Source organism: Crinia signifera, chromosome 7, assembly GCF_055691185.1.
Source record: "Crinia signifera chromosome 7, ASM5569118v1, whole genome shotgun sequence".
Lineage (NCBI taxonomy): Eukaryota > Metazoa > Chordata > Amphibia > Anura > Myobatrachidae > Crinia > Crinia signifera.
Window position 1 is genome coordinate 11,176,873 of NC_139223.1, and position 72,089 is coordinate 11,248,961.

The following is a 72,089-nucleotide window of genomic DNA, read 5'->3' on the forward strand; positions in this document are numbered from 1 at the left end:
ACACCAAAGTGGAAACTAGTAATTTTATTAAATCCGTGGATACAAATAGTTATGTACATTTAAAAAGCGGACATGCAAACAAATGGAAAACCAATATTCCATTTTCCCAGTTCTCAAGAATTCGGCCACAACAGAATTCAACAGACAATTAGGAACGTACACAGAAAGATTTAGAGAAAGAGGGTATTTATTTATTTATTTATTAACAGTTTCTTATATAGTGCAGCAGATTCCGTTGCGCTTTACAAAGGGGACAGTGATACAACAAACAGGGTATTTACAGACAGTCAAAATGTAGGAGGGCCCTGCTCGCAAGCTTACAATCTATAGGGAAATAGGCATTGATACATAAGGATAGATACTGTATTCTTTATGGCATCGATTCCACCAGAATGCAAGGTTCCGTGACTGGTTCTGATAAGCTTGCCTGAAGAGATGAGTTTTTAGGGAATGCTTATAGGTTTGGAGACTGGAGGAGAGTCTTATTGTGCTTGGGAGGGCATTCCACAGAGTGGGTGCAGCCCGTAGAAAGTCCTGCAGTCGGGAATGGGAGCGAGTAATGAGTGTGGATGAGAGACGCAGATCTCATCCACACTCCGGATCCAAATCCTATACTTGAAGAAGCTACACACAAAATCCAAAATGTGGATCATGAAAACCTACTGGTATACAAAAACTCAGAGAAAAATGATTCAAATCAAATTATATTTGTTACTCAATACAATAACAAAGAACATCTAATAAGGAATGTCATTTACAAACACTGGGAAATTCTGAAGACGGACCCAATTCTTAATACAATACTACCTGACAAATTGCCTTCAGAAAAGCCAAAAAACTTAAAGACCAAATAGCACCAAGTCTATTGAAACCTAACAATAGCCTCAATAATAATTGGTTACACAACACAAAAGGTTTTATATGTATATATGTGAGTCCTGACAGTCAGGGGTTCAAAAACTACAACGATACTAATAATTATAAGATGAAGGAACTTATGCATTGTATGACTACATGGGTGATCTACCAATTAGAATGCTCCTGTAAACTAAAATATATATAGGCCAAACCAAAAGAAATCTGAAAATGAGGATTCAGGAGCATGTAAGAGCAAATATGGACACAAGAGAAAAAAGGGGTTGTAGGGTTGGATGCGCACCTTTACTAAGGAGAGTTCAAGTTTTGATTGATTTTTTTTTATTTTAAAATGCCCTTCTAGTTTTCTTTTATTCGCTGAAACTAGGGGACATAGGGACAATTAGATATGATGAAATCAAGAGGTTAAAATGATGTACAGTTACAACATAAATGGGCCTGCAAGTGCAATAAAGGTTGACGGTGAAAGAAGAATAGTTTTTAAAAATAGTGCTGGGCTAGGGTTGCTTGTGCAGTGATTGTAGTTATTATTTACTGTGTGAGACTGATTCTGGTGTCTCCATTTATTTAATTCTGGCTCTATTGCCTGTATATATATTTCTGCTCTGTTATACCACTTTCAGACTGTGAACACGGGTTATTGCCGTGTTTGCGGGGCCTAAACACGGGTCAAGGTGCGGTTTGAAAGCGCCACGCTCAGAAAACCCGTGTTTAACAACACAGCTTTTGAACCCTGGGTCGGACACGGCTCTAACACGTGTCTATGTGCGGTCAGAAAGGCCCCGACCCGTGTTATCCGACACTGCTGTTTCTGAAATGCCGCTATTGGTGGATTTCTGTGAGGTCAGCAGTCTGACCCCGGAAACCGTCAAGCAGCACGCTGGAGCTGCAGACCACGGGACACAGGCACTATCCCAGCCTGCACTCCACACTTAGGGCGAGATGTACTAAAGGGAAAATGCGGTAAAACCCCCGTTTTACCGCATTTTCCTATGTACTAAAACCCGTTCGCAGCGGTTTCGCAGGGCAGGGTATCGCCACCTTTGGGTGGCGATACCCTATAGAAGCCTATGGGCTTCTTTTCGCCGCCCGCCGCGTCGCCGCAACCCGCCGCCTCGCCGACCCCCCCTTTCCCCCCTCCCTTGGGCTTACCTTCTTGCAGGTCCTCCTAGACCCCGGAAGGTAAGCCCTTCCTCCCCCTAGCAACGCAGCCGGACGTCCTTCCGGCTGCAGGGGGGAGGAGGAAGCGCCGGGGACAGCCTGCTTAGCTATCCCCGGCGTGAAAGCTGCAGAAGCCGGCTGGGAGGTGACGAAGACCCCCCGCAGACCACAGTACAGGTATCGCGGGGGGCCTCCGTCACCGCATCGCGATGCCAGCCGCATGTTAGTACATATGCGGCGGCATCGCGGCGGGGGGGGAGCGCGAAGGGCGGCGATGTATTTTAATACATCCCGCCCTTACAGCCTGCTGTTACCCACTTTGGAAGCCTGCTTTCCAGCAAAAGTGTGCACTTTTCCTCAGCATGAAAAAAGTGTACAGCATGTGACACTCTGCTGCCTGCTAACACCTGTATCACACAGAATCAAAGCACAAACATCCATGAGGTCAGAGAAGTCTGCCATGCTGCTGCAATGCTGTGAACAATCTCCACCCCTCACTTTTATTTCCTTTGTGACATCATTATTGTGAGCCAGAAAAAAGTCAATTTTTAATGACACACATAGGTTTTAAAGCACGGACCCGGGTTCAGTGTGTAAGCACCAATCCTAGGAAAACCCGGGTTAAAGTGCAGTATGAAAGGGGTAATTGAAGAGTCTGACCCGGCTCTCTGCAAGGACAAACCCGTGTTCAAAATGCAGGGTCGGACACGGGTTTGCGGTCTGAAAGTAGTATTACTGGCACAGAGCCCAGGTCTTTCTCTTCACAGTGACAGAAATTGCCAACAGTAACAGTAATTTTGTTCAACTCAAATACACATTGTATCACTTTATTATTGGGTGATCTCTTGCTGTTCCCTTCTATGTAGGAGTTGGTGTCAGCTTTAATGTTACTTATGTTAGATCACAATTGTTACTTTTGCAGTTTATCAAGAAACATATAAATCAGGATTTCCTGTTATTATTCTAGTTGTACTGTCCCTTTCTGGGGCTTCTGCCTGGACCGACAGTAAGCCTCCACAGGGTCCTGTAGTACTTGATGATCTAACCTTTATATATTTCAAGTGCTATATTTCTGCTGACCCTTTGTGGGAATTACTTTGGCCTAATTCGGTCGTGTCCCTCCGTGGGGTCCCTAGAATCACTGCATATTACACCATCAGTATATATTCATTTACAAACAGGCATTGCCCTAGCTCTGCACGTCCAACATGTGTTTCAACTATCTAAGAGTCTTTTTTTTTTTTTAAACAGAGCAGAAATATATATACAGGCAATAGAGCCAGAATTAAATAAATGGAGACACCAGAATCAGTCTCACACAGTAAATAATAACTACAATCACTGCACAAGCAACCCTAGCCCAGCACTATTTTTAAAAACTATTCTTCTTTTACCGTCAACCGTTTTTGCACTTCCAGGCCCATTTATGTTGTAACTGTACGTCATTTTAACCTCTTGATTTCATCGTATCTAATTGTCCCTATGTCCCCTAGTTTCAGCAAATAAAAGAAAAACTAGAAGGGCATTTTTAATAAAAATAAAAAAAATCGATCAAAACTTGAACTCTCCTTAGTAAAGGTGCGCATCCAACCCTACAACCCCTTTTTTTCTCTTTTGTCCATATAAGCTTCTTCATGGTTCTGAGGATAGCACCCCCACCGTAAAAAGAAACAAATCGGTGGTAAGACCTACATTGACAGGTCAAAGATATTAGAGTGCGGACTTATCCCTCTCGTTGTGTGCATGTAAGAGCAATAAGGAACAAATTGGAGAATCATTCTGTACCCAAGTATTTCTCAAAAGTTCACAATTGTAATCCTGCCCATTTACATTTTAAAGCCATCGAACATGTGAAATTAGGACCTAGAGGGGGTGACCATGAAAAATGACTCTCACAGAGGGAGATGTAGTGGATATTTACTGTTAGCACCATGGTTCCACATGGGTTAAACAAGTCTTTTGAAGTAACATCCTTTCTGTGAACTATTGTCACATCCCCTACCCTTGTCATAATACTTATATTTCACTCCCTTATTTCTCTGTATTTTAAACTATATATCAGGGTTGCCGACCCTCCCGGAATTTCCGGGAGTCTCCCGAAAATCGGGTCCCTTCTCCCGGCCCCCGGAAGGGTGGGCAACCCTCCCGGATTCAGGGGGCACCCCCGCTGTCCCCTGGATTGCGGCATTAAAATGCCGCAATCCTCGGGTCTCAGAGGAGGGGGCAGAGCTAAAATGACACAATCGCGTCATTTTTGCCACGCCCCCTCCAGGGAGATCCGTAAATTTACTGGTTTAGCATCATGGGGGCGGGGCTTAGTGATGTCACGCTTAAGCCCCACCCCCTGAGCGGCTGCTGAAACCCTGCTATATATATATATATATATATATATATATATATTTTTATATATATTTTTAACTATTTGTAAAAATGTGTATACTAATTATGTAATTTTGTAATAATTGTTATTTAATCCCGTTAAATGTACTGTATGGTGTGGTCACAATGAGATGCTGATAACATCTTTAGCATATACATATACTGTCCACACTGCTGGACTACAAGAAAATGGCCACCACTGAATCAAGTTACTATAGTGGATACAGCTATTAAACTCTAGGTCATGCATATTGAGCCAGTCAAATGATATACATATGCACATACGTGAGTTTATGTTGAGCCCACAGATGCGCACACCAATAATAGCCGCCATTATACTACATATATGCACGAGTCTCGGCGCTTGCTATACTGCGCATGCGTGGCACTCGTCACTGGTCGGACGGAGTGACTGAGGCAACACACGATGACAGGAAGTCACATGTGTGCGTCTCAAAGGCCGGAAGAGGGTCATTGCTCTCTATGCCATTCAACCATTCCCACACATGCGCAATGTTATTTTTGCACATAGTAACCTATGGGGATAATATACACGCAAGTTTTTTTTTAAATCTCGCGCATGCGCAATTGATATCAAATACGGGACCCGGAAATCCTATACATGGTCATCATTGACCACACTATAAGTACAGAACCTGATTGTGTAACTATACTCTCCTGAGGAAGTCCAAGAGGGCATAAGAGACAAAACGTTGAGAGCAGCCTGTTTCCACTCCAGCACTTTTCATGTTAACTTTCATTATTTTACCACTTATGCACTTTAATAAAACTCCACTTTTTAATTTTAATTGGGGTTTTTTCCTTATTTTTAACACTACGTGGCACTCCTATTTGGATCACAATTCCGAACTCGTGTGAGACTACTAAATAGGGTCAGTTCTACAATATCCGGGTAGTACCCTGGTAATCACGAGGACGAATAACAAAGATCACTATCTGATGAGCACTAAAATCTCTTAAATATTGTACGCACATTACTACTTTCCAAATTTGGGATATTTACCTATTACACGCTGTTTCTCACTCTTTTTTCTAATATATATATATATATACATATATATATATATATATATATATATATATATATAGAGAGCAGGTAGGAAGTCCATCGAACGGATCCAAGCACGGCACTGATGGGTCTTGTAAAAAAACTTTTATTTGTCTCTACGTTTCGGGGAACGTATCCCCGTCGTCAGGAGAAAAGGACAGACAATGCACATAGATTACTGCTTACCTTATGTAGGTGTCCCGGCGCTGCATCCGACGCCCACAACGCCGCTAATTGCAGAGGACTCCGAACACCTGAATGGGGCGATGCGAGATGACGTCCGCATGCCACATCAGGTGTGTTGCTAAGCAACTTCGGAGACAACTCCACAACCAGCAGCCCGGGGATACGTTAGCAGACAACCAGCACACGAACACAGGCAGAAATACATATACACATTAAAATATAACATTACACAATATTAAAAATACACACCACGTGAAAATAAAATATGCATGAACCATAAATTTATGCATACAGAAAAAGATAAAGAAGATAAAAACCAGCACAAGGAAAAAATATATATTTACTAGCAAGATTATATACAGTCAACTTGATGTAACTACAGCATCACATGAGACTATTCCAAGCAATTCGTTCATTTAGACCTCTCGGAGACACAGTATTTAATCTGTGAATCCAAAAGGCCTCTAATTTTAACAATTTTTTATTGCGGTCACCCCCCCGGGTACTCTCAGGAATGCAATCTATGATTTGATATTTCAATGTACATAAAGGGTGATTGTGGGTCTTGAAGTAAACAGCTACAGGTTGATCGTTTGGTTTACCCATGAGGGCAGCTTTGATCGCAGAGCGATGTTGTGCCATTCTTTCTTTAAATTTCACTGAGGTCTTTCCAACATAATAAAGCCCGCACGGACATATAATAATGTATACCACGAAGCGGGACTCACAAGAAAGCACATGGCGAATTTTATACTTATTGGCATTATGCGGATGTTTAAAAGTATTGCTGACAATCAAATAACCACATGTCACACAATTAGGGCACCTGTAGCAACCTGGTTTTCTACCAGTTGCACTGAAATCCCTTTTATAATTGCTGATGTCTGAATGCACCAATAAGTCTCGTAGATTTTTACCCCGTCTGTAACAGGCAAGGGGTTTGGTGTTACGAAAACACCGCAAATCCTGATCAGACGCCACCAATGGCCATAAAGATCGGGTGGCTATAGGCAGAACTGCGCTAGACGTATCAAAAGTGGTAACTAGAGGAAATATTTTATCTGACTTCTTATCAACAGGCTTCAATAGATCATCCCTCTGTAATTTCAATACCTTATCTTTGGACTCATGCAATGACCTAAGGGGGTAACCTCTTTCATGAAATTTATCCACTACTTTATCCAACTCCAGTGACAGATTGGTCCAATCGCTACTAATCCTTGCCACCCTCACCATCTGGGAATAGGGGAGTCCCCTCTTGAGTGGCGGCGGGTGGTGACTACTGGCAACAAGCAAAGTGTTTCTGTCAGTACTCTTCGAGTAGACAGATGTCGACACGCAACCATTAGATAAATGGACATTGACATCTAAAAATGGAATGTTTGACGAACTCCATTGATAGGTGAATTTAATGGGAGTATCAAGGCTATTAATGTATTGCATCATGTTTTCAAAGCTGTCAGGGCCCCCACTCCAAAGCATAAACAGGTCATCGATGTATCTACAGAACATCTGGATGTGCATACTGTACTCATTGTTAAAAAACGTTTTTTGCTCAAATTCAAACATATATATGTTGGCGTACGACGGAGAGACCGCCGCACCCATTGCACACCCAGATGTCTGTAGATACATCGAGCCATCAAACAAGAAATAGTTGCGAGTCAAAATTAAATTCAAAAGTGATATGTACAAATCCACATCAAAACCCAGATTGTTCACTTGATTGCACAAAAAATTCCTCATGGCCAGTACTCCTTGATCATGAGGGATCGAGGTATATAAACTAGAGACGTCCATAGTGCAGAGTATGGTACCCTCCTTAACATTGCCAAAAGATTTAAGTTTATTCAAAAAACTTGTAGTATCTTGGAGATACGTCGGTTGGACCGCAATATGCGGTTGCACCAACATGTCTAATAGTTGTGAAGCAGGTTGATATAAACTCCCCCTGGCCGATATGATAGGTCGACCAGGGGGGTTACTCATATTTTTATGGATTTTTGGCAATGTATAAAGTGTGGGCACAACCGGGAACAGAACTTTAAGAGCTTCATTGCATTTTTTATCAATTAATCCATTATTCATGGACACATCAAGCAGGTTAAACAATTCTCTCTGATACACAACCGTAGGGTCCCTGCGCAAAGCACAGTATACCGTACTATCTGCCAACTGACGGTTAATTTCCTGACGGTAATCCTCGATATTCTGTATCACTATACCGCCCCCCTTATCGGCAGGGCGGATAGTGATACTCCTATCCTTACTCAAACAACGCAATGATCTCATTTCATCAGCAGATAAATTGCAATGTGAAATTTTATTAGCTTCAGAATACTTGTGCATAGAATCACCCAAAAGTCTACTAAAAGTTTTTATAGAGGCATTCTGGCTCACCGGGTCGAAAGATGAAGACTTGTGCCTCCTTACAAAGCTGTCGACTGCAGATGTTGACACCGTCTGTTCATGATTTTGAAAATGTTCTTTAAGTCTCATATTACGAGCTATCCGATGATGGTCTAATTCCCATTCAAAGTCATTGTGACGATTCGTAGGGATAAATGATAGCCCTTTGTTAAGGACCGATCTTTCAGAGGATGTCAATGGTCGATTAGATAAATTGTAAATCAGTTCTTCTTATTCACCGCTGAGCAAGATTATGATACAGCCAATGTGGACGATGTTTACCAGCGACTGTTCAAATTGCGGAAAAGAGAGATAGACTTTCTCCTCCATGGACAATCCCTCTCAGATTATTTCCGCCAGAATTTGATCCCGAGGGGATTTAGAGTTCGGAACACACCTACTATTGGACGTGTAAGTCCTGAATTTTGTAGACGTTGGATTGCCGTTTTGAATAAGTGCAGCCAAGACCTTATGCTGCTTGTGATCGAGTATGCAGGCCGTGAATTAAAAATCACTAAGGACAAAATCAATTTGGTGCATGAAGAGTACCGGCCTATTCTGAGTGACCGTGCTCATGAAAAACTCTGGGCAAAGTTGAATCAGCAATGTGAGACCTATAAATTGGAGCTTATTAAATTTAAGAAATCCAAATTAAGTGTTGTGCAACAAGATTATGAGTATAATAATGTTTACCGCTGGTTAACAGGATCGGACAAACGACAATCTTCAGACGCCAAACCCCAGAGAAGGCGCACCTGGCGCAATAAGAGATATCAGAAAGATAATCAACATTCATCATCACAGAGTGATAGTGACTTTGTCGTACCTGAATCAGATGATGCAACCACCTCAGCACGTCCCCCTTTAGGGGCAGCCACCAGAGGAAGAGGCACCAAGGCCAGAAAACAAGGAGAGGTGGTCAGTGTGAGAGAATCTACAAGAGTACGCAACAAACCGAAGAACTGATTTACAATTTATCTAATCGACCATTGACATCCTCTGAAAGATCGGCCCTTAACAAAGGGCTATCATTTATCCCTACGAATCGTCACAATGACTTTGAATGGGAATTAGACCATCATCGGATAGCTCGTAATATGAGACTTAAAGAACATTTTCAAAATCATGAACAGACGGTGTCAACATCTGCAGTCGACAGCTTTGTAAGGAGGCACAAGTCTTCATCTTTCGACCCGGTGAGCCAGAATGCCTCTATAAAAACTTTTAGTAGACTTTTGGGTGATTCTATGCACAAGTATTCTGAAGCTAATAAAATTTCACATTGCAATTTATCTGCTGATGAAATGAGATCATTGCGTTGTTTGAGTAAGGATAGGAGTATCACTATCCGCCCTGCCGATAAGGGGGGCGGTATAGTGATACAGAATATCGAGGATTACCGTCAGGAAATTAACCGTCAGTTGGCAGATAGTACGGTATACTGTGCTTTGCGCAGGGACCCTACGGTTGTGTATCAGAGAGAATTGTTTAACCTGCTTGATGTGTCCATGAATAATGGATTAATTGATAAAAAATGCAATGAAGCTCTTAAAGTTCTGTTCCCGGTTGTGCCCACACTTTATACATTGCCAAAAATCCATAAAAATATGAGTAACCCCCCTGGTCGACCTATCATATCGGCCAGGGGGAGTTTATATCAACCTGCTTCACAACTATTAGACATGTTGGTGCAACCGCATATTGCGGTCCAACCGACGTATCTCCAAGATACTACAAGTTTTTTGAATAAACTTAAATCTTTTGGCAATGTTAAGGAGGGTACCATACTCTGCACTATGGACATCTCTAGTTTATATACCTCGATCCCTCATGATCAAGGAGTACTGGCCATGAGGAATTTTTTGTGCAATCAAGTGAACAATCTGGGTTTTGATGTGGATTTGTACATATCACTTTTGAATTTAATTTTGACTCGCAACTATTTCTTGTTTGATGGCTCGATGTATCTACAGACATCTGGGTGTGCAATGGGCGCGGCGGTCTCTCCGTCGTACGCCAACATATATATGTTTGAATTTGAGCAAAAAACGTTTTTTAACAATGAGTACAGTATGCACATCCAGATGTTCTGTAGATACATCGATGACCTGTTTATGCTTTGGAGTGGGGGCCCTGACAGCTTTGAAAACATGATGCAATACATTAATAGCCTTGATACTCCCATTAAATTCACCTATCAATGGAGTTCGTCAAACATTCCATTTTTAGATGTCAATGTCCATTTATCTAATGGTTGCGTGTCGACATCTGTCTACTCGAAGAGTACTGACAGAAACACTTTGCTTGTTGCCAGTAGTCACCACCCGCCGCCACTCAAGAGGGGACTCCCCTATTCCCAGATGGTGAGGGTGGCAAGGATTAGTAGCGATTGGACCAATCTGTCACTGGAGTTGGATAAAGTAGTGGATAAATTTCATGAAAGAGGTTACCCCCTTAGGTCATTGCATGAGTCCAAAGATAAGGTATTGAAATTACAGAGGGATGATCTATTGAAGCCTGTTGATAAGAAGTCAGATAAAATATTTCCTCTAGTTACCACTTTTGATACGTCTAGCGCAGTTCTGCCTATAGCCACCCGATCTTTATGGCCATTGGTGGCGTCTGATCAGGATTTGCGGTGTTTTCGTAACACCAAACCCCTTGCCTGTTACAGACGGGGTAAAAATCTACGAGACTTATTGGTGCATTCAGACATCAGCAATTATAAAAGGGATTTCAGTGCAACTGGTAGAAAACCAGGTTGCTACAGGTGCCCTAATTGTGTGACATGTGGTTATTTGATTGTCAGCAATACTTTTAAACATCCGCATAATGCCAATAAGTATAAAATTCGCCATGTGCTTTCTTGTGAGTCCCGCTTCGTGGTATACATTATTATATGTCCGTGCGGGCTTTATTATGTTGGAAAGACCTCAGTGAAATTTAAAGAAAGAATGGCACAACATCGCTCTGCGATCAAAGCTGCCCTCATGGGTAAACCAAACGATCAACCTGTAGCTGTTCACTTCAAGACCCACAATCACCCTTTATGTACATTGAAATATCAAATCATAGATTGCATTCCTGAGAGTACCCGGGGGGGTGACCGCAATAAAAAATTGTTAAAATTAGAGGCCTTTTGGATTCACAGATTAAATACTGTGTCTCCGAGAGGTCTAAATGAACGAATTGCTTGGAATAGTCTCATGTGATGCTGTAGTTACATCAAGTTGACTGTATATAATCTTGCTAGTAAATATACATTTTTTCCTTGTGCTGGTTTTTATCTTCTTTATCTTTTTCTGTATGCATAAATTTATGGTTCATGCATATTTTATTTTCACGTGGTGTGTATTTTTAATATTGTGTAATGTTATATTTTAATGTGTATATGTATTTCTGCCTGTGTTCGTGTGCTGGTTGTCTGCTAACGTATCCCCGGGCTGCTGGTTGTGGAGTTGTCTCCGAAGTTGCTTAGCAACACACCTGATGTGGCATGCGGACGTCATCTCGCATCGCCCCATTCAGGTGTTCGGAGTCCTCTGCAATTAGCGGCGTTGTGGGCGTCGGATGCAGCGCCGGGACACCTACATAAGGTAAGCAGTAATCTATGTGCATTGTCTGTCCTTTTCTCCTGACGACGGGGATACGTTCCCCGAAACGTAGAGCCAAATAAAAGTTTTTTTACAAGACCCATCAGTGCCGTGCTTGGATCCGTTCGATGGACTTCCTACCTGCTCTATATTAATATTTGCAAAGGCACGAGGGCTATCGGTGTGAGTTGGAGTGAGTGCCGATCCGTTCCTGAGTATATATATATATATATATATATATATATATACACACACACCAGGGAAATAGCAGGAGATAGCCAGTCTGACACTGTCTGTGCTACACTGAGAAATGTTATTGATATTTGTGACAGGAGGGATTTGCAGCCTACCTCTGTCTTGCTGAAGTCTAGGATTGTTTTTTTTATCATTTGTTAAATAGATGGTTCATTAAATACCTTCATTATTGCACTAATAATTGCAAAACTAACATTGGTAATAAGGACATTCCATCTCCACTGTTACTAGAGGAACCATTGCCTCAAGAAACGTATTCAATGCCCCTGATGAAGTCCCGAAGGACGAAACACGTTGGGCTGCGGATTGTTCTTGTATGTGACAGCTCTGAAAATGTTTATGGAATTACACTTTTTGGAAAACTCCTAATAAATGTTTTTATCCATTTACTGATTTATTGAATCTAAGAGTTACCTTTTAAGTAATTAGTATTGGCACACCTCTATTCTGTTTGTCTATTTTCTTTCCTGTACCTTTGTTAACAGCAAGGTGTAATAGAGGTGCTGATTTCCTTTAAGCGCTTATATAATGCTTATATATAGTATTAAAAAGTATTTTTAAACTTTATTAAATGAAAATTAAATTGTGTTTTTTTAGGGGGGGGGGGGGGGGGGAATTGTCAGATAAGTCGTTAAATGGTCCCTGACTGTCAATCACCCTGTGAGTAGCTCATTACTTTGGCACATACACTGTGAATAGCTCATTACCTTGTCACATACACAGTATATCGGTGATGCATGCGCAGTCATCCGATAATCGCTGAATTTCATATATACTGTATGGGCATTGGGTACATCAGTGATGTGCGACCAGGTGAGGCGGAGCCTCTTCTTTGATATTCAAATATCGGACTATAGAAGCAATAAGAATAACACAAAGGTAGTGTAAATATCTTCTCTGTATTATTCTAATCATAGTATACGGGAGTATGACAGGTGAGGCACTACCCCCCTGGTCACTTAAAGTTAGGTCTCTGGAGCAGGGCCGGATTAAAGCAGGGGCAAAAGGGGTCAGTACTCCTGGGCCCCCTCTAGCTAGGGGCCCCCTGTGGTTGGCATATATTTAAAAAAAATATATATATATATATATATATATATTTTATTTTTTTTAAGCTAAAGGTTTTGTGCATGGGAGTGGGGTAGTGCTGCAGCTTCACCTATCTGCCAAGGTGACAATGATTAATAATGCTGAGCATCGGGAGCCAAGGCACACTGACTGCACAAGTGTGCAGTGCATTACTGGGAGTACCATGACACTTTGCACAAGAGGGCAGAGGCTGAGAGGTTTGTGCTGAGCTGAGAGCTCTGATTGGTGGAGCTCATTACATGCTTCTCAGGCCAATGGAGGACAGCAGCAGCAGCCTAGTCATGGGAGGGTTTTTAATCAGAGGCAGCACTGGGACTCAGAGTAAGGTGCAGAGGGGCAAACACAGGCTTTTCATGTGGTATGTATGTACGTATGTACGTACAGTTACCCATTGACCAGGTTTATACTGCCTTTACTCTATGTTTTGACAGTGTAATATTCTCCCATTCAGTTTGTGCCTAGTAATGACAAATGCAAGGGGGCCCCCCTGTTTAAAGTGCTCCGGGCCCACCAAAGGCTTAATCTGGCACTGCTATGGAGTATACGGGAGTAGGACAGGTGAGGCACTACCCCCCTGGTCACCAACAGTTAGGACTCTGGAGGGGTGTGGTATAATTACCCGACAGTCAGGATTCCGACAGTCATTAGTCAGATGTCGGAATCCCGACTGCACAGCGTGGGGAGCGCAATGAAGGCCCTTGCGGGCTCGCTGTGCTCGCCATGCTGCGGGCACGGTGGCGAGCTGCGCTCACCACCTATATTATTCTCCCTCTATGGGGGTCGTGGACCCCCACGAGGGAGCAGTCGGGATTCCGACTTCGGAGGAATGACTGTCGGAATCCCGACTGTCGGGGAGCCGTCCGGCACCCCTCTGGAGTATATGGGAGTAGGACAGGTGAGGCACTACCCCCCTGGTCACCTACAGTTAGGACTCTGGAGTATATGGGAGTAGGACAGGTGAGGCACTACCCCTCTGGTCACTTACAGTATATCATGTGTTCCATTATTTGTAAAATAGTTTTGATATCCCTGATAATATCCCTGAGACTATGGCACCAGCTGCAGCCACTTTAGGTAGAACAAAGGGAAGGGCGATCTGAAACACATTAGTCAGCCCTTGGATCCATCCATTGTTACCCAGCTCATCTGTCTTCTTCTGTAAGTCTCTGATCTGAGCCTGATACATCTCAGCGTGTCCGTCACACCCCTGCGCGGCGTACGCCTCCTGCTCCTGGGGGCACAAGAGTCACAGAAAGGACAGTAAGTGGGGGACACATGTACATACTGTAACGTATCACTGTGGGTCCAAAAATGGCGCTAACTTGTCATAAAAAGTATTTATAAATTTTTTTTTTTGCCGTTTGTTTTTCTTAATATCAATTTTTTGGGGAATCGTAGGTAATGTAACAATCTACCCACTGTACGCAGTGAGGTTATGGGTAGCGTTCATTGGATCAACCACATTCATGCCGGCCAATAGCGTTCTGTCTATTGGCTGCCAACCTAAAGTCCGCCTGCATCAGGCATACAGGCACCTGTGCACCATTATTATCCTCCCCAAATATATTATATATGACTATAGCAGCCTAGAAAATGAAAGCATCTGGTTGCTATGGACAACCTCAGCGCTTTTCATTGTAGAAGTTTAGAAAATGTCCCCCATAGAGTGTATACATTCGCTGATGTGATCATTTGTGGAACAATATATCGCCCAGTGTGTACCCAGCGTTAGGTCAGGTAGATGTGGTCTGATCTCCGCCAGCCCCGATGTCCCGTACACACGGCAGCGATGGTCGCTCTGACAGCCTACATGGACATGCATGATGTCGCTAGGACTGATGTGCAGCACATACAGCCTTGCGTAATTGGCAACAGACCACTGAGCGATATACTAGTCCGATCCGCCTGACCGCGTGGCATATTGCTCAGGGTACCCGGTTTTAGTGAAGCTGGAAGGTTCAGCTCCAGTGAAAAAGCTTCTGTTAACCCACAGCGATACACTAACAGCGATACACTAACAGCGATGCACTAACATCAATACACTAACAGCGATACACTAACAGCGATACACTAACAGCGATATACTAACAGCGATACACTAATAGCGATAGTGCAACCTGTGTAACAGCATCAAATGGATACAAATAAATAACACTACCACGTCCTAACAGCAGCAATAATATGGGGTCATTCCAGTCACATGCGAGTTGGCGTTTTCCCTGCAATCCAATTAGAGACTCCCAATAACCCAGACAGCCTAAACTCGATTTATCCATCCGCACCACCACAAAAGGTAGGAGCCACTTATATCACGTCATTTATGTCATGTCACTTATGTCACGACACTTATGTCATGTCACTTATGTCACGACACTTATATCACGACACATATCACAACACTTATGCCGGTGTTAGGACAGGACATATTCCAGACTTCTGCTGCATGGCAGACATAACTGGGTTATCACAGATAATCGGATACCCCTCCCCCATACTATACATGGAATTAGCTGGTGTTAGGACAGGACTTACCCCAGACTTCTGCTGCAGGACAGACATAACTGGGTTATCACAGATAATCGGATCCCCCCTCCCCCCATGGTATACATGGAATTAGCCGGTGTTAGGACAGGACTTACCCCAGACTTCTGCTGCATGGCAGACATAACTGGGTTATCACAGATAATCGGATCCCCCCTCCCCCATAGTATACATGGAATTAGCCGGTGTTAGGACAGGACTTACCCCAGACTTCTGCTGCATGACAGACATAACTGGGTTATCACAGATAATCGGATACCCCTCCCCCCATAATATACATGGAATTAGCCGGTGTTAGGACAGGACTTACCCTAGACTTCTGCTGCATGGCAGACATAACTGGGTTATCACAGATAATCGGATACCCCCTCCCCCCATAGTATACATGGAATTAGCCGGTGTTAGGACAGGACTTACCCCAGACTTCTGCTGCATGGCAGACATAACTGGGTTATCACAGATAATCGGATACCCCTCCCCCCATGGTATACATGGAATTAGCCGGTGTTAGGACAGGACTTACCCCAGACTTCTGCTGCATGGCAGACATAACTGGGTTATCACAGATAATCGGATCCCCCTCCCCCCATAGTATACATGGAATTAGCCGGTGTTAGGACAGGACTTACCCCAGACTTATGCTGCATGGCAGACATAACTGGGTTATCACAGATAATCGGATCCCCCCTCCCCCATAGTATACATGGAATTAGCCGGTGCTAGGACAGGACTTACCCCAGACTTCTGCTGCATGGCAGACATAACTGGGTTATCACAGCTAATCGGATACCCCCCTCCCCCATAGTATACATGGAATTAGCCGGTGTTAGGACAGGACTTACCCCAGACTTCTGCTGCAGGACAGACATAACTGGGTTATCACAGCTAATCGGATACCCCCCTCCCCCATAGTATACATGGAATTAGCTGGTGTTAGGACAGGACTTACCCTAGACTTCTGCTGCAGGACAGACATAACTGGGTTATCACAGATAAAAGGATACCCCTCCCCCATAGTATACATGGAATTAGCCGGTGTTAGGACAGGACTTACCCTAGACTTCTGCTGCATGGCAGACATAACTGGGTTATCACAGATAATCGGATACCCCCCTCCCCCCATAGTATACATGGAATTAGCCGGTGTTAGGACAGGACTTACCCCAGACTTCTGCTGCAGGACAGACATAACTGGGTTATCACAGATAATCGGATACCCCTCCCCCATAGTATACATGGAATTAGCCGGTGTTAGGACAGGACTTACCCCAGACTTCTGCTGCAGGACAGACATAACTGGGTTATCACAGATAATCGGATACCCCTCCCCCATAGAATACAGGGAATTAGCCGGTGTTAGTACAGGACTTACACTAGACTTCTGCTGCATGACAGACATAACTGGGTTATCACAGATAATCGGATCCCCCCTCCCCCCATAGTATACATGGAATTAGCCGGTGTTAGGACAGAACTTACCCCAGACTTCTGCTGCATGGCAGACATAACTGGGTTATCACAGATAATCGGATACCCCCTCCCCCCATAGTATACATGGAATTAGCCGGTGTTAGGACAGGACTTACCCCAGACTTCTGCTGCATGGCAGACATAACTGGGTTATCACAGATAATCGGATACCCCCTCCCCCCATAGTATACATGGAATTAGCCGGTGTTAGGACAGAACTTACCCCAGACTTCTGCTGCAGGACAGACATAACTGGGTTATCACAGATAATCGGATACCCCTCCCCCATAGTATACATGGAATTAGCCGGTGTTAGGACAGGACTTACCCCAGACTCCTGCTGCATGACAGACATAACTGGGTTATCACAGATAATCGGATACCCCCTCCCCCATATTATACATGGAATTAGCTGGTGTTAGGACAGGATTTACCCCAGACTCCTGCTGCATGGCAGACATAACTGGGTTATCACAGATAATCGGATACCCCTCCCCCCATGGTATACATGGAATTAGCCGGTGTTAGGACAGGACTTACCCCAGACTTCTGCTGCATGGCAGACATAACTGGGTTATCACAGATAATCGGATACCCCTCCCCCATAGTATACATGGAATTAGCCGGTGTTAGGACAGGACTTACCCCAGACTTCTGCTGCAGGACAGACATAACTGGGTTATCACAGATAATTGGATACCCCCCTCCCCCCATAGTATACAGGGAATTAGCTGGTGTTAGGACAGGACTTACCCTAGACTTCTGCTGCATGGCAGACATAACTGGGTTATCACAGATAATCGGATACCCCTCCCCCATAGAATACAGGGAATTAGCCGGTGTTAGTACAGGACTTACCCTAGACTTCTGCTGCATGACAGACATAACTGGGTTATCACAGATAATCGGATCCCCCCTCCCCCCATAGTATACATGGAATTAGCCGGTGTTAGGACAGGACTTACCCCAGACTTCTGCTGCATGGCAGACATAACTGGGTTATCACAGATAATCGGATACCCCCTCCCCCCATAGTATACATGGAATTAGCCGGTGTTAGGACAGGACTTACCCCAGACTTCTGCTGCAGGACAGACATAACTGGGTTATCACAGATAATCAGATACCCCTCCCCCATAGTATACATGGAATTAGCTGGTGTTAGGACAGGACTTACCCTAGACTTCTGCTGCATGGCAGACATCACTGGGTTATCACAGATAATCGGATACCCCCCTCCCCCCATGGTATACATGGAATTAGCCGGTGTTAGGACAGGATTTACCCCAGACTTCTGCTGCAGGACAGACATAACTGGGTTATCACAGATAATCAGATACCCCTCCCCCCATGGTATACATGGAATTAGCTGGTGTTAGGACAGGACTTACCCCAGACTCCTGCTGCATGACAGACATAACTGGGTTATCACAGATAATCAGATACCCCTCCCCCCATAGTATACATGGAATTAGCTGGCGTTAGGACAGGACTTACCCCAGACTTCTGCTGCATGGCAGACATAACTGGGTTATCACAGATAATCGGATACCCCCTCCCCCATGGTATACATGGAATTACCTAGTGTTAGGACAGGACTTACCCCAGACTTCTGCTACATGGCAGACATAACTGGGTTATCACAGATAATCGGATACCCCTCCCCCCATAGTATACATGGAATTAGCCGGTGTTAGGACAGGACTTACCCCAGACTTCTGCTGCATGGCAGACATAACTGGGTTATCACAGATAATCGGATACCCCTCCCCCCATGGTATACATGGAATTAGCCGGTGTTAGGACAGGACTTACCCCAGACTTCTGCTGCAGGACAGACATAACTGGGTTATCATAGATAATCAGATACCCCTCCCCCCATAGTATACATGGAATTAGCTGGCGTTAGGACAGGACTTACCCCAGACTTCTGCTGCATGGCAGACATAACTGGGTTATCACAGATAATCGGATACCCCCTCCCCCATGGTATACATGGAATTACCTAGTGTTAGGACAGGACTTACCCCAGACTTCTGCTACATGGCAGACATAACTGGGTTATCACAGATAATCGGATACCCCTCCCCCCATAGTATACATGGAATTAGCCGGTGTTAGGACAGGACTTACCCCAGACTTCTGCTGCATGGCAGACATAACTGGGTTATCACAGATAATCGGATACCCCTCCCCCCATGGTATACATGGAATTAGCCGGTGTTAGGACAGGACTTACCCCAGACTTCTGCTGCATGGCAGACATAACTGGGTTATCACAGATAAAAGGATACCCCTCCCCCATAGTATACATGGAATTAGCCGGTGTTAGGACAGGACTTACCCTAGACTTCTGCTGCATGGCAGACATAACTGGGTTATCACAGATAATCGGATACCCCTCCCCCCCATAGTATACAGGGAATTAGCCGGTGTTAGGACAGGACTTACCCCAGACTTCTGCTGCAGGACAGACATAACTGGGTTATCACAGATAATCGGATACCCCTCCCCCATAGTATACATGGAATTAGCCGGTGTTAGGACAGGACTTACCCCAGACTTCTGCTGCAGGACAGACATAACTGGGTTATCACAGATAATCGGATACCCCTCCCCCCATGGTATACATGGAATTAGCTGGTGTTAGGACAGGACTTACCCCAGACTCCTGCTGCATGACAGACATAACTGGGTTATCACAGATAATCAGATACCCCTCCCCCCATAGTATACATGGAATTAGCTGGCGTTAGGACAGGACTTACCCCAGACTTCTGCTGCATGGCAGACATAACTGGGTTATCACAGATAATCGGATACCCCCTCCCCCATGGTATACATGGAATTACCTAGTGTTAGGACAGGACTTACCCCAGACTTCTGCTACATGGCAGACATAACTGGGTTATCACAGATAATCGGATACCCCTCCCCCCATAGTATACATGGAATTAGCCGGTGTTAGGACAGGACTTACCCCAGACTTCTGCTGCATGGCAGACATAACTGGGTTATCACAGATAATCGGATACCCCTCCCCCCATGGTATACATGGAATTAGCCGGTGTTAGGACAGGACTTACCCCAGACTTCTGCTGCAGGACAGACATAACTGGGTTATCATAGATAATCAGATACCCCTCCCCCCATAGTATACATGGAATTAGCTGGCGTTAGGACAGGACTTACCCCAGACTTCTGCTGCATGGCAGACATAACTGGGTTATCACAGATAATCGGATACCCCCTCCCCCATGGTATACATGGAATTACCTAGTGTTAGGACAGGACTTACCCCAGACTTCTGCTACATGGCAGACATAACTGGGTTATCACAGATAATCGGATACCCCTCCCCCCATAGTATACATGGAATTAGCCGGTGTTAGGACAGGACTTACCCCAGACTTCTGCTGCATGGCAGACATAACTGGGTTATCACAGATAATCGGATACCCCTCCCCCCATGGTATACATGGAATTAGCCGGTGTTAGGACAGGACTTACCCCAGACTTCTGCTGCATGGCAGACATAACTGGGTTATCACAGATAAAAGGATACCCCTCCCCCATAGTATACATGGAATTAGCCGGTGTTAGGACAGGACTTACCCTAGACTTCTGCTGCATGGCAGACATAACTGGGTTATCACAGATAATCGGATACCCCTCCCCCCCATAGTATACAGGGAATTAGCCGGTGTTAGGACAGGACTTACCCCAGACTTCTGCTGCAGGACAGACATAACTGGGTTATCACAGATAATCGGATACCCCTCCCCCATAGTATACATGGAATTAGCCGGTGTTAGGACAGGACTTACCCCAGACTTCTGCTGCAGGACAGACATAACTGGGTTATCACAGATAATCGGATACCCCTCCCCCATAGAATACAGGGAATTAGCCGGTGTTAGTACAGGACTTACACTAGACTTCTGCTGCATGACAGACATAACTGGGTTATCACAGATAATCGGATCCCCCCTCCCCCCATAGTATACATGGAATTAGCCGGTGTTAGGACAGGACTTACCCCAGACTTCTGCTGCATGGCAGACATAACTGGGTTATCACAGATAATCGGATACCCCCTCCCCCCATAGTATACATGGAATTAGCCGGTGTTAGGACAGAACTTACCCCAGACTTCTGCTGCAGGACAGACATAACTGGGTTATCACAGATAATCGGATACCCCTCCCCCATAGTATACATGGAATTAGCCGGTGTTAGGACAGGACTTACCCCAGACTCCTGCTGCATGACAGACATAACTGGGTTATCACAGATAATCGGATACCCCCTCCCCCATAGTATACATGGAATTAGCTGGTGTTAGGACAGGACTTACCCCAGACTCCTGCTGCATGGCAGACATAACTGGGTTATCACAGATAATCGGATACCCCTCCCCCCATGGTATACATGGAATTAGCCGGTGTTAGGACAGGACTTACCCCAGACTTCTGCTGCATGGCAGACATAACTGGGTTATCACAGATAATCGGATACCCCTCCCCCATAGTATACATGGAATTAGCCGGTGTTAGGACAGGACTTACCCCAGACTTCTGCTGCAGGACAGACATAACTGGGTTATCACAGATAATTGGATACCCCTCCCCCATAGAATACAGGGAATTAGCCGGTGTTAGTACAGGACTTACCCTAGACTTCTGCTGCATGACAGACATAACTGGGTTATCACAGATAATCGGATCCCCCCTCCCCCCATAGTATACATGGAATTAGCCGGTGTTAGGACAGGACTTACCCCAGACTTCTGCTGCATGGCAGACATAACTGGGTTATCACAGATAATCGGATACCCCCTCCCCCCATAGTATACATGGAATTAGCCGGTGTTAGGACAGGACTTACCCCAGACTTCTGCTGCAGGACAGACATAACTGGGTTATCACAGATAATCAGATGCCCCTCCCCCATAGTATACATGGAATTAGCTGGTGTTAGGACAGGACTTACCCTAGACTTCTGCTGCATGGCAGACATCACTGGGTTATCACAGATAATCGGATACCCCCCTCCCCCCATGGTATACATGGAATTAGCCGGTGTTAGGACAGGATTTACCCCAGACTTCTGCTGCAGGACAGACATAACTGGGTTATCACAGATAATCAGATACCCCTCCCCCCATGGTATACATGGAATTAGCTGGTGTTAGGACAGGACTTACCCCAGACTCCTGCTGCATGACAGACATAACTGGGTTATCATAGATAATCAGATACCCCTCCCCCCATAGTATACATGGAATTAGCTGGCGTTAGGACAGGACTTACCCCAGACTTCTGCTGCATGGCAGACATAACTGGGTTATCACAGATAATCGGATACCCCCTCCCCCATGGTATACATGGAATTACCTAGTGTTAGGACAGGACTTACCCCAGACTTCTGCTACATGGCAGACATAACTGGGTTATCACAGATAATCGGATACCCCTCCCCCCATGGTATACATGGAATTAGCCGGTGTTAGGACAGGACTTACCCCAGACTTCTGCTGCATGGCAGACATAACTGGGTTATCACAGATAAAAGGATACCCCTCCCCCATAGTATACATGGAATTAGCCGGTGTTAGGACAGGACTTACCCTAGACTTCTGCTGCATGGCAGACATAACTGGGTTATCACAGATAATCGGATACCCCTCCCCCCATGGTATACATGGAATTAGCCAGTGTTAGGACAGGACTTACCCCAGACTTCTGCTGCATGGCAGACATAACTGGGTTATCACAGATAAAAGGATACCCCTCCCCCATAGTATACATGGAATTAGCCGGTGTTAGGACAGGACTTACCCTAGACTTCTGCTGCATGGCAGACATAACTGGATTATCACAGATAATCGGATACCCCCTCCCCCCATAGTATACATGGAATTAGCCGGTGTTAGGACAGGACTTACCCCAGACTTCTGCTGCATGGCAGACATAACTGGGTTATCACAGATAATCGGATACCCCTCCCCCCATGGTATACATGGAATTAGCCGGTGTTAGGACAGGACTTACCCCAGACTTCTGCTGCATGGCAGACATAACTGGGTTATCACAGATAAAAGGATACCCCTCCCCCATAGTATACATGGAATTAGCCGGTGTTAGGACAGGACTTACCCTAGACTTCTGCTGCATGGCAGACATAACTGGGTTATCACAGATAATCGGATACCCCTCCCCCCCATAGTATACAGGGAATTAGCCGGTGTTAGGACAGGACTTACCCCAGACTTCTGCTGCAGGACAGACATAACTGGGTTATCACAGATAATCGGATACCCCTCCCCCATAGTATACATGGAATTAGCCGGTGTTAGGACAGGACTTACCCCAGACTTCTGCTGCAGGACAGACATAACTGGGTTATCACAGATAATCGGATACCCCTCCCCCATAGAATACAGGGAATTAGCCGGTGTTAGTACAGGACTTACCCTAGACTTCTGCTGCAGGACAGACATAACTGGGTTATCACAGATAATCGGATACCCCTCCCCCATAGAATACAGGGAATTAGCCGGTGTTAGTACAGGACTTACCCTAGACTTCTGCTGCATGACAGACATAACTGGGTTATCACAGATAATCGGATACCCCCTCCCCCATAGTATACATGGAATTAGCCGGTGTTAGGACATGACTTACCCCAGACTTCTGCTACATGGCAGACATAACTGGGTTATCACAGATAATCGGATACCCCTCCCCCCATAGTATACATGGAATTAGCCGGTGTTAGGACAGGACTTACCCCAGACTTCTGCTGCATGGCAGACATAACTGGGTTATCACAGATAATCGGATACCCCTCCCCCCATAGTATACATGGAATTAGCCGGTGTTAGGACAGGACTTACCCCAGACTTCTGCTGCATGGCAGACATAACTGGGTTATCACAGACAATCGGATACCCCCTCCCCCCATAGTATACATGGAATTAGCCGGAGTTAGGACAGAACTTACCCCAGACTTCTGCTGCAGGACAGACATAACTGGGTTATCACAGATAATCGGATACCCCTCCCCCATAGTATACATGGAATTAGCCGGTGTTAGAACAGGACTTACCCCAGACTCCTGCTGCATGACAGACATAACTGGGTTATCACAGATAATCGGATACCCCCTCCCCCATAGTATACATGGAATTAGCCGGTGTTAGGACAGGACATATTCCAGACTTCTGCTGCATGACAGACATAACTGGGTTATCACAGATAATCGGATACCCCCTCCCCCCATAGTATACATGGAATTAGCCGGTGTTAGGACAGGACTTACCCCAGACTTCTGCTGCATGGCAGACATAACTGGGTTATCACAGATAATCGGATACCCCTCCCCCCATAGTATACATGGAATTAGCTGGTGTTAGGACAGGACTTACCCCAGACTTCTGCTGCATGGCAGACATAACTGGGTTATCACAGATAATCGGATCCCCCTCCCCCCATAGTATACATGGAATTAGCCGGTGCTAGGACAGGACTTACCCCAGACTTCTGCTGCATGACAGACATAACTCGGTTATCACAGCTAATCGGGTACCCCTCCCCCCATAGTATACATGGAATTAGCCGGTGTTAGGACAGGACTTACCCCAGACTTCTGCTGCATGGCAGACATAACTGGGTTATTACAGATAATCGGATCCCCCCTCCCCCCATGGTATACATGGAATTAGCCGGTGTTAGGACAGGACTTACCCCAGACTCCTGCTGCATGGCAGACATAACTGGGTTATCACAGATAATCGGATACCCCTCCCCCCATGGTATACATGGAATTAGCCGGTGTTAGGACAGGACTTACCCCAGACTTCTGCTGCATGGCAGACATAACTGGGTTATCACAGATAATCGGATACCCCTCCCCCATAGTATACATGGAATTAGCCGGTGTTAGGACAGGACTTACCCCAGACTTCTGCTGCAGGACAGACATAACTGGGTTATCACAGATAATCGGATACCCCTCCCCCCATGGTATACATGGAATTAGCCGGTGTTAGGACAGGACTTACCCCAGACTTCTGCTGCATGGCAGACATAACTGGGTTATCACAGATAATCGGATCCCCCTCCCCCCATAGTATACATGGAATTAGCCGGTGTTAGGACAGGACTTACCCCAGACTTCTGCTACATGGCAGACATAACTGGGTTATCACAGATAATCGGATACCCCTCCCCCCATAGTATACATGGAATTAGCCGGTGTTAGGACAGGACTTACCCCAGACTCCTGCTGCATGGCAGACATAACTGGGTTATCACAGATAATCGGATACCCCTCCCCCCATGGTATACATGGAATTAGCCGGTGTTAGGACAGGACTTACCCCAGACTTCTGCTGCATGGCAGACATAACTGGGTTATCACAGATAATCGGATACCCCTCCCCCATAGTATACATGGAATTAGCCGGTGTTAGGACAGGACTTACCCCAGACTTCTGCTGCAGGACAGACATAACTGGGTTATCACAGATAATCGGATACCCCTCCCCCATAGAATACAGGGAATTAGCCGGTGTTAGTACAGGACTTACCCTAGACTTCTGCTGCATGACAGACATAACTGGGTTATCACAGATAATCGGATCCCCCCTCCCCCCATAGTATACATGGAATTAGCCGGTGTTAGGACAGGACTTACCCCAGACTTCTGCTGCATGGCAGAAATAACTGGGTTATCACAGATAATCGGATACCCCCTCCCCCCATAGTATACATGGAATTAGCCGGTGTTAGGACAGGACTTACCCCAGACTTCTGCTGCAGGACAGACATAACTGGGTTATCACAGATAATCAGATACCCCTCCCCCATAGTATACATGGAATTAGCTGGTGTTAGGACAGGACTTACCCTAGACTTCTGCTGCATGGCAGACATCACTGGGTTATCACAGATAATCGGATACCCCCCTCCCCCCATGGTATACATGGAATTAGCCGGTGTTAGGACAGGATTTACCCCAGACTTCTGCTGCAGGACAGACATAACTGGGTTATCACAGATAATCAGATACCCCTCCCCCCATGGTATACATGGAATTAGCTGGTGTTAGGACAGGACTTACCCCAGACTTCTGCTGCAGGACAGACATAACTGGGTTATCACAGATAATCGGATACCCCTCCCCCATAGAATACAGGGAATTAGCCGGTGTTAGTACAGGACTTACCCTAGACTTCTGCTGCATGACAGACATAACTGGGTTATCACAGATAATCGGATCCCCCCTCCCCCCATAGTATACATGGAATTAGCCGGTGTTAGGACAGGACTTACCCCAGACTTCTGCTGCATGGCAGACATAACTGGGTTATCACAGATAATCGGATACCCCCTCCCCCCATAGTATACATGGAATTAGCCGGTGTTAGGACAGGACTTACCCCAGACTTCTGCTGCAGGACAGACATAACTGGGTTATCACAGATAATCAGATACCCCTCCCCCATAGTATACATGGAATTAGCTGGTGTTAGGACAGGACTTACCCTAGACTTCTGCTGCATGGCAGACATCACTGGGTTATCACAGATAATCGGATACCCCCCTCCCCCCATGGTATACATGGAATTAGCCGGTGTTAGGACAGGATTTACCCCAGACTTCTGCTGCAGGACAGACATAACTGGGTTATCACAGATAATCAGATACCCCTCCCCCCATGGTATACATGGAATTAGCTGGTGTTAGGACAGGACTTACCCCAGACTCCTGCTGCATGACAGACATAACTGGGTTATCATAGATAATCAGATACCCCTCCCCCCATAGTATACATGGAATTAGCTGGCGTTAGGACAGGACTTACCCCAGACTTCTGCTGCATGGCAGACATAACTGGGTTATCACAGATAATCGGATACCCCCTCCCCCATGGTATACATGGAATTACCTAGTGTTAGGACAGGACTTACCCCAGACTTCTGCTACATGGCAGACATAACTGGGTTATCACAGATAATCGGATACCCCTCCCCCCATAGTATACATGGAATTAGCCGGTGTTAGGACAGGACTTACTCCAGACTTCTGCTGCATGGCAGACATCACTGGGTTATCACAGATAATCGGATACCCCCTCCCCCATAGTATACATGGAATTAGCCGGTGCTAGGACAGGACTTACCCCAGACTCCTGCTGCATGGCAGACATAACTGGGTTATCACAGATAATCGGATACCCCTCCCCCATAGTATACATGGAATTAGCTGGTGTTAGGACAGGACTTACCCCAGACTCCTGCTGCATGGCAGACATAACTGGGTTATCACAGATAATCGGATACCCCTCCCCCATAGTATACATGGAATTAGCCGGTGTTAGGACAGGACTTACCCCAGACTCCTGCTGCATCGCAGACATAACTGGGTTATCACAGATAATCGGATACCCCTCCCCCCATGGTATACATGGAATTAGCCGGTGTTAGGACAGGACTTACCCCAGACTTCTGCTGCATGGCAGACATAACTGGGTTATCACAGATAATCGGATACCCCTCCCCCATAGTATACATGGAATTAGCCGGTGTTAGGACAGGACTTACCCTAGACTTCTGCTGCAGGACAGACATAACTGGGTTATCACAGATAATCGGATACCCCTCCCCCATAGAATACAGGGAATTAGCCGGTGTTAGTACAGGACTTACCCTAGACTTCTGCTGCATGACAGACATAACTGGGTTATCACAGATAATCGGATCCCCCCTCCCCCCATAGTATACATGGAATTAGCCGGTGTTAGGACAGGATTTACCCCAGACTTCTGCTGCATGGCAGACATAACTGGGTTATCACAGATAATCGGATACCCCCTCCCCCCATAGTATACATGGAATTAGCCGGTGTTAGGACAGGACTTACCCCAGACTTCTGCTGCAGGACAGACATAACTGGGTTATCACAGATAATCGGATACCCCTCCCCCATAGTATACATGGAATTAGCCGGTGTTAGGACAGGACTTACCCCAGACTCCTGCTGCATGACAGACATAACTGGGTTATCACAGATAATCGGATACCCCCTCCCCCATAGTATACATGGAATTAGCTTGTGTTAGGACAGGACTTACCCCAGACTCCTGCTGCATGGCAGACATAACTGGGTTATCACAGATAATCGGATACCCCTCCCCCCATGGTATACATGGAATTAGCAGGTGTTAGGACAGGACTTACCCCAGACTTCTGCTGCATGGCAGACATAACTGGGTTATCACAGATAATCGGATACCCCTCCCCCATAGTATACATGGAATTAGCCGGTGTTAGGACAGGACTTACCCCAGACTTCTGCTGCATGGCAGACATAACTGGGTTATCACAGATAATCGGATACCCCTCCCCCATAGTATACATGGAATTAGCCGGTGTTAGGACAGGACTTACCCTAGACTTCTGCTGCATGACAGACATAACTGGGTTATCACAGATAATCGGATCCCCCCTCCCCCCATAGTATACATGGAATTAGCCGGTGTTAGGACAGGACTTACCCCAGACTTCTGCTGCATGGCAGACATAACTGGGTTATCACAGATAATCGGATACCCCCTCCCCCCATAGTATACATGGAATTAGCCGGTGTTAGGACAGGACTTACCCCAGACTTCTGCTGCAGGACAGACATAACTGGGTTATCACAGATAATCAGATACCCCTCCCCCATAGTATACATGGAATTAGCTGGTGTTAGGATAGGACTTACCCTAGACTTCTGCTGCATGGCAGACATCACTGGGTTATCACAGATAATCGGATACCCCCCTCCCCCCATGGTATACATGGAATTAGCCAGTGTTAGGACAGGACTTACCCCAGACTTCTGCTGCAGGACAGACATAACTGGGTTATCACAGGTAATCAGATACCCCTCCCCCATGGTATACATGGAATTAGCTGGTGTTAGGACAGGACTTACCCCAGACTCCTGCTGCATGACAGACATAACTGGGTTATCATAGATAATCAGATACCCCTCCCCCCATAGTATACATGGAATTAGCTGGCGTTAGGACAGGACTTTCCCCAGACTTCTGCTGCATGGCAGACATAACTGGGTTATCACAGCTAATCGGATACCCCCTCCCCCATGGTATACATGGAATTAGCCGGTGTTAGGACGGGACTTACCCCAGACTTCTGCTGCATGACAGACATAACTGGGTTATCATAGATAATCGGATCCCCCCTCCCCCATAGTATACATGAAATTAGCCGGTGTTAGGACGGGACTTACCCCAGACTTCTGCTGCATGACAGACATAACTGGGTTATCACAGATAATCGGATACCCCCTCCCCCATAGTATACATGGAATTAGCCGGTGTTAGGACAGGACTTACCCCAGACGTCTGCTGCATGGCAGACATAACTGGGTTATCATAGATAATCGGATCCCCCCTCCCCCATAGTATACATGAAATTAGCCGGTGTTAGGACGGGACTTACCCCAGACTTCTGCTGCATGACAGACATAACTGGGTTATCACAGATAATCGGATACCCCCCTCCCCCCATGGTATACATGGAATTAGCCGGTGTTAGGACAGGACTTACCCCAGACTTCTGCTGCATGACAGACATAACTGGGTTATCACAGATAATCGGATACCCCCCTCCCCCCATGGTATACATGGAATTAGCCGGTGTTAGGACAGGATTTACCCCAGACTTCTGCTGCATGGCAGACATAACTGGGTTATCACAGATAATCGGATACCCCTCCCCCCATAGTATACATGGAATTAGCCGGTGTTAGGACAGGACTTACCCCAGACTTCTGCTGCATGGCAGACATAACTGGGTTATCACAGATAATCGGATACCCCTCCCCCCATAGTATACATGGAATTAGCCGGTGTTAGGACAGGACTTACCCCAGACTTCTGCTGCATGGCAGACATAACTGGGTTATCACAGCTAATCGGATACCCCTCCCCCCCATAGTATACATGGAATTAGCTGGTGTTAGGACAGGACTTAACCCAGACTTCTGCTGCATGGTAGACATAACTGGGTTATCACAGATAATCGGATACCCCCCTCCCCCATAGTATACATGGAATTAGCCGGTGTTAGGACAGGACTTACCCCAGACTTATGCTGCATGGCAGACATAACTGGGTTATCACAGCTAATCGGATACCCCTCCCCCATAGTATACATGGAATTAGCTGGTGTTAGGACAGGACTTACCCCAGACTTCTGCTGCATGACAGACATAACTGGGTTATCACAGATAATTGGATACCCCTCCCCCCATGGTGTACATGGAATTAGCCGGTGTTAGGACAGGACTTACCCCAGACTCCTGCTGCATGGCAGACATAACTGGGTTATCACAGCTAATCGGATACCCCTCCCCCCATAGTATACATGGAATTAGCCGGTGTTAGGACAGGACTTACCCCAGACTCCTGCTGCATGGCAGACATAACTGGGTTATCACAGATAATCGGATACCCCCTCCCCCCATAGTATACATGGAATTAGCTGGTGTTAGGACAGGATTTACCCTAGACTTCTGCTGCATGGCAGACATAACTGGGTTATCACAGCTAATCGGATACCCCTCCCCCCATAGTATACATGGAATTAGCTGGTGTTAGGACAGGACTTACCCCAGACTTCTGCTGCATGACAGACATAACTGGGTTATCACAGATAATTGGATACCCCTCCCCCCATGGTTTACATGGAATTAGCTGGTGTTAGGACAGGACTTACCCCAGACTCCTGCTGCATGGCAGACATAACTGGGTTATCACAGATAATCGGATACCCCCTCCCCCCATAGTATACATGGAATTAGCTGGTGTTAGGACAGGACTTACCCTAGACTTCTGCTGCATGGCAGACATAACTGGGTTATCACAGATAATCGGATACCCCCTCCCCCATAGTATACATGGAATTAGCTGGTGTTAGGACAGGACTTACCCCAGACTTCTGCTGCATGGCAGACATAACTGGGTTATCACAGATAATCGGATACCCCCCTCCCCCATAGTATACATGGAATTAGCCGGTGTTAGGACAGGACTTACCCTAGACTTCTGCTGCATGGCAGACATAACTGGGTTATCACAGATAATCGGATACCCCTCCCCCATAGTATACATGGAATTAGCCGGTGTTAGGACAGGACTTACCCCAGACTTCTGCTGCATGGCAGACATAACTGGGTTATCACAGATAATCGGATACCCCTCCCCCCATAGTATACAGGGAATTAGCCGGTGTTAGGACAGGATTTACCCCAGACTCCTGTTGCATGGCAGACATAACTGGGTTATCACAGATAATCGGATACCCCTCCCCCATAGTATACATGGAATTAGCTGGTGTTAGGACAGGACTTACCCCAGACTTATGCTGCATGCCAGACATAACCACCTGCAGCTACACCTATCTCTCTCTACTGCTTCTATTAGCTGGTGACATTTCACTTAATCCAGGCCCCAGCTGCTTGCCCCGCTCGCAGGCACCTAACTCTCAGGAACATAGTAATCCAGCTAACCTCAAACATCAAATGCCTCCCTTCATCCCCCAAATCACTAAAATGTGTATTATGGAATGCACGCTCTGTTGGCAACAAATTAACATCCATCAACGACCTTTTCATTTCAAACAACTTCAACCTGCTGGCTATAACAGAAACATGGCTCTCACAATCAGACACAGCCTCCCCTGCAGCCCTGTCACACGGTGCTCTCCACTTCACACACACACCCAGGCCTGGTGACAGCAGAGGAGGTGGGGTTGGAATATTACTATCCCAATCCTTCACATACAAAGTTATACCACAGGTTCCATCACTCACATTCACATCATTTGAAGTACATTCCATCAGAACTTACACTCCTTTCTCGCTGCGTGTTGCAGCTATCTATCGCCCACCTGGGCAGCCAACACGATTTCTGGAAGATTTTTCTGCCTGGCTCCCTCATTTCCTTTCTGCTGACATCTCAACCATCATCATGGGTGACTTCAACATTGCTATTGATAGCCCAAAATCTGCTGCTCATGCCTCCAAACTACTCTCTCTAACCTCCTCTCTCGGCCTCTCCCAATGGACTGACTCCTCTACTCATCGGGATTGCCACTGTCTTGATCTGATATTCACTAAGCTGTGCTCAGTGTCGGAATTCACCAATTCTCCTTTCCCTCTCTCAGATCACAACCTTATCACCTGCATGCTGTCCTCTAGTACTTCTAACTCAAAAACACAGAAATCCGTTAATCCCCCTCAAGCCCGCAGAAATATTAATGATATTAATTTTCAAGTACTCTCCTCCTCACTGCAACAACAGCTTGCTCCTATTTCTGCATTCACTACTCCTGAGATGGCGGTATCACACCTAAACCTAACCCTCAAAACAGCCCTGGATGAAGTGGCTCCAGTTACCCACCACACTCCACGTAGGCCTAGACGCCAACCGTGGCACTCTAAATTAACGAGACACCTACAAAATATCTCACGCAAAGCTGAGCGTAAATGGCGTAAATCTCACAGTCCAATGGATTTCTTTACATATAAGAATATCTACCAGTACTATAGTTATGCCCTGGAAACTGCCAAACAAACATATTTCCAAACTCTCATTTCTGCTCAAGCTTCTAACCCAAAACGACTTTTTAATACATTTAAATCCCTTCTCAACCCTCCCTCACCCAAGCCACCAACCACTATCCATGCACAAGATCTTGCTTCCTACTTCAGGGATAAGATTGACAAGATCAGAGATGAATTGGTATGCTCCAACTCAGTTGGTGATATGCTCAATTCCATACCTGAGCCCTCTGAAGCATTTGCTTCATTTGATCCCACAAATGAAGATGAAGTATCTGCACTTTTCTCTGCCTCCCACTCTACTACCTCTCCTCTTGACCCTATACCCTCGCAAATAAGTAAATCTCTGTCTCCTGTGCTCATTCCAATCTTAACTAAAATCTGTAACCTCTCTTTCTCTACTGGTGTCTTTCCTTCATTGTTCAAACAAGCAGTTATTACTCAGATTCTGAAAAACAGAATTCTGATCCAAGCTCTCTCTCAAACTACCGTCCCATTTCTCAACTTCCATGCACCTCCAAACTACTTGAAAGACTTGCTTATACTCGCCTCACACACTTTCTTAACTCGCACAACTTAATGGACCCGCATCAGTCAGGCTTTCGTGCCCAACACTCCACAGAGACAGCACTGACTAAAGTTGTGAATGATCTGGTCACTGCTAAGTCTAAAGGCCACTACTCACTACTAATTCTTCTAGATCTCTCTGCTGCTTTTGACACTGTTGACCACACACTTCTCATACAAACACTACAATCCATAGGTCTTAAAGACACAGCCCTCTCTTGGTTCTCATCCTACCTCTCTAACCGCTCCTTTAGTGTTCGTTTCTCTGATTCTACCTCCTCTTTGCTACCTCTTTCAGTTGGAGTACCTCAGGGTTCAGTTTTAGGTCCCCTGCTTTTCTCAATCTATACCTCATCTCTTGGCAAACTAATCAGCTCCTTTGGATTTCAGTATCATCTGTATGCGGATGATACTCAGCTCTACCTTTCCTCCCCGGACCTGTCCCCATCTGTATTGAGCCGTGTCTCTGAATGCCTTTCTGCTGTTTCATCCTGGATGTCATCTCGCCACCTCAAACTTAATATCTCAAAAACAGAATTAATTATATTTCCGCCAATAAATAGTAGTTACCAACCTGATATCTCGATCGCTGTTGAGAAGATGACAATCACTCCTACCTCTGAAGCTCGCTGCCTAGGTGTTATCCTTGACTCAGAACTTTCCTTTGTACCCCACATTCAATCTGTCTCAAAATCATGCCACATGCACCTAAAAAACATATTTAAAATTCGCCCTTACCTTACACAAGACACTGCAAAAACTCTAATCCATGCTCTCATCATCTCACGCATTGATTATTGCAATAGTCTCCTTATTGGCCTTCCCCAATACAGACTCTCACCACTACAGTCCATTATGAATGCAGCTGCAAGGCTAATCTTCCTAGCCAGACGTTCATCGTCTGCAAAGCTACTCTGTCAGTCACTTCATTGGTTACCTGTATTCTACCGTATTCAATACAAAATTCTTTTAATTACACACAAAGCCATAAACCAAACTACACCAACATACATATCCTCTCTTATCTCAAAATATCATCCAACACGACCTCTACGCTCCTCCCAAGATCTGCGTCTCTCATCCACACTCATTACCCGCTCCCATTCCCGACTGCAGGACTTTCTTCGGGCTGCACCCACTCTGTGGAATGCCCTCCCAAGCACAATAAGACTCTCCTCCAGTCTCCAAACCTATAAGCGTTCCCTGAAGAGTCATCTCTTCAGACAAGCTTATCAAATTCCAGAACCAGTCATAGAACCTTGCGTTCTGGTGGAATCGATGCAATAAAGAATACAGTATCTATCCTTATGTATCAATGCCTATTTCCCTATAGATTGTAAGCTTGCGAGCAGGGCCCTCCTACATTTTGACTGTCTGTAAATACCCTGTTTTGTTCTCTGCTATTGTAAAGCGCAACGGAATATGCTGCGCTATATAAGAAACTGTTAATAAAAAAATAAATAAATAAATAACTGGGTTATCACAGATAATCGGATACCCCTCCCCCATAGTATACATGGAATTAGCTGGTGTTAGGACAGGACTTACCCCAGACTTCTGCTACATGGCAGACATAACTGGGTTATCACAGATAATCGGATACCCCCTCCCCCATAGTATACATGGAATTAGCCGGTGTTAGGACAGGACTTACCCTAGACTTCTGCTGCATGGCAAACATAACTGGGTTATCACAGATAATCGGATACCCCTCCCCCCATAGTATACATGGAATTAGCTGGTGTTAGGACAGGACTTACCCCAGACGTCTGCTGCATGGCAGACATAACTGGGTTATCACAGATAATCGGATACCCCCCTCCCCCATAGTATACATGGAATTAGCCGGTGTTAGGACAGGACTTACTCTAGACTTCTGCTGCATGGCAGACATAACTGAGTTATCACAGATAATCGGATACCCCTCCCCCATAGTATACATGGAATTAGCTGGTGTTAGGACAGGACTTACCCCAGACTTCTGCTACATGGCAGACATAACTGGGTTATCACAGATAATCGGATACCCCCTCCCCCATAGTATACATGGAATTAGCCGGTGTTAGGACAGGACTTACCCCAGACTTCTGCTGCATGGCAAACATAACTGGGTTATCACAGATAATCGGATACCCCTCCCCCATAGCATACATGGAATTAGCTGGTGTTAGGACAGGACTTACCCCAGACTTCTGCTGCATGGCAGACATAACTGGGTTATCACAGATAATCGGATACCCCTCCCCCATGGTATACATGGAATTAGCTGGTGTTAGGACAGGACTTACCCCAGACTCCTGCTGCATGGCAGACATAACTGGGTTATCACAGATAATCGGATCCCCCTCCCCCCATAGTATACATGGAATTAGCCGGTGTTAGGACAGTACTTACCCCCAGACTTCTGCTGCATGGCAAACATAACTGGGTTATCACAGATAATCGGATACCCCTCCCCCATAGTATACATGGAATTAGCTGGTGTTAGGACAGGACTTACCCCAGACTTCTGCTGCATGGCAGACATAACTGGGTTATCACAGATAATCGGATACCCCTCCCCCATAGTATACATGGAATTAGCTGGTGTTAGGACAGGACTTACCCCAGACTTCTGCTGCATGGCAGACATAACTGGGTTATCACAGATAATCGGATCCCCCTCCCCCCATAGTATACATGGAATTAGCCGGTGCTAGGACAGGACTTACCCTAGACTTCTGCTGCATGACAGACATAACTGGGTTATCACAGATAATCGGATACCCCCTCCCCCATAGTATACATGGAATTAGCTGGTGTTAGGACAGGACTTACCCCAGACTTCTGCTGCATGACAGACATAACTCGGTTATCACAGCTAATCGGGTACAACCCTCCCCCCATGGTATACATGGAATTAGCTGGTGTTAGGACAGGACTTACCCCAGACTTCTGCTGCATGGCAGACATAACTGGGTTATCACAGATAATCGGATACCCCCCTCCCCCATAGTATACAGGGAATTAGCTGGTGTTAGGACAGGACTTACCCCAGACTTCTGCTGCATGGCAGACATAACTGGGTTATCACAGATAATCGGATACCCCCTCCCCCATAGTATACATGGAATTAGCTGGTGTTTGGACAGGAGTTACCCCAGACTTCTGCTGCATGGCAGACATAACTGGGTTATAACAGATAATCGGAAACCCCCTCCCCCATAGTATACATGGAATTAGCCGGTGTTAGGACAGGACTTACCCCAGACTTCTGCTACATGGCAGACATAACTGGGTTATTACAGATAATCGGATACCCCTCCCCCCATAGTATACATTGAATTAGCCGGTGTTAGGACAGGACTTACCCTAGACTTCTGCTGTATGGCAGACATAACTGGGTTATCACAGATAATCGGATACCCCTCCCCCCATAGTATACATGGAATTAGCTGGTGTTAGGACAGGACTTACCCCAGACTTCTGCTGCATGGCAGACATAACTGGGTTATCACAGATAATCAGATACCCCCTCCCCCATAGTATACATGGAATTAGCCGGTGTTAGGACAGGACTTACCCCAGACTTCTGCTGCATGGCAGACATAACTGGGTTATCACAGATAATCGGATACCCCCTCCCCCCATAGTATACAGGGAATTAGCCGGTGTTAGGACAGGACTTACCCCAGACTTATGCTGCATGGCAGACATAACTGGGTTATCACAGATAATCGGATACCCCCTCCCCCATAGTATACATGGAATTAGCCGGTGTTAGGACAGGACTTACCCCAGACTTCTGCTGCATGGCAGACATAACTGGGTTATCACAGCTAATCGGATACCCCTCCCCCCATAGTATACATGGAATTAGCCGGTGTTAGGACAGGACTTACCCCAGACTTCTGCTGCATGGCAGACATAACTGGGTTATCACAGATGATCGGATCCCCCCTCCCCCCATAGTATACATGGAATTAGCCGGTGTTAGGACAGGACTTACCCCAGACTCCTGCTGCATGGCAGACATAACTGGGTTATCACAGATAATCGGATACCCCTCCCCCCATAGTATACATGGAATTAGCCGGTGTTAGGACAGGACATATTCCAGACTTCTGCTGCATGACAGACATAACTGGGTTATCACAGATAATCGGATACCCCCTCCCCCCATAGTATACATGGAATTAGCCGGTGTTAGGACAGGACTTACCCTAGACTTCTGCTGCATGACAGACATAACTGGGTTATCACAGCTAATCGGATACCCCTCCCCCCATAGTATACATGGAATTAGCCGGTGTTAGGACAGGACTTACCCTAGACTTCTGCTGCATGGCAGACATAACTGGGTTATCACAGATAATCGGATCCCCCCTCCCCTCATGGTATACATGGAATTAGCCGGTGTTAGGACAGGACTTACCCTAGACTTCTGCTGCATGACAGACATAACTGGGTTATCACAGATAATCGGATACCCCTCCCCCCATAGTATACATGGAATTAGCCGGTGTTAGGACAGGACTTACCCTAGACTTCTGCTGCATGACAGACATCAGCCTCTCTTGCAGCATACGGTTCTCCGCACTCGTCTTTTCCAGAAGCTGCTTAAAGTTCTCCTGCATGGTCCTTGCCTGGTCCTCAGACTTTAGTTTCTCCTCCTCTGATTTAATTTTATCCATTTTCTTTTTCATTTCTTCCTTTTCCTTCCTGATTTTATCTTCTAACATAGAAAAGCAAAAATAATGAGGATTTAGGTAAAAAAAATGTGAAAAAATGTGACAAAAGAGATGTGTATGGCTTTGGGGCGCAAAATTTATTTATTTATTTAGTGTCTCGACATTGCTTAGTGTCTCGCCCATCACTTAGTGTCTCGCCCATTGCTTAGCGCTTCGTCATTGCTTAGTGTCTCGCCCATCACTTATTGTCTCACCCATCACTTAGTGTCTCGCCCATTGCTTAGCGCCTCGTCATTGCTTAGTGTCTCGCCCATCACTTATTGTCTCGCCCATCACTTAGTGTCTCGCCCATCACTAAGTGCCTCACCCATCACTAAGTGCCTCACCCATCACTTAGTGTCTCGCCCATTGCTTAGCGTCTCGTCATTGCTTAGCGTCTCGCCCATCACTTATTGTCTCGCCCATCACTTATTGTCTCGCCCATCACTTATTGTCTCGCCCATCACTTATTGTCTCGCCCATCACTTAGTGTCTCGCACATCACTTATTGTCTCGCCCATCACTTATTGTCTCGCCCATCACTTATTGTCTCGCCCATCACTTATTGTCTCGCCCATCACTTATTGTCTCGCCCATCACTTATTGTCTCGCCCATCACTTAGTGTCTCGCCCATCACTTACCTTCCTGTTTCTTCTGCAGTTCGTTTAAAACTTTGTCATTTATCATAATGGCTTTTCCAATTGATTCCTTGGACCTCTGGAATTCCTGAATAACGGTCTGAGCCTGTAATAGTGAGGATATTATGTCAGACATCCATGGGGAGAACAATAGAGGCCATTGGATGATTGTGTTACTGTGTGTACTTGTGTATTATCACGGCGCCCAAGATTTCCATCGTACGACATAGTTATGGTCGCATCGCATCGCATTCGATCCGATGGCATGCGATGCGACGCGACCAGATTTTTAATTGTACAGGCACCCTAATGGGTGATTACTATGTTAAATGCACCCCCATTGTTAACGCCACCCCCACTATCAACACCAACCCAAAGCGTGGCACGCGCAGCGAGCCTGCATGGGGCGGCGGTACGCATCCTCCGACCTTATCATACCCCCACTATCCACGTCGGCGTGGAGTTGATTCTACATAGTGTGGCGAGCGCAGTGAGCCCCGCGAGGGACGCGGATTACTTCACATGTACTTCACGCTTCGGGCTTGGTGGCTCGCTGCGCTCTCGCCACACTAAGTCAACTCCACGCCGACGTGGATAGTGGGGGTATGAAAAGGTCGGAGGACACGTACCGCCGCCCCTCGCGGGCTCGCTGCGCTCGCCGCGATTCAAGTTGGCGTTGATAGTGGGGGTGGCGTTAACAATGGGGGTGCATTTAACATAGTAATCACCCATCAGGGTGCCTGTACAATTTAATATCGCATCGCATCGCATGCCATTTCTAATGGCATGCGATGCAATATTTTATCGTACAGTGCGGGTCTGTGGACCAGGAAATCAGGTCCCATCGCATAGCTGAATTAGTGGTATGCGATGCGATGGGCGCCGTGATAATACACAAGTACCTTACTGTGTGTTACGTTCAGAAGTAAAATCTACTATATGTACACAGTCAATAGGTCAACACCAAACGTTTGACAGACACATCATGGAGATGGTCGGGTTTTTTAGGACTTTTTCACATTTTTGGGACTTTCCCATGTTTGACCATCCACGTGGACTAAAGTGGTAAAGTGAGCTGAGCGCAGTGAAGCAGCTGCCCCAGTGCACAGCGGGCTACGCGAGCCAGGTAAGGGTACGCACTACACTGATTGGTGGTGCTCAGGTGCCGACACTGACACAAAGATCCCTGAACAACTCATGTCGACTTAATCATGTGTTGACCTTTTCATTGCGATCTTTAGCTTGTGTTGAAGTTTTGTTGACCTACTGCATGTTGACCTTTTGGTGTCGACCTGTTGACTGTGTACATAGACGCTGTCCGCTGTATAATCCACACCTGAGCCGCGATATCGCCGGTACCTGAATGAGGCCACCTGTGCAGAATGGAAACCAACCAGGAGAATTCCCAAGCCAGATGACCCAAATACAGCACAGTGACCCCATCACCCACCTGTGTGCCTTTATGGGGCTCACTATTGTATTTCTCTTCAATGAGCTTCATGTCCTCCTTATACTTCTGGTACCCGCCTGGCGTGGAGTACAGGCCGCCATTCACAGCGCTCTCAAACCCTGCAGAGTGTTTCCTAATCAGCTGCTGGCAATACTCCCGAGACTTCCTGTCGTTCTCCTCGGAGAAGTCCCTTTTCTTCTCCTCTATGGATTTCTATAGGAACAGAGTAGTCATATAATGATGTCAGGTCATAGAACTGTCACACCCCAGAGGTACAGACTGTTAGTAGCTACTGCCCCCTGCAGGAGCCATAGTGCACAGACTGTTAGTAGCTACTGCCCCCTGCTGGCAATACTCCCGAGACTTCCTGTCGTTCTCCTCGGAGAAGTCCCTTTTCTTCTCCTCTATGGATTTCTATAGGAACAGAGTAGTCATATAATGATGTCAGGTCATAGAACTGTCACACCCCAGAGGTACAGACTGTTAGTAGCTACTGCCCCCTGCAGGAGCCATAGTGCACAGACTGTTAGTAGCTACTGCCCCCTGCTGGCAATACTCCCGAGACTTCCTGTCGTTCTCCTCGGAGAAGTTCCCTTTCTTCTCCTCTATGGATTTCTATAGGAACAGAGTAGTCATATAATGATCTTAGGTCATAGAACTGTCACACCCCAGAGGTACAGACTGATAGTAGCTACTGCCCCCTGCTAGAGCCATGGTGCACAGACTGATAGTAGCTACTGCCCCCTGCTGGAGCCATGGTGCACAGACTGATAGTAGCTACTGCCCCCCGCTGGAGCCATGGTGCACAGACTGATAGTAGCTACTGCCCCCCGCTGGAGCCATGGTGCACAGACTGATAGTAGCTACTGCCCCCTGCTGGAGCCATGGTGCACAGACTGATAGTAGCTACTGCCCCCTGCTGGAGCCATGGTGCACAGACTGATAGTAGCTACTGCCCCCCGCTGGAGCCATGGTGCACAGACTGATAGTAGCTACTGCCCCCCGCTGGAGCCATGGTGCACAGACTGATAGTAGCTACTGCCCCCCGCTGGAGCCATGGTGCACAGACTGATAGTAGCTACTGCCCCCCGCTGGAGCCATGGTGCACAGACTGATAGTAGCTACTGCCCCCCGCTGGAGCGAAGGTGCACAGTCTGCACTGTATTCTGGTGTTGCTGCTTACTATATGCACCCCAACTTTTAAATAACTGGATATTGGGGCTTTGGTTCACATTGTGGAAAAGGGTTACGGTACATATGTTAGACCAGACTTAGGACTACAGTCATTAGGTCGACCCTAAGGTCGACAGGGTTAAAGGTCGACATGGCTCAAAAAACAGTGAAAAACTCATGTCGACCTAATGACTGTCGACCTAAAACCATGTCGACCTTGGCCCTTGTCGACCTTAAGTCATGTCGACCCTGACCCATGTCGACCTTTAACCCTGTCGACCTTGGGGCCAGTCAACCTTTCGGGGTCGACCTAATGACTGTCGACCTAAGTCTGGTCTGACAGATGACCGTTTCCCGGGGAAAAGGGGGCATGTCCTAAGATAAGGAGCATGGTCACACTGACTATACCATGCAGACAAGTCCCGCCCTTATTTTTAGCACAATGGGGGTGTGCCTAGGGGCGGGCTTTGGAGGAATAACACAATAACTCAGGTCTGTATTTAACTTTAGGTGTAATTTGGGACGTTTGGGTTGAACTGAAATCCTGCGACACATTCATACGTTTGTGTCATTTGTGACACTCACAAAAAGTTCACTAGTGTCGTACACTAAGCTTTCCTACAGGTCAGCCACACAACTGGAGCTATTCTTGGTGACATCATGATGATATCAACAAGCTTTCTAGCAATGCCAGGCACTGTATACAGATAGGCGTAGTGTCTTGCATACACACCACCATTACTATCGGGGATGTGGAGGGGCTGGCACAGAGTTGGTTGCAATCAAATCCCAAATTGTAGGCATAATATGTATTCAAACAAAGAGCCACAATTACAAGTATATGTATACGGCTCGGCAAGAGTCGCATAGGCGCCTGGATTATGGCTGATCAAAGACCCAGGCGTCCCACAAGACCCAGGTTTTATAGCACTAATTTGAAGTTCGATGAACATGTTTTGTATTAGTCTCCATGGAAATGGAAACATCTATTCCAGTTTACTAGAGAACAAGTAAAAACTTCATACAAAGCATAGCATCGGAGTAACCACCAATCAGTGTCAGCATAGCACTTGCAAGCAGCCAATCACAAGTTGCTCGCCGGTGATGTCAATGGCCAACATCATCAATGGAACCGGTTGCGACGACTTTGCTGTGTGTTTGTGTGGAGCAGACTCACCATGAACTTCACCTGGTACAATAGGTCTTTGTCCTTGAAGGCCATTTTCAAGAATATCTGAAGAGCTTCATCCTCACACTGTCTGCTCAGCTCCATGAACTGTGTCAGTGTCTCCGTAGGGAACACAACGCGCTCCTTCATCGTGGTTTCATAGTATTGCTTGGCATCGCTCAAGGCTGCCTTGTTTTGTGCATCGGATATATTTATCACTGCGTTCTCCATGCAGGCGACATTGGAGGAGCCTATGGCTTCTACGTACATATGGGCCAGATCTCCTAACACTGGAAACGGGAAACAAAAGTAACTGACATTATCCAGGAGAAAAGGCCCAGCTGAGCTCTGTGACATAGAAACAATGATCCAAAGCGATAGTTGTTGGAAGTACTTCTGCAACGCAATGTGGTCTGTAACATAGGGGGTAACTCAGACCTGATCACGCCGCCGCAAATTTGCACGTCAGATGATTATCGATGCACTGCGCATGCATACAGTTTGCATGCACATGCACAAGGTCGGTCTGCGATGAAGTCCTGCTACTTTTTCTATTTGCACGCCGTTCAAAATGTGATTGACAGCGAGTAGGCATCTGGGGGTGGAAACTGCCAGTGAGTCAGTTTAGAAATGCAGTTGGTGTGGCTCCTCCCATATTTGAATTTAAACTGCTGCAGCCTCTCCTCTGAAGCCGCCCCTGGTGGTGCGCCTGTTATGATGGGTTTTGGACATAGTCGCTCAGATGTGGATGGATTGACAAGGCAGGATTTCACTGCAGGCAGCTTAACTGAACGCTGGCAGTGCCAATTTGTGGCTGCGCAATTAGAGCTGAAGTACCCCCATAGAATAGATGTGATAAGGATTAATTGACCTATGTGTGCTATGCTGTCTAAGGAAAGCAGGGAAATGGCTGACAGAAGTGACTGAGACACCATAACTGATACCATACCTGCATTAAACTACCTGCACTGCACTTACCCTGCCTGAATTAATCTACATGCACTGCCTTTACACTGCCTTCATTACTCTACCTGCACTGCCCTTACACTGCCTGCATTACTCTACATGCACTGCCCTTACACTGCCTGTATTACTCTACCTGCACTGCCCTTACACTGCCTGCATTACTCTACATGCACTGCCCTTACACTGCTCGCATTGCTCTACCTGCACTTATATTGCCTGCATTAATCTACCTGCACTGCCCTTACACTGCCTGCATTACTCTACCTGCACTGCCATTACACTGCCTGCATTACTTTACATGCACTGCCCTTACACTGCCCACATTGCACTACCTGTGCTACACTTACACAGCCTTTATTTCACTACCTGCACTGAACTTACACTACCTGTATTACACTACCTGCACTGCCGTTACACTCAGGGGAGCCAAGAGAGGGGGGGGGGGCGGGTACTAATTACCCGGGCTCACACTTGCTGAAGGGGCCCCGCAGGGGCCCTGGTCTGACCCCTCCCTTCCCCCTCCATCCCTCCCGGGTAGCAACAGTAGCACACACTTCTACAGCATGTGCTGTGCTGACAGCAGGCTCAGCATGAGTGTCTCACTGACAGCGTGAGAGGTCATGCTGAGCCTGCAGTCAGCACAGCACATGCTGTAGGTGTGTGCTGCTGCTGAGATTACAGTTTTTAGAGTTTTCTTTCACCCTCCTCTAAACATTTTGGGGGCGTGGCCTAAGTGTGGGAGGTTCCCACAACACACTTAGACCACGCCCCCAAAATTTTACCGGGGCCCGGCATTCCTCTCGGCTGCCCTGGTTACACTGCCTGCATTACACTACCTGCACTGCATGTACACTTCGTGCACATAACCTGCCTGCTCTGCAATTACACTGCCTGCATTACATACTTGTGCTGCACTTATGCTGCATGCACTTGCCCTGCCTGCATTACTCTACATGTACTGCCCTTACACTGTCTGCATTACTCTACATGCACTGTACTTACACTGCCTGCATTATTTTAATTGCACTGTACTTACACTGCCCGCATTACTCTGCATGCACTGCAATTACACTCCCTGCATAAGGTTACCTGCACTGCACTTACACTGTGTGCACTACTTTACTTGCACTGGACTTACACTACCTGCACATACACTGCCTGTATTACACTACCTGCACTGCATTTCCCCTGCCCGTATTACATGACCTGCACTGCACTTCCACTGCCTGCTTTACTCTACATGCACTGCCCTTACACTACCTACACTGCACTTACAGTGCCTGTATTACACTACCTGCACTGCACTTACATTGCCTGTATTACATGACCTGCACTGCACTTACACTGCCTGCATTACACTACCTGCATTGCACATACACTGACTGCATTACACTACCTGCACTGCACATACACTGCCTGTATTACTCTACCTGCACTGTACTTACACTGTGTGCACATACACTACCTGCACTTACCCTGTCTGCATTACCTACCTACACTGCACTTACACTGCATGCAGTTAACATGCACTGCACTTACACAGGTCCGGCGCCACCAGTAGGCAGCTTTAGGTTTTGTTTTTTTTTATGAGGAGAGCTCCCGCACCAGCTTAGGTAGATAATTTATGGACTGTCCTTACTCCACTGTTTTTATTAATTTGGGATTAGTACCCTTTGTTAGTTTAGGTTTATGGAGGTGCTACCCTTGACTTTTAGTAAGATCCACAACCACACAAGAAAAGAAAGTATAGTAGGGTGCACTGGGCGTCCTTTCTAATATTAGATAAAATATAACCTTTAATGAATTTTTCAGATAAAAAGGTGAAATTTTTTTTTATTTTTTTTATATAGAATGACAGATGTGGTAAAGATAAGAAGATTGGAATAAGTGTTGTTTAAAGTAATATTGGACCACTGTCTAATTAAATCCTCTATTTGCAGGGATATGATGTCCCTGTGTGTTTTTGTATATTGCTGTCAGAGAAATCAATACATTTATGATGTGCACCACTCTTCTCCGTGTGTCTCTGATGTTTTATATTCTTTTGTAGTCAGTGCAATTTTTATTCAGGCACAGAGATAGTGTATGTCACTCTGTTAGTATTATGTTACCAATGTATCTTTAAGGAGTTTACAAATGTATCGTTTTTTGTGGAATTGTACAATTTCACATTAGCATACACACCATACAATCTTTTGATTGGTTATACAATTTCTTGGAGGTATTGTTAATTCATTTAACATAGAGCTCTGCAGTATGTAGCTTTTGGGTGTTTATAATGAATTTCCACAAAAATGAGTGTAGCACTTTATAGAAATGTATCGTTTTTGTGTGGAGTTGTACAATTCCACCACCCTTGTATAAAGTCCTACACCCATTTTTGTGGAAATTCATTATAAACACCCAAAAGCTACATACTGCAGAGCTCTATGTTAAATTCATGAACAATACCTCCAAGAAATTGTATAACCAATCAAAAGATTGTATGGTGTGTATGCTAATGTGAAATTGTACAATTCCACAAAAAACGATACATTTGTAAACTCCTTAAAGATACATTGGTAACATAATAATAACAGAGTGACATACACTATCTCTGTGCCTGAATAAAAATTGCACTGACTACAAAAGAATATAAAACATCAGAGACACACGGAGAAGAGTGGTGCACATCATAAATGTATTGATTCCTCTGACAGCAATATACAAAAACACACAGGGACATCATATCCCTGCAAATAGAGGATTTAATTAGACAGTGGTCCAACATTATTTTAAACAACACTTATTCTAATCTTCTTATCTTTATCACATCTGTCATTCTATATTAAAAAAAAAACTTTCACCTTTTTATCTGCAAAAATTCATTAAAGGTTATATTTGCTCTGATATTAGAAAGGACGCCCAGTGCACCCTACTACACTTTCTTTTCTTGTGTGGTTGTAGCTTTAGGTATTTGCCTAGGGCGGCCACTGGCACTGACACTTGGGAGCAGCCCCCCTGGATGGAGGTGAGCGACTCCTTCTCTCTCTCTCTCTCTCCCCACCCCCCATGGAGCGACGCTGCAGCCATCGCCGCATTACCCCCCACCCACAGCCCCCCTGGTGGAGCGTCGCTGCGGCCATTGCCGCATCTCAAACACCCCCCCGGGTGGAGCTTCGCTGCAGCCATCGCTGTATCTCATTCAGCCCTCCCCCATGGAATGAGATGCTGCTCCTCCTGAATCTCCTGCATCCTTTCCTGGACCCCCCCAAATCGCCCTTAATAGGAGAGATGTATCCAGTGATCGCGGCACTTCGGGGAGAGGGCCGGGGTAAAATGACGCATTTTGCATCATTTTATCAGGGCTTACTGACTTCAACGTCCACCTTCCCGTGAAACTGCAGATCATTGTCTCCTTTCTGGGCTTTTACCGGAGAATAGTAGGCAAGTATGTGGAAAGCACTGTAGCTGTCAGGCAATGCTGGGTCAATAAGAAACATCCTCACCTCTCCCAGTGACCGCGTGTATCTCATCCAAGCGTTTTACATCAGCCGTGGCATAAATGTGGTCACAGAATTCCCGGGTCTGGGCTACAAATGCCGGACAGAGCTGTTCCTCTGACACCTCTTCCATCCTCTGGAGCAAACTCTTGTCCCCCGTGGGGAAGTCAAACGCGAAACATTTGCGCGACTTGAAATACATCCGTATGCAGTCTCGGCAGGAGTTGCGCATCTTATTATTGTTCCCCTCTGTGATCACAGGTGTTTGGGACAGAACATAGAACATTTCAGTATTAGTTAGTTTAGTGGGGACACACCTGTAAGTGTGTAACAGTTATTCCTCAGGGGTGGTTTCACTGTAGCCACACCCCTGAGGTATCGCTCTACTCCACTGCTCACCTTTCTTCAGCTTCAGAGCGTTCTCCAGATAGTCATCCGCTGTGACTGTCTTTCCGTCTATCTCCAGCTTCAGGGTTAAGTCTCTGACCGCCCAGATGAAGTCGGGGAAGTGCCTGGAGAACTCATCTTCCTCATCTTCGTTGTTTTTAGTTTTCACCTTAATAAAATCAGACATTTCCGCCACAAATCTGGTGGTAGTGAGTAAGGATACGAGAGGCAGAGTTATGTCCACTAGTAAGACAAGAGACACCGGTGGCACCTTATATGGTCTCCAGTCCTCGGAAACATGGAACAGGGCATGTTTCCCAGATCTCCTCACTATCACTATTGGAGTAATTAGTAGCCAGTAATGGCTGCACCTGTGCACCCACTAGAAGATATGGAAAATGTGGGGTTCATGATGGTTTCATTTGGGATAGAGCCATACACATTCACCTATATGCAGAGCCGTACACATCCAGCCACATCAGAGCCATACACCTCCACGAAGCCATATGCAGAGCCGTACACACCCACCACCCATATGCAGAGCCGTACACACCCACCCACCACCCATATGCAGAGCCGTACACACCCACCACCCATATGCAGTGCTCTACACACTCACCACCAATATGCAGTGACGTACACACTCACCACCCATATGCAGAGCCGTACACACTCACCACCCATATGCAGAGCCGTACACACTCACCACCAATATGCAGTGACGTACACACTCACCACCCATATGCAGAGCCATACACACTCAACACCCATATGCAGTGACGTACACACTCACCACCCATATGCAGAGCCATACACACCCACCACCCATATGCAGAGCCATACACACTCAACACCCATATGCAGAGCCATACACACTCAACACCCATATGCAGAGTCGTACACACCCACCACCCATATGCAGAGCCATACACACCCACCACCCATATGCAGAGCCATACACACCCACCACCCATATGCAGAGCCGTACACACCCACCACCAATATGCAGAGCCATACACACTCAACACCCATATGCAGAGTCGTACACACCCACCACCCATATGCAGAGCCATACACACCCACCACCCATATGCAGAGCCATACACACCCACCACCCATATGCAGAGCCATACACACCCACCACCCATATGCAGAGCCGTACACACCCACCACCAATATGCAGAGCCATACACACTCAACACCCATATGCAGAGCCATACACACCCACCACCCATATGCAGAGCCATACACACCCACCACCCATATGCAGAGCCATACACACCCACCACCCATATGCAGTGCTGTACACACCCACCACCCATATGCAGTGCTGTACACACCCACCACCCATATGCAGTGCTGTACACACCCACCACCCATATGCAGAGTCGTACACACCCACCACCCATATGCAGTGCCGTACACACCCACCACCCATATGCAGAGCCGTACACACTCACCACCAATATGCAGAGCCGTACACACTCACCACCTATATGCAGTGCCGTACACACTCACCACCCATATGCAGTGCCGTACACACCCACCACCCATATGCAGTGCCGTACACACTCACCACCCATATGCAGAGCCGTACACACCCACCACCCATATGCAGAGCCGTACACACCCACCACCCATATGCAGAGTCGTACACACCCACCACCCATATGCAGAGCCGTACACACCCACCACCCATATGCAGAGTCGTACACACTCACCACACATATGCAGAGCCGTACACACCCACCACCCATATGCAGAGCCGTACACACCCACCACCCATATGCAGAGTCGTACACACTCACCACACATATGCAGAGCCGTACACACCCACCACCCATATGCAGAGCCGTACACACTCACCACCCATATGCAGAGCCGTACACACCCACCATCCATATGCAGAGTCGTACACACTCACCACACATATGCAGAGCCGTACACACCCACCACCCATATGCAGTGCCGCACACACTCACCACCCATATGCAGAGCCGTACACACTCACCACCCATATGCAGAGTCGTACACACTCACCACCCAGATGCAGTGCCGTACACACTCAGCACCCAGATGCAATGCTGTACACACTCACCACCCATATGCAGAGTCGTACACACTCACCACCCATATGCAGAGCCGTACACACCCACCACCCATATGCAGAGTCGTACACACTCACCACACATATGCAGAGCCGTACACACCCACCACCCATATGCAGAGCCATACACACCCACCACCCATATGCAGTGCCGTACACACTCACCACCCATATGCAGAGCCGTACACACTCACCACCCATATGCAGAGCCGTACACACTCAACACCCATATGCAGTGCCGTACACACCCACCACCCATATGCAGAGCCATACACACTCACCACCCATATGCAGAGCCGTACACACTCACCACCCATATGCAGAGCCGTACACACCCACCACCCATATGCAGAGTCGTACACACTCACCACCCATATGCAGAGCCGTACACACTCACCACCCATATGCAGAGCCGTACACACCCACCACCCATATGCAGTGCCGTACACACCCACCCACCACCCATATGCAGAGCCGTACACACCCACCACCCATATGCAGTGCCGTACACACCCACCCACCACCCATATGCAGAGCCGTACACACTCACCACCCATATGCAGAGCCGTACACACTCACCACCCATATGCAGAGCCGTACACACTCACCACCCATATGCATTGTAGTACACACTCACCACCCATATGCAGTGCCGTACACACCCACCACCCATATGCAGTGCTCTACACACTCACCACCCATATGCAGTGCTGTACACACCCACCACCCATATGCAGTGCTGTACACACTCACCACCCATATGCAGTGCTGTACACACTCACCACCCATATGCAGAGCCGTACACACTCACCACCCATATGCAGAGTCGTACACACTCACCACCCATATGCAGAGTCGTACACACTCACCACCCAGATGCAGAGCCGTACACACCCACCACCCATATGCAGAGTCGTACACACTCACCACCCATATGCAGAGTCGTACACACTCACCACCCAGATGCAGAGCCGTACACACTCAACACCCATATGCAATGCTGTACACACTCACCACCCATATGCAGAGTCGTACACACTCACCACCCATATGCAGAGTCGTACACACCCACCACCCATATGCAGAGCCGTACACACTCACCACCCATATGCAGAGCCGTACACACCCACCACCTATATGCAGAGCCGTACACACCCACCACTCATATGCAGAGCCGTACACACTCACCACCAATATGCAGAGCCGTACACACTCAAAACCCATATGCAGTGACGTACACACTCACCACCCATATGCAGAGTCGTACACACCCACCACCCATATGCAGAGCCGTACACACTCACCACCAATATGCAGAGCCGTACACACTCAACACCCATATGCAGTGACGTACACACTCACCACCAATATGCAGTGACGTACACACTCACCACCCATATGCAGAGCCGTACACACTCACCACCCATATGCAGAGCCGTACACACCCACCACCCATATGCAGTGACGTACACACTCACCACCAATATGCAGTGACGTACACACTCACCACCAATATGCAGAGCCGTACACACTCAACACCCATATGCAGAGCCGTACACACTCAACACCCATATGCAGAGCCGTACACACCCACCACCCATATGCAGAGCCGTACACACTCACCACCCATCTGCAGAGCCGTACACACTCACCACCCATATGCAGAGCCGTACACACCCACCACCCATATGCAGTGACGTACACACTCACCACCCATATGCAGAGCCGTACACACCCACCACCCATATGCAGAGCCGTACACACTCACCACCCATCTGCAGAGCCGTACACACTCACCACCCATATGCAGAGCCGTACACACTCACCACCCATATGCAGAGCCGTACACACTCACCACCCATATGCAGAGCCGTACACACTCACCACCCATATGCAGAGCCGTACACACTCACCACCCATATGCAGAGCCGTACACACTCACCACCCATATGCAGAGCCGTGCACACCCACCACCCATATGCAGTGCTGTGCACACTCACCACCCATATGCAGAGCCGTACACACCCACCACCCATATGCAGTGCTGTGCACACTCACCACCCATATGCAGTGCCGTACACACCCACCATCCATATGCATTGTAGTACACACTCACCACCCATATGCAGAGCCGTACACACCCACCACCCATATGCAGAGCCGTACACACTCACCACCCATATGCAGAGCCGTACACACTCAACACCCATATGCAGAGCCGTACACACCCACCACCCATATGCAGAGCCGTACACACCCACCACCCATATGCAGAGCCGTACACACCCACCACCCATATGCAGAGCCGTACACACTCAACACCCATATGCAGAGCCGTACACACCCACCACCCATATGCAGAGCCGTACACACTCACCACCCATATGCAGAGCCGTACACACTCACCACCCATATGCAGAGCCGTACACACCCACCACCCATATGCAGAGCCGTACACACTCACCACCCATATGCAGTGCCGTACACACTCACCACCAATATGCAGAGCCGTACACACTCAACAACCATATGCAGTGACGTACACACCCACCACCAATATGCAGAGCCGTACACACTCACCACCCATATGCAGAGCCGTACACACTCACCACCCATATGCAGAGCCGTACACACTCACCACCCATCTGCAGAGCCGTACACACTCACCACCCATATGCAGAGCCGTACACACTCACCACCCATATGCAGAGCCGTACACACTCACCACACATATGCAGAGCCGTACACACCCACCACCCATATGCAGAGCCGTACACACCCACCACCCATATGCAGTGCCGTACACACCCACCACCCATATGCAGTGACGTACACACTCACCACCAATATGCAGAGCCGTACACACTCAACACCCATATGCAGAGCCGTACACACTCAACACCCATATGCAGAGCCGTACACACTCACCACCCATCTGCAGAGCCGTACACACTCACCACCCATATGCAGTGCCGCACACACTCACCACCCATATGCAGAGCCGTACACACTCACCACCCATCTGCAGAGCCGTACACACCCACCACCCATATGCAGAGCCGCACACACCCACCACCCATATGCAGAGCCGTACACACTCACCACCCATATGCAGAGCCGTACACACCCACCACCCATATGCAGTGACGTACACACTCACCACCAATATGCAGAGCCGTACACACCCACCACCCATATGCAGAGCCGTACACACTCAACACCCATATGCAGAGCCGTACACACTCACCACCCATATGCAGAGCCGTACACACTCACCACCCATATGCAGAGCCGTACACACTCACCACCCATATGCAGAGCCGTACACACTCACCACCCATATGCAGAGCCGTACACACTCACCACCCATATGCAGAGCCGTACACACTCACCACCCATATGCAGAGCCGTGCACACCCACCACCCATATGCAGTGCCGTACACACCCACCACCCATATGCAGAGCCGTGCACACCCACCACCCATATGCAGTGCCGTACACACCCACCACCCATATGCAGTGCCGTACACACCCACCACCCATATGCAGTGCTGTGCACACTCACCACCCATATGCAGTGCCGTACACACCCACCATCCATATGCAGTGCTGTGCACACTCACCACCCATATGCAGTGCCGTACACACCCACCATCCATATGCATTGTAGTACACACTCACCACCCATATGCAAATCGCATATGGGTGGTGAGTGCATCCAAAAAGTGTCTTCTTTCTTGTGGTTTGCCTCTCAGCAAACAAAAACCCTTTGCTCAGTTATTGTTACTGAACGCTGGGCCAATCTTATAACTACCTGCATTATTCAGACAGTAGTTATTTATATTGGTAACACTACTTATCTTAAACAAATCTGGTCTGTGCAGATCCTCCCCCACTTCTCTAAACTGCGCTACTCAGTGCCAGCTGCAACATGTGCTACTCAATCAGGCCTGTGCTACTCAGAGCCAGCTGCAGTATGCACTTGCCAGAGCCAACTGCAGCATGCGCTTCCCAGAGCCAGATGCAGCATGCACTACTTAGAGCCAGCTGCAGCATGCGCTACTCAGAGCCAACTGCAACATGTGCTACTCAGAGCCAACTGCAGCATGTGCTACACAGAGCCAGCTGCAGCATGCACTACTCAGAGCCAGGCCTGCACTACTCAAAGCCAGCTGCAGCATGCGCTACTCAGAGCCAGTCCTGCGCTACTCAGAGCCAGCTGAAGCATGCACTACTCAGAGCCAGCTGCAGTATGCACTACTCAGAGCCAGCTGCAGCATGCACTACACAGAGCCAGTCCGGCGCTACTCAGAGCCAGCTGCAGCATGCGCTACTCAGAGCCAGCTGCAGCATACACTACTCAGAGCCAGTCCTGCGCTACTCAGAGCCAGCTGCAGCATGCACTACTCAGAGCCAGTCCTGCATTACTCAGAGCCAGCTGCAGTATGCGCTACTTAGAGCCAGCTGCAGCATGCGCTACTCAGAGCCAGTCCTGCGCTACTCAGAGCCAGCTGCAGCATGCGCTACTCAGAGCCAGTTCTGCGCTACTCAGAGCCAGCTGCAGCATGCGCTACTCAGAGCCAGTCCTGTGCTACTCAGAGCCAGCTGAAGCATGCACTACTCAGAGCCAGCTGCAGCATGCACTACTCAGAGCCAGTCCTGCGCTACTAAGAGCCAGCTGCAGCATGCACTACTCAGTCAGGCCATTGCTACTCAGAGCCAGCTGCAGCATGCACTACTCAGAGCCAGGTGCAGTATGCGCTACCCAGATCCAGCTGCAGCATGAACTACTCAGAGCCAGCTGCAGCATACGCTACTCAGAGCCAGCTGCACTATGCAATACCCAGAACCAGGCCTTAACTATATTGTTTATAGGTCATGTAAGGATACCGAAGCTTTTCAATGGCGTCCTCATCAATGATCCCTCTGCTGTTATAGACGAAGGCACTGCTCAGCAGGACGGCCAGACAGAAGATCCACGTGTCATTCTTCTTGTCCCCCTGTAACAAAATGTCACAGTATCCTCACCAACACAGCACAGAGATCAATGGAATGAAGATATATTGTTCATTTAGTTTATACGGACACTTATTTATCAGCCGTCATATAGCGCACACCTTGGGCCTGAATATTGCAAAAAAAGAAAGCAAGCAACTGGGCAAAACCATTCTGCCCTGCGGAATACTTGCCCTCTCTCCCAGATCATGTGGGAGACAGCAGATTTTTTTGGGTATTCCCCCCAGGCCCCTGGAAGAGAAGCCCACCCTCCCACCTTCTGCCCACTTCCTAGTAAAGAGGGCAACATGCAGCAATAAATACAATAGGGGAGGGGCCTAATTAAGCTATTCATGCTAAGTGTTTTATTTAGACCCTTTGTTATCCAATTGTGACATTTTCCTTGCACGGGGCAGGGCTTAATGATGCAATTAGACCCCACCCCCTTAGACGTCCAACTGCTTCTCCTCTCTGTCGTTAACATGTGTGGGCTACATGCAAAGCAGCCAGTATTTACCCTGCACACAGGGCCACTGGAGGGCGGTACCAAATTGGAAAGGAGCAGGAATGCAGCCGCCCATCCATCCCAGCCGGCCTGGGGAATTATCTTCAAGGAAATGTAAGGTCTCACTCGCACAACCCACCCCCTCCCTCCCGCCCCCAGCCATGAGTAACACACTCCCCCCCCCCACCCCACCTGTAGAACAGTACAGCAGCGGCTGTGAGTAGTGCCACACCCCACCCCCAGCCACACGAGTAGTACATTTCTACACTCGCACCCCCTGAAGCAGGTAAGCAGCGGTCACTGTTAGAACCCCCCTTCTGCACACCATCTGTGAAGATTGACAATGGTGGGGCGGCACGGCAACCACCCACCCCCCACAAAACTGTCTGGGGCACTTAGTTGCCTTGCACCAGCCCTGCCTGCACAGAATAATATAACTCATCCAAATCTAACTCTCTGCACATGTTACATCTGCCCCCTCCACCCACCCTTCAGTGCAGAATGGTTTTGCCCAGTTGCCTACTTTTTTGTTTTACTTACAAACATGAACCAGCTCCTATCCCAAAGCACTTTACTTAGAATATTTGATCAGTCGCAGCCAGAGCCCCAATGGAGCTTCTACTCTGGGCCATAACTAGAGTGGTGTGGACGGTGCCTGCCCCACAACGCTTTTGACTCGTGGTTAGATAAGTTTGCAACTATCCGCAATCATATTTATGTTTGAGCGCCTCCAGCTGCTGTGTAGAACAATGGTGGTGCACCTTTCTCCTGCTCTGCCTACTGCACCACTACTAACATTACAGACAATTGTTCCTGAAGAAACCCGGCACTATTACCTGGAATCAATGCATTGAGCTCACCCTCTTTTGTGGGAATAATTTTTGGTGTGGCATAATGTATAAAGGGCATTATTCTGTGGCATTATGTACAGTGCATCCAGAAAGTATTCCCAGCGCTTCACTTTCTTCACATTTTGTTATGTTACAGCCTTATGTCAAAATGGAACAGATTAATTTTCCCCTCAAAATTCTACACACAATACCCCATAATGACAACATGAAAACAGTTTTTGGGAGACGTTTCAAATTTTTTTAAAAGAGAAAACTAAGAAATCACATTTACATAAGTATTCACAGATTTTACTCATTACTTTGTTGATGCACCTTTGGCAGAAATTACAGCTTCAAGTATATAGGAATATGATGCGACAAGCTTGGCACACCTGTCTTTGGGCAGTTTCGCCCGTTCCTCTCAAGCTCCATCAGGTTGGATGGAAAGCGTCGGGGCACAGCCATTTTAAGATCTTTCCAGAGATGTTCAATCAGATTCAAGTCTGGGCTCTGGCTGGGCCACTCAAGGACATTCACAGAGTTGTCCTGAAGCCACTCCTGTGATATCCTGGCTGTGTGCTTAGGGTCGTTGTCCTGCTGACAGATGAACCGTCGCCCCAGTATGAGGTCAGGAGCGCTCTGGAGCAGGTTCTCATCCAGGATGTCTCGTTAAATTGCTGCATTCATCTTTCCCTCTATCCTGACTAGTTACCCAGTTCCTGCCATTGAAAAAAATCCCTTCCAGGAAAAAAAGAGAACAATACTGATGCACACTCTAGGTGCTAAGAGCACTGATAGTAAAAATAATTTTGATAAACTCTAACAATTAACATGGAGTATAATTGAAGTTCTTAGCACACATTTGCGCAAATATGTCGGCCCATCCACTGCGGGATTGAAAAAAATCCCCACAGCATGATGCTGCCACCACCATGCTTCACTGTAGGGATGTATTGGGCTCTAATGAGCGGTGCCTGTTTTTCTCCAAACATAACACCTGACATTCACAGCAAAGAGTTCAATCTTTGTCACATCAGACCAGAGAATTTTGTTTCTCATGTTCTTAGAGGTCATCTGGTGCACTGGGGCAAACTCCAGATGGGCTGCCATGTGTTTTTTTTTACTAAGGAGTGGCTTTCATCTGGCCGCTCTACCATACAGGCCTGATTGGTGGATTGCTGCAGAGATGTCCTTCTGGAAGGTTCTTCTCTCTCCACAGAGGACTTCTGTAGCTCTGACAGAGTGACCATCAGGTTCTCGGTCACCTCCCTGCCTAGGGCCCTTCTCCCCCGATCGCTCAGTTTAGACGGCTGGCCAGCTCTAGGAAGAGTCCTGGTGGTTTCCAAACGTCTTCCATTTACCGATGATGGAGGCCACTGTGCTCATTTGGGACCTTTAAAGCAGCAGATATGTTTCTGTACCCTTCCCCAGATTTGTGCCTCAAGACAATCCTGTCTCGGAGGTCTACAGACAATTTATTTTACTTCATGCTTGGCTTCTGACATGCACGGACAAGTGTGGGACCTTATATAGACAGGTGTGTGCCTTCCCAAATCATGTACAATCAACTGAATTTACCACAGATGGACTCCAATTAAGCTTTAGGTACATCTCAAGGATGATCCATGGAAACAGGAGGCACCTGAGTTAAATTTTGTGCTTGATGGCAAAGGCTGTGAAAACTTCTGTACATTTGATTTCTTTGTTTTTTATTCTTAATACATTTGCAAAAATCTCCCAAAAACTTTTTTTCACGTTGTCATTATGGGGTTTTGTGTGTAGAATTTTGAGGGAAAAATTATTATTTCTTTTCCATTCTGAAATAAGGCTATAACATAACAAAATGTGGAAAAAGTGAAGGGCTGTGAATACTTTCCGGATGCACTGTGTATGAGGGCACTACTCATTTGCATATCATCTAACATGACCCATTCCATTAGGTACAAAATGCTCTGTTCCTGGACTTCTTTCTTAATGGATAATTGCAGTCACCTGTGTTGAACTAGTTCAGTGATGATAACGGTGTTCCAGCAAAGGTGAAGGCAATCCTAAATTAAGGAAGAAGTCCAGAAGCAGAGCATTTTGTACCTAATGGAATGGGTCATGTTGGAGGGTATGCATTTGTGGTAGATTTGTGTAAGGGAATAGTGTGTAAGGGGCATTACAGTTTGGTATAATGTGTAAGGGGCATTGCTGTGTGGCATAATTATGCTATTATACTATCAATCTCTTTCTGGAGAATGGGTAGGAAACTTGAGCAAATGCCAGGAGAACATACCAACCCCACACAGACAGGGGCTGAGTGATAATCAAACCCAAGACCTTGGTGATGTCACACAGTAATGGTAACTACTATGCCAACTGTGCTGCATGTACGGAGCATAGGAAGTCTATCCCTGACCTGTCTATTACATCACCATGATAACATGTATACAGTATAGAATGAGTAGACACTGAAGTGTATAATATATTTCACCTGCCACTGTCATTATCTCCCTATTGCCTCACCTTCGCTACATCCCCCAGCCCTTCTGTGTCCAGCAGAACCAGGGTGTGATTGTACTTGGTGGGGTGGGGACGACACCACATCCAGATGCCCTTGGTCTTAGCTTCGACATTTGAGCCCAAATCAAACCCTGCAAACACAAGAACGTTATTTATATTATATACAAGTCCAGGCCAGGCCAAACCCCTGCCCATAACCCCAGGCTCCTATCAGAACTCTCACCTCTCTGGGCACCAGCCAGCTTGTTCATCAGATAGGACTTTCCTGTGCGATACAGGCCCACAATTGCCACCACCACCACCGGCTGGCTGATCCGGGAAAGGACGTCAATCGCTTCAGGATTTACCCGGAATTTGCCATTTTCAGGGTTCTCAATCAGACACAATGGGGCCTCCATAGTCAGTCCTTAGTCACCACCTTAGCTTGGACAAAGCACAATCAGATCATTACAGAAGTGCGGAATCAGTGGCATATTATGCTACCACCTCAGTGATTTATTCATAGCCCACCATAGCAGAAACCTGGCCAGTGACAGTAATTATCGGAGATGTGGCTTGTACAATGGGTGGTGAGCGTAGCGAGGCACCATGGCCAAAGCATAACAAGCGCAGTGAGCCATATGAGTGGATGCGACTTAGAGAGTATCAACGTTGACTATGATGACATTTAGGACAAAAAAACCATGAAAAACTTGACCTTCTTATTGTTGACCTAATGCTTGTGTCGACCTTCCGACCCATCATCCTTAGCCATGTTGACCTTCATTCAGTCAACATGGCCAGCCTCCCATGCCAAATTAGGCAAATCAATGTGAATGATCTCCCCTATTCTGGAACCTACATACTCAAGGGCAACCTTGTTTGAAAGTGGGGAGTCCAGACCTCATCCATCTTCATGGGATAGTTCTATGAGGTCATCCAGTATCATGGGGTAGTTCCGTAAGGTCATTCAGTCTCATGGGGTAGTTCTGTAAGGTCATCCAGTATCTTGGGGTAGTTCTTTGAAAACGGGGTGTCCAAAAGGGGACAGAGGAAGAACAATACTAGGTTTTTGGGGCACTCTTCTTTACAAATGTGGTGAGAAAATGTAAAATGGTTGAATTAATAATTAACCTTTATTGGGGTTCACTTAAAATATGTGGGCGTCAAAATTAAAGCATCAAAAGTAAAGCATACATTTTTTCAATCAAATGCTTTGAAAAAGTCACAGATTAGAAATATATTTACGATAATGCATCACAATATATATCATAACACAATCACATTGACTAGGTGAAAATGTTTCCACCAAGGGGACCACCCCCCGTTGAGTCGAAGAAATGTCCAACTCCGTAAAGATCATAGATTGTGTGTTGATGGTTAAGGGGTTCACAGCAGTTGCGGATACGTGCTAGCAACCTTTGTGGATAGAATAGACCAGGAAAAGGACAAGGACAGAGAATGGTCTTTCTTGTCGTGCCTGGTGTTTGGGATTCCCCACTGTTCATACGGCACCAGATCTTCCCTATCAGTCGCCCGAATAGGTACTTATCTGGCCAATTACTGTTTAACTGCTGAGATCAGACTAGATCAGGCGGCCCAGTAATGTATGGTCGTATACTTTATTGGATCGAGCAGCACAGGACTGACATTCGGGACCAAGAGTTGCTTCTGCTTTCCAGAGACACAGGGGAACCGCAGCCTGTTACGCAGAGTATTGCAGGAAGGGTCCGATCTGACTAAGGATGAGAGAGCAATGATGTATGAGGGTATAGCGCACTGAGTTTATTGCAGGAACCAGACCCTTCTACTACCCTCCATCATATGAGTATATTGGATGGAGGTTGAGAGTAATAGTCTGGCTGTGCTCAACTCAATAAATAGAAAGACTGGAGTGAAAGATTGGATGTGCCCCCTATCCGATTGGTCTTACTGGTGAAAATGAGCAAGTTGGCATTAACACCAGAGTCGATCGGGGGGTTGTGTGGTACAATTCTGTAGAGTGTCTATCACAGAGGGACAGTACAAGTTGTTTTAAGTCCCCAAGTGATATCAAAGGTGGTAAATAGGTACACAGGTGCAGAAACACCAAAAGCAACTAAATATTTGGTGGTTGCAGACACAGGCAGTTATATTCAATCTTACCACATATATGTCTAGCAGGATAAATAATAGGCACTAAACAGCTGATGTACTGGACAGCCAGGTCTGAGTGGTACAGCAAATCAATTGATGAGGGTTATTATGGCAAACAAACTAGATTCCATTGATTGGATGCCCAAGCAATAGGTCCCAGAGTAATGGAGATGGTGGTACGCAGGTGCGTGGTTACAGGGATACATTCAACAGGATATGTGACATTCCAGAGTATGTAACTGATGCTAGCACACACAGTATGAATCCCACCAAATATATGCTAGGTTGTAGGCAGCTGATGTACTGGACAGTCAGGTCAAAAACTAGTCAGAATAGTACAACCAAACAATTGATAACAGTCTGGATCATCCCAATTGGATGTCCAGTCGGTTAAGATTCACAACAATAATAATGAGGCTTGTAGTTGGTACCGTTCTTAAGCAGCCCGCAGATCATATATCTGGGAGATCAAAAATAGGTGAGGGGGGGGGGGGGGGTTTGTGGGAGGGAAAAAGGAATGAGGGAAAGCACTGGGGAGTATGGAGGTATGCTGGTGGGAAATCCCACGTTGTACAGGGGGGATGGGTACCGTGTAGATATGCCAGTACCTGGCGGGTGAGACCTGCTGATGATCGAGACTCAGTCCAGAGTTTCTGTGTTAGGAAGGGTTAGTTCCTGGGCAGGTCAGTGTAGGGCTGTATATGCCGTTCATTGCTGTTACAGCGTTAATAGCTGTACAGCGGCAGCTGGGTAATCCGCTCGTAGCTTTCAGCGGGCATGTAGTTCCGGGTATGAGGTGACGTCAGGGGGTGATCCCTAGGTGCATCTGACACGTGTTTCGCCGGGAAGGCTTGAGTCACTGTGATCAAGCCTTCCTGGTGAAACACGTGTCAGACGCACCTAGGGTCCACCCCCTGACGTCACCTCATACCCGGAACTACATGCCCGCTGAAAGCTACGAGCGGATTACCCGGCTGCCGCTGTACAGCTATTAACGCTGTAACAGCAATGAATGGCATATACAGCCCTACACCGACCTGCCCAGGGACTAACCCTTCCTAATACGGAAACTCTGGACTGAGTCTCGATCATCAGCAGGTCTCACCCATCCCCCCTGTACAACGTGGGATTTCCCACCAGCATACCTCCATACTCCCCAGTGCTTTCCCTCATTCCTTTTTCCCTCCCACAACCCCCCCCCCCCCCTCCTCACCTATTTTTGATCTCCCAGATATATGATCTGCGGGCTGCTTAAGAACGGTACCACCTACAAGCCCCATTATTATTGTTGTGAATATTAACCGACTGGACATCCAATTGGGATGATCCAGACTGTTATCAATTGTTTGGTTGTACTATTCTGACTAGTTTTTGACCTGACTGTCCAGTACATCAGCTGCCTACAACCTAGCATATATTCGGTGGGATTCATACTGCGTGTGCTAGCATCAGTTACATACTCTGAAATGTCACATATCCTGTTGAATGTATCCCTGTAACCACGCACCTGCGTACCACCATCTCCATTACTCTGGGACCTATTGCTTGGGTATCCAATCAATGGAATCTAGTTTGTTTGCCATAATAACCCTCATCAATTGATTTGCTGTATACGACCATACATTACTGGGCCGCCTGATCTCGTCTGATCTCAGCAGCTAAACAGTAATTGGCCAGATCAGTACCTATTCGGGCGACTGGGGTAGTTCCGTAAGGTCATCCAGTCTCATGGGGTAGTTCCGTAAGGTCATCTAGTCTCGTGGGGTAGTTCTGTAAGGTCATCCAGTCTCATGGGGTAGTTCCGTAAGGTCATCTAGTCTCATGGGTTAGTTCCGTAAGGTCATCTAGTCTCATGGGTTAGTTCTGTGAGGTCATCCAGTCTCATGGGGTAGTTCCGTAAGGTCATCCAGTCTCATGGGGTAGTTCCGTAAGGTCATCCAGTCTCATGGGGTAGTTCCGTAAGGTCATCCAGTCTCATGGGGTAGTTCCGTAAGGTCATCCAGTCTCATGGGGTAGTTCTGTAAGGTCATCCAGTCTCGTGGGGTAGTTCTGTAAGGTCATCCAGTATCATGGGGTACTGGACTAAAACCATCTGATGTCATGGGGTAATTCACTAAGCTCATCTGCTGCCATGATGTAGTGCTCTAAGGTCATCCAATATCATGGGGTTGTTGACAAAGACAATCTGATATCAAGGGGTAGTTTGCTTAGGTTATACAACATCATGGGGTAGTTCACTTAGGTCATCTGGTGTCATGGGGTAGTTCACTTAGGTCATCTTGTGTCATGGGGTAGTTCACTAAGGTCATCTGGTGTCATGGGGTAGTTCACTAAGGTCATCTTGTGTCATGGGGTAGTTCACTAAGGTCATCTGGTGTCATGGGGTAGTTCACTCAGGTCATCTGGTGTCATGGGGTAATTCACTTAGGTCATCTGGTGTCATGGGGTAGTTCACTAAGGTCATCTTGTTTCATGGGGTAGTTCACTAAGGTCATCTTGTGTCATGGGGTAGTTCACTAAGGTCATCTTGTGTCATGGGGTAGTTCACTAAGGTCATCTTGTGTCATGGGGTAGTTCAATAACGTCATCTGGTGTCATGGGGTAATTCACTTAGGTCATCTGGTGTCATGGGGTAGTTCACTTAGGTCATCCGGTGTCATGGGGTAGTTCACTAAGGACATCTGGTATCATGGGGTAGTTCACTAAGGTCATCTGGTGTCATGGGGTAGTTCACTAAGGTCATCTTGTGTCATGGGGTAGTTCACTAAGGACATCTGGTATCATGGGGTAGTTCACTAAGGTCATCTGGTGTCATGGGGTAGTTCACTCAGGACATCCGGTGTCATGGGGTAGTTCACTAAGGTCATCTGGTATCATGGGGTAGTTCACTAAGGTCATCTGGTGTCATGGGGTAGTTCACTAAGGTCATCTGGTGTCATGGGGTAGTTCACTTAGGTCTTCTGGTGTCATGGGGTAGTTCACTAAGGTCATCTGGTGTCATGGGGTAGTTCACTAAGGACATCTGGTATCATGGGGTAATTCAATAGCGTCATCCGGTGTCATGGGGTAGTTCACTAAAGTCACGTGTCATGCTCACTGATGTCATGAGACGTCCTGGGGCGTGGCCGCGTGGTAATTATGTTATGGGTCACATGATATTAGACAACATAGACCAATTAACGATCATTTATTTAAAATATGCTGATGTGTTATTGAATCACATCATTAGGCCACACCCTCTCTATCAGAGGCGTAACTCTGGGAGGCAATGGTGTCATCTGCGGCCGGGCTCCTGCTCCGAAGGGGGCACCTCTCCTCCCCCTGTGAGTTTGAAACAGTTAATGGAAAGCTTCTGTGGCTGACTCCTCCTCCTAGCAGGACCCTGGACATGTCACATTCTCTTTATTCTAAGCATACAGTATATACACACACATAGTCTACATGTATGTGCATGTGTGTGGGGGGGGCACCAATATTTATCTTGCCTCCGGGCAAATGGGCCAAACTTACGCCACTGCTCTCTATTCATCTGCCCACATCACTAGGAAGTGTCTAGGAGGACGACAGCCAATTGGTCAACCACTACTGTTTGACAGGCAATAGGTTGACACATGAAAAAAGATCGACATGGTCTAGCTCGACATTGAAAAAAGGTTGACACAACATGTCAATGGTCGACACAGTAAAAAGTAACCGCACGTTTTTCAGGATTTTTAAAACTGACTTGTTCTTACTTCATGATCCCACGGGGCGTAGAGGGAGAATATAACAGTGTGCCGAGCGCAGCGAGCCGTGCGAGGGGACGGGGACACTAATACGGTGTGTACATGTCCACCTAGTGCATGTCAAGCTTTTGGTGTTGACCTATTGACCCTCTATGATTGTGGGCACAGTGCGCTGGGACGGTGACTGCAGGGCTCGGCCCTTGTTACTTTCACTTTCATTTTTACATTCTGAGCACGAAGAGAAAGTGTTTTATGCAGCAACTGCACCAGGCTGTATCAGCAGAGCACCGATCCGCAGCGTGGGGTAACGGGGTAACGGGGACTGAAGGGGAGGGGCGGGTAGTGGGGCTGATTCTCTGTCAGACGTAGCACACTATACAATAGCGAGTATAGGACACAGCACAAACGCAGAAGCCACTTTATGCATTGTTGCCTATCTCAGGGATTCAGAGGATTCTTACCCCCATTTCTCTGCATGCAACAGGCGTTATTACACACATACCCTAATAGACAGCATGCAACTACCACAGAGCAATAGTACATTAGGAGAAATACAAGTGCACGGACCTGTACAACTACATACTGCACCAGTGCCATATGGTATTGCAGCCTGGGATAAAGTTTACCTGCTCCAGACGTCCCTGTGTAGAAGTAGTAGTATAGTAGTGGTGGTGGTGGTAGTAGTAGTAGTAGTGGTGGTAGTAGTAGTAATAGCAGTAGTATCTTAGACGTCTGGTTCCCAGTGAAGTTGCAGCCAGAGTGTGAGACTGATACCCCTTTTACACCAAAAACCCTGGTCGGACCCTGGTCTTTGAATGCTGGAGTATCCAGGGTCTGACCCTGCTTTATACCCCATTTACACAGCACTTTGACCTGGGTCGGACCTGGGTCTGCACCATTTACACTGAACCTGGGTCAGCCCTGCCTTAAATAATATTTTATATATATATTTATAGAAATATATATATATATATATATATATATATATATATATATATATATATATATATATATATATATATAGAAATATATATATATATATATATATATATATATATATAGAAATATATAATATATAGAAATATAATATATATATATATATATATATATATATATATATATATATCAGGGCTGACCCAGGTTAAGTGTTTTTTTTTTTTTTTTTTTTAAGGTGCTGGGGGTGCCGGAGGGTACCTGTCCTGCCTGCTGTGCTTGGTGTACCTGGGGGTACCGGGGTGCTGGGGGGTGCAAGGGGTGCTGAAGGTACCTGTCCTGTCTGCGGTCGGATCTCAGCGGAGAAGATGATGTGCGCCGTTGCTGTACCACCCCCCCCCCCCCCCCCCCCCCCCCCCCCCTCCCCGGCAGACGGTCCCTGCGGCGTGCGGCGTATGGAGTGTCAGTGGCGGGGGTCCCTCTGGCGCATGGGAACTAGTACTAGTTCCTATGCGCTAGAGAGGGACCGCCGATACTGACACTCCATACGCCGCAGGGACCGGCTGCCGGATGCGGGGGGGGGGGGGGGGGGGGTGATACAGCAGCGGCGCACATCATCTTCTCCGCTGAGATCCGACCGCAGGCAGGACAGGTACCCCCAGCACCCCTAGCACCCCCGTACCCCCAGCACAGCAGGCTGACAGGTACCCCCCTCTCCTCAGCAGCCGCAGGGACCCCCCTCCTCCCGCAGCAGCTGGGAACATCTTCCCCAGCGCTGCACGCTGTGAACCCGCTGCGGGTGCCTGCACCCGCAGCGGGACCATTTACACCGACATTTACACGGGTCCTATCCGTGTTCTACCCAGGTCAGGACCTGGGTAGAGGACCCGTGTAAATGGAAACGGATACCCCCCATTTACACCGCCGCGGATCCGGGTCTGACCCGCCGCTGACCCGGATTTTTCGGCGGTGTAAAAGGGGTATGAGTGAGGCAGCTGCTGACACTGCCCAGAGGTTATAGCACACTGACTGACTGTAGACACTCCTCTAGATTCCTGCTGCAAGTGACGCACAGTGTACAGTCCATACATCTCTGCAATACAGAACACATTGCTGATTGCAGTAAATGTCACTGATACAACTGATTCCAATATATAAAAAATAAATAAAACAAGTAACTTTGCACCTTGGTAATCCAGGCTGCACTGCATGGGGTCAGATGTGCAGAGTGAGCTGGATTTGGGAGGGGCAGGTCCAAACTCTGATCTGATACCCCGTTCTCACTGCCGCAAAAACCCGGGTTTTTGCCAGGGCAAGCAGTAATTTCCCGTGTCCTGTCTCAGTGTGAACGGGTGTGAGTGAAATTCCCAGGTGTAATGCCCTGGGAATTATACACTGTTTTTTTGCAGGGTTATTCCTGGTTAATACACAGGTGTATGGCAGTGTGAAGCGGCTAGACCCGGGTTTTTTCTCACAAGATGCAAAAAAAGCAAGCTCATTGCATTGCTCAAAGCTGATTTTTAAACAGCCAAACAAAGATACTTTTTCAACATCCAATCAAAGCTGCTTTTAGATTCCACACATTTGTTGGCAGGCAGACCAGGGGAAGCAGTGTGAATGGAGCAGACACTGGAATTTCCCAGGTTTAAGGTACAGTATGAATGGGGTCTGTAGACCTGGCAACAAAAACCCGGGTTTTTGCAGGGGCGGCAATGAGAATGTGGTATAAATTGTAGTGCAATAATAAAGCTGTCCAGCATCTGTTTTCTGCATGCAAAAGCAGCCGGCATTTACCCTGCATGCAAATACAATAAATGAATGCATTGCAGCAAAGGAGTCGGACACAGAGCCGAAGGTCACACAAGGGATTGATGTTTTTCACCTGATGTTTTGGAAATGTACTGGGTACCACGGAGCGGTTGCCGGGAAACACACATGTACCATCGTATGGGAATGTCGGCTTCTAATCCAGGTGGTGTATCGCTCACACTGGTGGCCAGACTCTTACACAGATGCTAAATCCAGCAAGCGGCTGACGCAGGCTTCCGTGGTGCGTCATACGATTGCGACTAAACGCGAGAAAAGTGGGCGTCCCTCTTCTTGCACTGTCAGACGCACGGATGCAGATCAGAGAAGCACTTCTACTAGTATTGGCAGAGCCTCACTGATGCGACTGCCACAAAACATGGAGTCCGATGTATGCGACTCAGACCAGACTCGTCCTAGTGCTGCACCAGACACAGCCTGTAACATGGCAGTTAGGAGCTGATCAGCCGGTACTTGGGGAGTAATTATGACCTGTCCGCAAATTCATACAGCGGCTGTTTATTGATACACTACGCATGCGTACAGTACGCAGTACCCATGCTCTAGGCCCTGCTGCAATGGAATCCTGCTATTTTTCTATGCGCACAGCATGCGCAAGGTGATTGACAGGAAGTAGGAGTCTAGGGTGGAAACTGGCCGCTAACTGGGAGTGTTGAGAAAAACGCAGGCGTGGCTAGGAAAATTCTGGGAGTGTCCGGGAAAATGTTGGGAATGCCCTGGAACACGCCCGGAGTGTCAGGGAAAACGCCCGGAGTGTACAGGAAGCCGCACAGCGTTTATTCCCCGCTGCTTAGCAGCTGACAGGGGGGACTCCCAACAGCCCCCCCACACACCGCGGGACACTGCCGCCCGCGGGTGGGACATCGGGACAGGCCCTGACAATTGGGACTGTCCCGATAAAATCGGGACTGTTGGGAGGTATGCTGCAACAACCGCTCTCACTAATTTCTACATTTACCTCTCCTGACTCTGCTGTTTCCCACCTCTACCTGACTCTTTAAACAGCCCTTGATGAAGTGGCTCCAGCTTCCCATTACACCCCACATAGGCTTAGATACCAACCGTGGCACTCCAACACAACAAGACAACTACGAAATCAGTCACGTATAGTGGAACGCCAATGGCACAAATCTCATAATATGACTGATTTCCTCACATATAAGACTAGCTACCACTCCTACTGCAATGCTTTGGACACTGTCAAACAAAAATAATACTACAAATTTCTCATCTCTTCTCATGCCACCAACCCTAAGTGATTTTTTAACACATTTACTCTTCTGTACCCCCACCGGCTACCACCAGTGCCCAAGAACTTGCCTCCTACTGTAAGGACAAAATTGATAACATCTGAGATGAAATGGTATGCTCTTCCACATCCTCTAACCCTCTTTCTTTCCCACCTGAACCCTCTGGCACTTTCTCTTCACTTGAGCCCACAAATTAAAAGGAAGTATCCGCACTCTTCTTATCCTCTTACTACCTCTACTCTTGCACAAGTCATTAAAAATCTATCTACTATGTTTATTCCAACCTTAACTAAAATCTGCAATCTCTCTCTTGCTGCTGGTACTTTTCCTTCTCTGCTCAAACATACAGTGATTACTCCCATTCTGAAAAAACACAATTCTGACCCTAACTCTCTAACTATCATCCTACCTCTCAGCTCCCATGCCTCTCCAAGCTACTCTCCAGTAGCTTGGAGAGGCATGGGAGCTGAGAGGTAGGACTTGTCTACTCTCGCCTCACAAACTTTCTTAACTCTCACACTCTATTATATCCGCTTCAGTCAGGCTTTCGCTCTCAACACTCCACTGAGACAGCACTGACTAAAGTGGTGAATGATCTGGTAACTGCTAAGTCTAAAGGCCATTACTCGCTACTTCTAGATCATTCTGCTGCGTTTGACACTGTGGATCACACTCATCTCTTACAAACACTACACTCCCTAGGTCTTAATGATACAGCCCTTTCCTGGTTCACATCTTACCTATCTGATCGATCTTTCAGTGTTCGCTTCTCTGACTCTACTTCCTCTTCATTACCTCAGTCAGTCGGAGTTCCGCAAGGCTCAGTCTTAGGTCCTCTGCTTTTCTCAATCTATACTTCCTCTCTTGGCAAACTAATCAGTTCTTTCAGATTTCAGTATCACTTATATGTGGATGATACTCAAATCTATCTATCAACCCCAGAGCTGTCACCAGTGGTTTTGGGTCGAGTCTCCGAATGTCTCTCTCCCATCTCATCTTGGATGTCTTCTCGCCAACTCAAACTCAATAAATCCAAAAACGGAATTACTTATATTCCCGCCAACTAAGAACAGTTACCATCCTGATATCTCCATCGCTGTTGACAACTCAACAATCTACCCTACCCCACAAGCTTGAACTGTCCTTTCTTCGCCACATTCATTCTGTCTCCAAATCATGTTACATGCATCTTAAAAAACATATCCAAAATACGAGCCTATCTCACACAAGACACTACCAAATCTCTTATCCATGCACTCATTATATCCTGCATTGATTATTGCAATAGTCTCCTAACTGGTCTTCCCAAGAACAGACTCTCACCACTGCAATCCATTTTCAATGCTGCTGCTAGGCTGATCTTCCTAGCAAGTTAATCGTCTGCTGATCCACTCTGTCAGTCCCTTCATTGGTTACCTGTATATTACGGTATTCAATATAAAATACTTCTACTTGCATATAAAGCTATTAACCATACTGCACCAGCTTATATCTCCTTACTTATCACAAAATATCTCCCGTCTCAACCACTACGCTCTGCACAAGATCTGCGTCTCTCTTCTGCACAGATCTCTAGCTCCCATTCACTATTACAGGACTTTCATCGGGCTGCTCCCATCCTATTGCTGGCCACACATCAGAACAACTTTCCTCCAACCATCCAACTACTGTAGTTATGTGGATGGAATAAAATTATGGTACTGGATGGGAGCAAATGTAATATTTACTTCAGAAATTTGGAAAAGGACCAAAACTGTCGCTCAGACACGTTACTGTAAGTGAACCTGTTTGATTTAAATAATTTTACTGAATGTTTTTGTCCATTTTCCTGGGTTTGTGAGCACATTTCTGATTGTCCTTTGCTCCCATCCAGTACCATATTTTTACTCCATCCAAGCAACTAGTTGGATAGTTGGAGAAAAGTTGGTCTGATGTGTGGCCAGCATAAGGAATGCCCTTCCATGCACAATAAGACTCCCCGCTAGCCTCCAAACTAAAACTTAAATTGGGAGTTTAATTTGTGCACCTGCACCTTTGACTTTGTATGCAGTTCTACTGAAAGGTCTCCGCAGGGTCGCACCTTTCAATTGGTGTGCACCCCAGGACCCCACCCCTGTATTATATAGCTTCCCTTCTGGACTTGTAACTTGGTAGGACTGCTATGCTATTACTGGTGCCTGTCCTTGTGTTTCCCTCCTCTATCCCTATAGATTGTAAGCTTGCAGAAGGGCCCTCCTACCTCCAAGTCTGTCTGTTACCCAGTTTGTTGTATCACTGTCTAATATTGTAAAGCGCAACAGAATCTGCTGCGCTATATAAGACACTGTAACGGGATCTGCTGCGCTATATAAGACGCTGTAACTGAATCTACTGCTCTATATAAGACGCTGTAACGGAATCTGCTGCACTATATAAGACACTGTAACGGAATCTGCTGCGCTATATAAGGTGCTGTAACGGAATCTGCTGTGCTATATAAGACACTGTAACGGGATCTGCTGCGCTATATAAGACGCTGTAACGGAATATGCTGCGCTATATAAGACACTGTAACGGAATCTACTGCTCTATATAAGACGCTGTAACGGAATCTGCTGTGCTATATAAGACACTGTAACGGAATCTACTGCACTATATAAGACGCTGTAACGGAATCTGCTGCGCTATATAAGACACTGTAACGGAATCTGCTGCGCTATATAAGACACTGTAACGGAATCTGCTGCGCTATATAAGAAACTGTAACGGGATCTGCCACGCTGTATAAGACACTGTAATGGAATCTGCTGCGCTATATAAGACACTGTAACGGAATCTGCTGCGCTATATAAGACACTGTAACGGAATCTGCTGCACTATATAAGACGCTGTAACGGAATCTGCTGCGCTATATAAGACACTGTAAATAAATAATAAATAATAATTCATTTATATACATTTCAGATATAGACATTCGAAAAATTGACAAACCAAAATAACCTATTAAAAATAAAACAAATGATTTCTTTGCTTTTGACGACTTTCATTGCCATGGCAACGTCCCGACACTTCCGGTCTCTGTATTTATGAGGCATATATGTTTCTCAATTTATATTAGGCAAGTATATTAAAGTCCTTATAATAATCCGGAGGTATAGCTTATCTGAGAAGTAGATGGATCTTTCAATTGGCTAGCGCGATCGCCATAATTCCCGATCGAGTATCATTATTGTTGTGACTTCGTATCCATTGTCACTTCCGGCCAATAAAGATGACGCCTGATGCTACCGTTACCATCCTGTTTCATCATATCCGGCTGTTGGACCGCCAAACATTTCGGAAGTGATGGGGATTGAATCTCAGGGAATCTAGGAGTCCTGCATTTCTGGTTCTTGGAACGCATATAACGGAAGTTGTCAGCAGGCACCATCATAATAGGTGGAAATTGGAACGCGGAAGTGGATTTGATCCTTTCATGGGGGAGCCGTGGAAGTGTACAGGCTTATTGCCATGGCAACGCGATCGCCACAAAGCCATGTAAAAAAAAACATTAAAAAAAAACATAATTAGAACATGAGCCTAAATCGATATATTTCAAACGAAATACATATATAGTATTGAAGAACATTATTTGATATTGAACTATTCTATAAAAAACACTTAAGTTCAAAGTCGTTTAAACCTACTGGTAACAGTGTGTTGCAGTCAAAGATTAAGTTCATTTCCGCTTTTGCTAGGGCGGTTAGCTCGTCATTGTGTCTAGTGTTATTCTTTATTGCTTCTGAACCACAGAAGGACACATTTCCTGTGGTGAACAGATTTGCACATTTTTAAAGTGTGATGAGAGAGCATGGGTTTCTAACCCATATTTAATATTCCTTAAATGCTCTCCTACCCTAGTCTTAAAAGCTCTGGTTCTTCCGATGTAATGTTTGTTACAGCTGCACTCTATGGAATATACGGTACTTGTGTATTATAGCGGCGCCCCCGATGTACATCGCGCAATGTTTTCATCGCATCGCATGCCATGCACCCGATGGTATGCGATGCGATGCAACGCGATTTTTGCCCCCTATGCGATGAAACATTGTATAAGCACCCTAAAGGTTG

The 72,089-nt window shown here is 46.8% G+C and overlaps 1 protein-coding gene across 1 annotated transcript; it reads right to left on the reverse strand.

Moving 5' to 3' along the window:
• Window positions 1-12,668: 12,668 nt before the first annotated feature.
• Window positions 12,669-58,765, reverse strand: LOC146019759 (guanylate-binding protein 6-like). Its single transcript, XM_083152291.1, has 10 exons — window positions 58,374-58,765; window positions 58,154-58,281; window positions 54,206-54,315; window positions 47,202-47,407; window positions 46,827-47,057; window positions 42,382-42,662; window positions 40,032-40,244; window positions 38,585-38,687; window positions 37,754-37,947; window positions 12,669-14,245 (listed from the first exon to the last, which is right to left on the reverse strand). Exons 1-10 carry the CDS (start codon window positions 58,546-58,548, stop codon window positions 14,018-14,020), a joined length of 1,869 nt encoding a protein of 622 aa, XP_083008417.1. The 5' UTR covers window positions 58,549-58,765; the 3' UTR covers window positions 12,669-14,017.
• Between the last annotated feature and the right edge of the window lie 13,324 nt (window positions 58,766-72,089).

Bases quoted from the DNA above. Each gene is read 5' to 3' on its own strand.
- LOC146019759 (XM_083152291.1), bottom strand. From the start codon at position 58,548: ATGGAGGCCCCATTGTGTCTGATTGAGAACCCTGAAAATGGCAAATTC. The intron at 58,282-58,373 runs GTGAGAGTTCTG...TTGTGTTTGCAG, and splicing joins GCTGGCTGGTGCCCAGAGAG to GGTTTGATTTGGGCTCAAAT. The intron at 37,948-38,584 runs GTAAGTGATGGG...TTTCTATGTTAG, and splicing joins ACTGCAGAAGAAACAGGAAG to AAGATAAAATCAGGAAGGAA.